Source organism: Lactuca sativa, chromosome 8 (assembly GCF_002870075.4).
Source record: "Lactuca sativa cultivar Salinas chromosome 8, Lsat_Salinas_v11, whole genome shotgun sequence".
Lineage (NCBI taxonomy): Eukaryota > Viridiplantae > Streptophyta > Magnoliopsida > Asterales > Asteraceae > Lactuca > Lactuca sativa.
The window spans coordinates 81997242-82069330 of NC_056630.2; positions in this window are offsets into that span (position 1 = coordinate 81997242).

Below are 72089 nucleotides of genomic sequence, written 5' to 3' on the forward strand. Positions count from 1 at the left end.
AAAATCATAAACATAAAATTAAACCAACAAGGAAATATCAAAAGTAAATTACTTATATTCCAAGTCCCTGTGCTCCTACCTTATCTTGTATAATAGCTACTACTTGCACCAATAACACATGAAAGAATCCACAACATCAAACCATAGGTCTAATGAGTTACACTATAATCTATTTTCATGTATTCTTACTCTACTACTCTGTTCCTTCTTTCATTACCCTTACTATATCTCAATTTATGGCTTCTCATATCTTCTCACACTCATCTTATACTCTGTTCATAATCTAGCTTAGTCTCTTTCCAGTTCTTCTCATTCTTCCTCCCTACCTCATCTCTTACTCTTGTTTCACTCTATCTATATCTCTTCTTATCTCTAGCTCTCTCACTTCTTACCCTCTTCTATATATAGGGCATACTTTCTCCTTTATCTCATCTCATCTCATACTTATTCCCATCTCATCTTTATTCTCATCTATTGTTGCCTCTCCATTCTTATTTCAATCTACTTGTTTAATCATCTATCAGAGCTTCACCTGTCATATAAGGGGACAACATAACTCTAACTAACCGGAGTACAACCATTCAGACTAATTACCCTCACTTTCATCCTACGTGGATCCTTTAACCACTTCTCTTTTCTTGAATCCCTTTCAAATTACCATGCACCCTCACGGATCCTCAACACTTATACCTCATTAAATATAACAAGTTCCTCTAAGGAAACTTTTTATCTTGTTCCACTCATGGAACCTTTCTCAACTTATCTATTAAAGTATAGTAGGAATCATATTTCTACTTTCTAATAATCTTATATGTAAACACTATGGTCTCACCATAGTCTTACACATCACATGTCTCATAACAATCTATCTCATCTCTTCACCAAGAGATCTTCTAATAACAATCTAGTACTTAACTCATTAAGTAGTTAGTCTAACCATAACAATCTATCTCATCTCTTCACCAAGAGATTTTCTAATAACAATCTAGTACTTAACTCATTAAGTAGTTAGTCTAACCATACATTCATATCTACTACATATAGGTATGCATACAATACCCTTGACATCTAACCATACATTCATGCTCTATCTTGATGGTTATCGAACACAATACCATCAATATCTAACCATACTTACATACTTTATTCTTAACCACACAAGTGTTGCAAAACTCGGTCTAGGTGGCCGCTTAATCGGAATCGGGTAGGGGTTGAGGTGCTTAATTCGGAATCGGCCAAAAAATTCAAAATCGGTCAAAATTGGCTCCAGTTTGGTCAAAATCGACTCCAGTTCGGTCAAAATCATCTCCAATTAAGTCAAAATTCGCCAAAATCGGAAAAATTGGAAAAACTTGTAAATTTCGACTATTTTTAGAAAAAATCTATAATTGTGATTGAGATTCATCTATTTTGTTATAATTTTTAATAAACTTGTTATATATATATATATATATATATATATATATATATATATATATATAATTTTTCTAAAATCATATAATTTATCCAATCCGAGTACTCCCCGCTTAGACCGAATACTCGCTAGGAGCTAATTCGGCCGCCCTGAGAACGCCTAACGAGTTCCGCGACATTGAACCACAAATACATACTCTATGTTCCATCCCACATACATACTATATTCTTAACCACACATACATACTCTATCTGCCATCCCACATTCGTACTCTATTCTCAACGATATATACATACTCTAAACATACATACATACTCATTTACATGATTACAGACATATAATCACAACTTCTTCTAGGTGTTTAACATAATACCATCTACATCTCATCATACCATTCATATTCTATCTACATCTTGTATAACTTGGGTATTTAACACAATACCACTATCATCTACTTACATAGTCATCTAGACGATTATAATTCTTATGACCATACATTATCGTCATCTAATAAGTTATGGGTATTTCAAAAATACCACTAGCATATAAACATGCATAAATAAAATCATAAACATACATAAACATGCATACACAATTTAGTGTGTGTGTATGTGTGGGAGAGAGTGCTATAACTCACCTTATTATGTTAGTGAAGACTAAACCCTTGGCTCCATTCTTCAAATCATGCATCTTGTTCCATCTTCTTTGCTCAAGGGCCATTCATACACGTATCAAGTCCTTATAACTTGTCTTAGCCTATTAAGACCTTAATCCCTCTCTATGTCAAAATGACTACTCAAGGGAACATAATTTTAACATCTCATCTTTTACCTATAAATCTATTCCAACCAATGAATTAATTAATAATATTTTACTACCTTATTCATTATACTCTAGTCTCTAATGCATCGACTCATAATCCTCACTAGTTAGGGTTTGAAACCCTAATTCTCTATGGATTTATTTCACCATATAAATCACTTCCAAATCTTGTTTAAAGCTTCTAGACACTCTCATCATCATCATAATCAAGCTATAAGTTGATCTATTCAACCATTCTAACTAATTTAGCAATTTCACATATTATGCTCAAAACTTAATCTAGAGGATAAATCTTTACCTTAAGAGTATAAGAATGTCAATCCTTGTTATGTTCCATCTCTAGCTTCTCTTGGCATCATCTTGGCACCAAAATCGCTCAATGTTAGCTCTCCATCGATTGGGGAAGGAATTGATCCGAGAATGAGCACTCTTTTAATTTGTGTTCTGATTGTGAAACCGAGTTACAATGGATGTTCACAGTGCCATGGTGAGAGCTATTCGGTTGTGGTTGGCCTTTAACCGAGCCTTAGTGTCTTTCCCATATAACATCCTACTACCGTCACCGCATCGCAGGCACCCACATGCCACGTCGTGGTGGAAAGTAGATTGCCTTCCACTTACAACGAGACCTCTCATCTAAACTACTGTCACCCTCACTGCACCGTGGCAGGATCCTCACCCTACCATGGTGGCTGCATATCATCAACCTTTATGGCTGATTCTATTCCAGCTTTGGGATGGTTTTCTTCCAATCTTCTAACATGCATAACTTCTTCATCTTAAACTCGTTTTCTATGATCTTTATCCACGTGCAGATGGGGATCAGGTCTACAATGCCACTAAGTCACTTCTCATTGAATTAATACGAGTTTTAATCTATTAAGTCACAAACTTTGTTCAAAAAGCATAAAATTATCATTTTATCATTTTGGCCTAAATTCTTCATCTCTTGCATTTCTTCTCTTGAACTCACTTAGTTCATCTTAATTTGGCCAATTTTATGAAGTTAAAACTTCACAAACTTATAAAATTCTTCTAAATGACCAAATTGTCTTTTTGGTCAATATTGGTCTCAAAGTTAAATCTCTCTAAATTTTGGGTTCTTATAATCTTAACGTATTCTTATATTTAATTTATGTCTTACACATGATATCCAATATCTAAATATAAGTGTTTAATTTTTTTCTATTTTCTGATTGGTATATTAATCTATATAGTAAAAATCTTTACAAATATGTGTTTTTTATAAATATAACAATAGCGTTGTTAAATATAATATAATAATCACTACTAAAAAAATAGCCTTTTACAACGCTCATTGCGAGTCGTAAAACGCTCAGACGACGTGCAAATGCGAGTCAAGGAAGGCCCTGTCATAACGAGAGACGACGCACATTTACGACACGCATTTACCACGCGCAATGCGTATCAAGGAAGGCCCTATCATAAAGGAAGACGACACGCATTTGCGTGTCGTAACCTTACGACGTGCGTTTAGGACGCACATTGCGTATCATTAAAGCCCCTGTCATAAATGAAGATGACACGTATTTGTGTGTCATAATTTTAAATGCTCTCTCTCTCTCTATATATATATATATATATATATATATATATATATATATATATATATATATATATATATATGATAGAATTACTAATTTTCAAATTGAACAACAGATTGAAATTATCATAATACAAAATAAAATACCATACATAAAAACGATAATTCATTTCAAAAAAATATCATATGTCAAACAAGTTACCTAAAATTACATGTCAACACTAATAACACTTTCTGTTAACACAAGAAGCTCCATTTTCATAAGATGCTAGTGCAACAACTGTATTCTTTCTGTTAACACAAGAAGCTCCATTGATCTTGACTATACTCCTAACAAGAACACATGAAATTCCATTCCAGTCCTTTCCACTTTCTCTTCACGATCTTTCAAATATTCCAGGTAACTGAAAGTATAAAGAATATTATTATTAATATTAATCATTTTCTTTCTTTCTTTTTCTCCCACTTATTTTATTTAAACCAATGTTTTTAATCCAACCTGACACCACCCATTTGTTCACTAATCCACCCTGCACTGTTTAACTTTGCATCCATTCTTGCAGCTGCAATGCCATGCCCACTACCCCTTAATCGATTCTATGTAAATATATATATATATATATATATATATATATATATATATATATATATATATATATATTAAAAACTTCAGACCATATTTTACTAATTGGTGTGAATTGTGATAATCAAATTGTATAATTTTTATATTATATGATTCCAGTTAATACCTCCATTCTAGCTTTACTTTGGGAGACAAACTGCTTGAAGCGCTTTTGATCTGCAAACTGAACATCTTGGAGAATATAGTTCACCTGAAATAACAGAGTTATAATAAGCTCACCGGAAAAAAATATGTATAATTTAATTTTAGTTAAATGAATATAATAAACGTATAAGGTTGAAAAGATCTTCAGTGCGTGCTGACATGGATTTGCCTCGAACAATAATATGACTAATAGGAGCTTCAAACCCTCTTTTTGATGAGGTGAAAGGGAATACAGTATGCCACCTGTCTTCCTTCCAATTAAGTGATTTAACTGCCCAAAGTCCAGATCTTTTGTACCCATCTCCAGATTGACTGTTTATCAATAAGTATAAACATAATGAATAATAATATTAATACATAATTACTTAATTACCCTCATGTGTCCAAAAGAATCTTACCAAAAGAGTGGAACTATAGGAAGAAGTTCTTGCTTCAGTGAACTCATGTCAAATACTATTTCAGTGTAAAGAACATCATTTGTGAAGAGATCATGCTGCAATACTTTCACCTGAAATATTCACAAGACATCTGAATAATATGAAATAGTGTAATTTTCATAAAATTAAATTACAAACCTGTACATGATGAAACCAGAAAAACACAAGGCGGAAAGAAGAAACAAAATTATCATACATCTCTTTTGACAGCTTAACCAACAACAAGTCCTGAAGGTTGGATGACTTGGACAAATACAAGCACCCAAGGCTTATAGTAGCTGGAAACACCACATAAAATGGAGCCTGCTTTAGAAAACAAGAGAATGCTTCAGACGAGTTTGTTGAATCCCCTTTGTTTTGCATCTCCATGATTCTCTGCAAAACACAACTCGTTTAGGTTTGACTTTGACCCAAACCTTTTCAAGGGTATTATTGTAATTTCAACTTATGTAAAACGGTATGTAACATTCTCTACAGTGGACCGGGCCCACAATGCACCCAGTATATCCATGCCATGGCTCCATGAACCGCACTATGAGCAAGAAGAGTGTTGTACATGTTATCTGATGCGTTACTTTGAACAGCTCGAATCATGTAGGTAGGATCTGTCATTTTAAAAAAAAAATGTTTACACACACAGAGGCAGTTTATGATTTAGTGTATGTTATGTTTTGGAAACAGTATTAGATCAGGTGAAGCACATAACATTGATGGTATAAATGCGTTGGTGATCCTAGAATCATGCTCACACTCTGTTAAAGTGGCATTTTCACCAAGAAGATCGAGAAAAAGAGTTATCATCAAGTTTCCTTTAATTGAGTTTCTGATGAATAAAAAAGATACTCAAAACCTGATATCATAATAAAAAGAAAAAGTAAATTCCAAATATATACAAAGAAACACACCTTCCACTCAAGAAAAATGTGACTTTATCATCAGTATTCCACTCAGCAAGACGAAGAGGCAGCACTCTTGTAGTAAACCTAAAACTAGCTTTCTCTTTCATCAAAACCATTCCAGCTAGAATAGAGGCACTCAAAGGGAAACAATCTTGCATGTACCTGAGAAATGTTGTTGTGATAAGATTTTTGGGAAATGGATTTACACACCTTTCATGTTAAGAAACATCTAATGACAAGTTATTAAGTTAATTACCATATTTTGAAGCTTCAGGGGCAACTGAATATCTGCTTCAATATAATAACTTGTAATGTGCATTATTTGCTTATATATATATATATATATATATGAATGAAATGGGGGTAAAAAAAAGTTATATTATTTAGTATACATATCATATTATCATATTTTGATGAAATGGGAGAACAAAAAAAGTTATGTAATTTAGTCTATGGTTTATGTTATAAAACAATTGTGATACAAGCCAAAGAACCTACTTTCCAATTGTGAATTTGTGATGGATTTTGTTCCAGCTCCCACATCGACTAGGTGAAAGAAACAAAAAAAACTTTTGTTCCAATAAATAGATACAAAAGACTTGGAAGTTGGCAAAGATATCCCATATTTTTGCTTCATTTTCTTCAACACTTTTTAGAATAGCACCACATGATTCTATTCCTATTCCTACCACAACCCCATCATCAACTTCTATACCTACTTCCATTGTCTCATTTACCTGTTGCAGTTGCACCACCTCAATTTTGGAAATGGCATACCTCAAATCAGATGGAAAACCTGCATTCATTGATGAAGGGACAAATTTATTTAGTTAAGAACAACATTTATATTCAAGGTGACATTTAACTAATAAGTAAAGAAGAAAGAAAGGTTATAAGGAATTATAGGTTCCATGATATAATCACAAGACCTGGTGCTAGTGTTTGGAACTTTCATTCTTTTGCCTAAAAGATGACGATTAGGATTAGTGATCAATAGCAGTCTCAAACCTTAAACCTCTTACTGGTACCAGAACCGGAAACACACTTTCCTTGGGTGATGGGAATTGGCTTTGGCTTTCCGCTTGTGCTTGTTGATTGATTATGCTATCGGATTTGGTTTCATATTCTTTCTGTAGATTTAAAATGCTAGCAGATCCTGATGTTGGTGGTGGTTATGTTTGATTGATGTAGCTGAATATGCAATGTTCAAATCAATCAAAATCATAGTTCAATAACTATATCATCTCTAAGATTTGGAATTGGTGAAGAAACATAGAACAAGACCTTAGATAGGAAATTGATGACAATAACAACTTTCCTATACATCAAAACAAAGAAATAAACTGGAAGCCCAACACAATGAGGAAATGGAAAAGAAAAGAGAAGTTGATGATGCATGCAAGACACACAAATCTTTGAACTCCAACTCATATATCAAATTAACACTACGAGGGGTGTTGAATGAGAAATCAGAATATGACTGTTGGAATCAAGAAATAGATTGCATACAGGTTAAATAAAAAAAATACCTACAAAAGGCCTTTGGTCTTCTCTTTTTAGAAAGCAAAAATACATGCATTTTATATCTTCAAAATTAGAATGACAGAATTAGATAGTATCTGTAAAAAAAATAGCACAAATCAGATTGTATGATTGTATATCATCCACAGAGAAATAATTGATGCCTAGAACATTAGAACAATAACTTAACCGGTACATAATCACAGTCCACAGGACTAGAAGTCAATAATTAGAGAAACCAAAACTTCACATTACTGAAATTATACTATTTTGAAATTAGAAGTAGACTAATAAACACTTTGGGATCTATGTATTTGACTAGTAACTAAGAAATTTTATCAGAAATCGACAAATCAGTTCTTAATTCTTAATACCGAGATTTAAATCCATCCCAACAACATAAAAATCAAGAAGTTGTTACTAATCAAGTTTCTTCCTTCCCGTGACTTATTTTTCTTATGATGTGGGCATTTCATAATTATATATATGCTTTACAAATGTTGATCTTCTAATTAGCACATGAGGTATGTATAATTAGTTTTCTTAAAACAACAAACAAGAAGGAAGAAGAAGTATATAATAAAAAGAAAGAGAATAGAGAGAAGGCAAAGACAAGAAGAAGAACATACCTTGGAGAGGTCATTTCTTTTCCTCCTGTAGAAAAAACTCTGAAGCGCGATTTCAAACTCAAAAAATTCCATGGAAAATTCTTGGAAGAGAGACTGATGTTGGGATGCGTTGTTAGTGGTGTGGAGATGGAGGTTATGACCGGTGGTGAAAGTTTTTATGGAGGGATCGATTTTGATGCAGAAAGTGTTGGGGAAGCTGGGATATCAATTTTTTCTAGGGTCGTGTCAGATGGAGATGGTGACTCCAAGGACGACCAATGCTAGTATATCAATGATGGTAGGGAAGCTGGCAAACGAAGGTGAATCGTCCACCCATGCTCTGGTTCGTTTTGCATTTGTGAGAACCTGAACAAAAAGCCCTAGAATTAGGGAGGATGTATTTGAAGAGGGAGATATGAGAGAACACAGATGATCCAAGGTCAGAGGTGAGTTGAGGTAGATTCGGTAGTGGTGGAGGCGGATTAGGGTTTACAGAGAAAAGCAGAAGGAAAGAGTGTTGGTTGTTGGATGGTGGCGTGCTTGCCTTGATCGACGTCGATAATTAGGGCAAGAGGAAAGGAAGAAAAAGGGAGGCGGGCTTTTTAATTTTTTAGGATATCATTCCCCCCCCCCCCCCCCCCCCCCCGCCCCGCTATTAAAGGATGGAACGCGCGTTTCCATTAAAATTTATAAAGCGACGTCTTCAGACGACACACATTTTATTATAGGCGCCCTCCGTGTTTTTTTTTTCCAGACACTAATTTTAGGGCAGCCAAAAATGCGCGTCCGAAATCCTTCAAATTTTTAGAGAGATGACGTTATTTTTAGGTCACACAATTTTGCGTATCGTAAATCGATGCGTATCATAAATTGTGCGTCGTAAAAGGCTGTTTTTCTAGTAGTGAGCTACTCATGAAAAAAATTAAATAATATATATGGTTTAATGTTGTTTTATAGTTGTTATTGTTAATTAGTTTTTAAAAATTTATTTGCTTAATGTTTTAATTTCTATCATTATAATTATTTAACACATCAAATATTACTTTTTTTTTATTTTAAATGTAACAATATAATCATTCATATAGGGTTATTTTTAACTATTGTTATTGTAAGTTATTATAAGTTACTTATTTGAAAACTTTTAACGATTATAGAAATATCTTTAGGAAATATTTTAGTTAGATTGAGATTACAATTTAGTTTTTTCATTTAGCAATATAATTTATCACTTATAACTATTCTCAAATTATTCTTTGGGGTAAGTCGTACTAAAATTTATATTTAAGTTGACACTGCAATGTTATATTTAAATTAATAGTTTAAGTATTTTGTTCAAACTATTCAAAAGTTGTAGCTTTAAACTGATAATGGTTTACATACAACATATTAAATCTAATAAATTAAATATAATATGTTAAAAGTTAAAGACATAACTTTATAAGTAGAAGTAAATATATTATTTTAATATTGAAAATTAGTTTATTTAAGATTACACTTTAGGTTTGATATTTATTTAACCTTATTAACCAATTTATAATTGTTATTAGAAAGATACTACAATTTATCACTTTTAACTATTTACAAAATATTCTTTGGGTTGTTTAAGTTAAACTAAAATTTATATTTAAGTTGACCCTGTAATTTTATATTTAAATTAATAATTTATGTATTTTATACAAATTGTTTAAAGGTTGTAACTTTAAAATGAATTGTTTACATTCAACAATATATTAAAACTAATAAACTAAGAATAACTAGGGAAGATTCCCGCTTTGTGGGATTGGATACGCGATTGAAATACACAAAAGGAGAAAATTTTGTCTTATCATGTATTCACTCGTTTTTTGACCGAAACTTGTATTTCACCATTTGTAAAAATGTTCATATTATTCATACCCATGCAACTATGTAAGTACAATTTACAAAACATATGAAAAAGAAAGACTATAAATCCAACCTGTAATGCATGCTAAACAAAATTTATCATTAATAGGCATCCATCACTATTACATTAGTTTGTTCTTTTGCAACTTATACATCACTTTGTTGGATCAAGTACGGACAAATTATGAAAAAATTTCATCCAATATGACAAAAGTCAGATCTCACAATTTCGATAACACACCTCAACAATCCAAAATTCCTATTTGAAGAATAATAAAGTTAAGTTCCATGGCAAAAAAAAGTAACCAGAACTTTGAAGTGTGTGTTTCTTGTGTAGAAAGGGAAATATGGGGTCTGAGAAATATGAAGATGGAAGCCTTTTTTTAAAAGAGTTTGTAGTTGTAGGCAGAAAAAAATGGAACATTGTAGTTGTTTAACCAACATATGCAGAGCCGGTGGATGCAAAACATAAAGTATCATTCTTCTTACCTGTTTAACCAAATACCTAGAATCATAGGTTAGTCATATACTCTATTCCTAGTCCCATCTATAAACCGATTGATTAAACAGTTAAGTAAATTCAATATTGAGCACGAGTATGTGAGACCTACACTTTATACTACAGTCAATATAAACATATTTACCCTTAACAATATGACCAAGTGTGCATCAAGCCTAGAGTTCTACTTAATTAAATATTGAGATATTTACCCTAACAGAAATGGCATCAAGCATCAGTTATAACTTCAAACTCTTGTGGCAATATTATGTTAAACAGAAGTTAGCAAACAAATCGTGTTGTAGTAAATTATATACTTATTCGTGCAACAATATGAAAAGGGAGATCGGGAAGTTGATCTTGACATAAGATACATGAAAGATATGCAATGAAAAATTAAAAATTTAGTAAATCTTGCAAAATTTCATTTAGTAACTACTTGTAATCTATTTGGCAAACTACTAAAGAACATTAACTTACACCTAGTACTTAAAACCCTTATCAGACATTTGTAAGCAAATACCATTTTATATGAAAATTTCCAAAGGAAAACTATTAAGCACAATCCTATGACAAATAGAAATTCAAACGACAGAATAGCTAAGACACACTAAGAGGACCATCATCCACAAGCATCCAAAACGAACAACAACAAACATCACATACATATTTCTAGAAAAAGACTAAAATACCCATCGATCACAAAAGCGTGGCTTAAAGCTGTTCTTCCATATGCAAATATGGATTTCAATCCGTTAAAAATGATGAAAGGGGATTTAAAAAAAATCATTTTAACCAACAATAACAAAACATATTTCTAGAAAATCACGACGTACCTTGGTGGGCTGGTCTTCGCCTCTCTCCTAATCGATCTGTCATCCACGAACAGTGATGTGGTGACCCTCAAATCGACATCACCTTCAAATCGTCTAGTATTGTAGGCATCAGAGAGAGAGGATAGACACAACCGCTGACTGAGTGGACACCCTCGAATTACCTGCTGCTTGAAGGAGGTATCTTCGTTGTTGCTGCTTCTCTTTTCCGTCTCCGGTCGGAATCAGTGATGTAGGGCGAGAGGGATAGAGAAAGGTGAAGATCGAAAGGTAAATCAAAGGCAAATCGAACCCACCCAAAAGGAACAATGGGGAAAAAAAGAGGTGATAGGGGGAAACCACAAAAATCGATGGAAAAAACATCGTTGGAAGACGGAAGATTCCTCCTATGTCCACAATTACATTAAAAATACATTATTATCAAAGGCTAATTTCAAGATAAAAGAACATATTGCTTTACCTGTGAAATAGTAGGCTCAGAGAGGAACTCATCGGAATGGATACCATAGTCTTTGAGAAAGTCCCTAATCTCTTATGTAGAATTGGGTGATTCTGAAATCAAAACACAAGAAAAAACAAATCAATCAGTTAAAGGTTAAGAATTTAAGAAACATATTTTGAGAAATTTACTGAGTAAGTGTCCAGGGGAATTTACAAGTAGAAAAATAACAAACGATAGAGCTTTATTGTAAAACCTCAAAAGCATATGCAGTAGAGAGCGGAGATGGAGACACGGGGAAGCATGGAGAAGCATCGAATCCAATAGGGGAGAGAGGAGGTTGCTTTTGATCGAAGTCGATACACGAAGCCCACCCCTTTTGAGATTTTGAGGGTTTTGGGAGTGGAAAGTGGTTTTTGGATAGGATAAGCAAGGTTTAGGGATTGAAACGGCATAAAAGGCCAGCCGACCAAGAAATTCTACACATGTGGATTAGAAGAGCATTTAAAATCAAGCAATGGAAATTAAGTAACCTTACCTTTCACCGCCATCGCCAACAATAGTGGCCTTCAACACCAACGAAGCACCTCCAGGATATCGTTTTCTCCCAAGAAGGTTCTATGGCTTGTAGTTGGCCACAGGCCTTGAATGTAATCAATCTAATTAGTTTCTTCAATCTATTTTATATGTACGGAAGAAATTTGAACCTACGGTTAGGAGAGAGGGAACACTTGAAAACTAAAGCATAAGAAAGTGAAACACTGAAGCATAAGAAATCTGAGAAACTAAATCGACACTTACCTGAGTTCGTACTCCCTGATTTCGTCGCTTTGGTAATAAACTGAGATAACGCTTGACAACTGAAAACTGAAGTTGGAACATGGAGACTGGGATACCTCAACACAGATGTTGAAATCAAACAACGCCATCAGAAGAAGCAAAAGAGGGCAAAAAATATGCAACCGAATATTGAAATTGGAACAACTTTGCTCATGGTGGTGGTGAGCAGCCACGTATAATCTAGGAAAGAGACGTGATGGCAAGCGGTGGTAGGTGATGATGTATATGAGAGAAGACGAAGAGCAGGTAAAATATGGGAAGGTGCCAGGCGATAAATTTGAGAGGGTGGATGGTTATTAAACAAATTAAAGTGACGGTGGTAAAAGAGAAGACGACGGGTGTACACAATGAACAGTATCCGCAATACCTTTTTTGAAGAAAAAAAATTAAAGAAGTGGTCAATGACAGCAAATAACTGTTCATCATGTAGTTCTAAATTAGTATATATATATATATATATATATATATATATATATATATATATATATATATATAAATAAAAAGTTAAAAAAAAACATAACTTTATAAGTAGAGGTAAAGATATTCTTTTAATATTGAAATTTAGTTTATTTATAATTACACTTTAGGTATGATATTCATTTAACCTTATTAACCAATTTATAATCATTATTTAAAAGAAATTGAAAAGTCATGGGAGTTTCAAATGAATGTGGTGAAAAAAAATATGTTTCCTTTATAATATAGTATGATATGATATGATATGACTAGGCAAATGCCCGCGCGTTGCGCAGATACAACTATATAGTTAAAAATTTTATAAATATATGTTTTTTTAATTTAACAATAATGTTGTTGTTAAATCTGATATAATAATTCGTATACTAAATTGATATAATATATTGATTATTTTGAATTATATGATAATATATACATCTATTATAACTGCATATTTTAACCATTTGAATGACTTCTATACGCGAATTACTCATGAATAAAATTAAATATAATATATGGTTTAATGTTATTTATAGTTATTGTTATTGTTAATTAATTTTTTAAAATTTATTTGTTTAACGTTTTAATTTCTATCATTATAATTATTTAAAACATCAAACATTGTTTTTTTATTTTAAAGGTAACAATATAATCATTTATATAGAGTTATATTTAACTATTTTTATTGTAAGTTATTTTAAGTTACTTATTTGAAAACATTTAATGATTATACAAATATTTTTAGGAAATATTTTAGTTAAATTGAGATTATAATCAGTTTTTGCATTTAGCACTACAGTTTATCACTTTTAACTATTCACAAAATATACATTGAGTTTTTAAGTGAAAATGAAATTTATATTTAAGTTGACACTGCAATATTATATTTAAATTAACAATTTAAGTATTTTGTCCAAACTGTTCAAAAGTTGTAGCTTTAAATTGATAACAGTTTACATAGAACAACATCTTAATCTAATAAATTAAGTATAATCTGTTAAAAATTAAAGACATAACTTTATAAGTAGACGTAAAGATGTTATTTTAATATTGAAATTTAGTTTATTTATGATTACACTATAGGTTTGATATTTATTTAACCTTATTAACCAACTTATAATATTATTAAAAAGACACTACAATTTATCACTTTTAACGATTTACAAAATATTATTTGGGTTATTTAAGTTAAACTAAAATTTATATTTAAGTTGATCCTGTAGTGTTATATTTAAATTTATAATTTAAGTATTTTATACAAATTGTTCAAAAGTTGTAGTTATAAAATGAAAATGGTTTACATCCAACAATACATTAAAACTAATAAATTATATATAATACGTTAAAATTTAAAAAAAAAAACATAACTTTATAAGTAGAAGTAAAGATATTTTTTTAATATTGAAATTTAGTTTTGTTTCATATTTATTTAATCTTATTAACCAACTTATAACCATTATTAGGAAGAAATTGAAAAGTCATGGGAGTTTCAAATGAATATAGTGAAAGAAAAAATAAATGGAAGTTTCAAATTAATGTGGTGAAAGAAAAAATATTTGCTTTATAAGATACTAGTTTATAACCCGTAAAACCACGGTTACAAAATTAATTAAACTTTAATAGTTAGAACACAAAATTATTAATCAGTTATAATAGTTAACTTAAATAAGTATGTGAAATTATATCACCTTATAATTTGTATTAATTTTATTTTAATTTTTATTCCATTGTTATTAATTTATTGTAATATAAGTGAAAATATTAAAATTTGAAATAGAGAATTAATAGGTTGACAAGTGGCATGCATTAATTAAGAGGTTTAATAGGATGACACATGACAAGAAAAGAATAAAATGTTTATTAATTAGGAGGTCTAATATGATGACACATGTCAAAAGGAGGTTAAAAGTTATTCTTTTATTAGAATAGGGATATAGATAGATAAATATAGATATAGATAGATATAGATATAGATATAGATTAGGCGAATATCTGCATGTTGCGCAGAATAAAATTATATAGTTAACCTTTTAGTAATCATATGTCATTGAAAATATTTTTGTCGTTTATATTAACTAAAAAAATAATTATTATTACATTTAGACATTTAGTTAATGTAACATTATAATTAATTTGAACAATATATAATATAACACTTACTAAAATCGAATCATTTAACGATATCTACTCACGCATTACATGTGTATAAAATTAGTTATTTTTCTTATCTATTGTAATTAACTAATGTAATGATTTATTAAATTTAAAGAAAAATTGACGACATTTTAATTTCATCATGATAGTTATTTAAATTATCAATAGTTGTTTGTGTTGTAACATAATTTAATTTATAACTTTATGTTATTTTACATAATAATAATATTATTATTATTATTATTATTATAAATTAATTTGAAAATAACTTAGCTGAATTTTAGTTATTATAAAAAATAGTTTCTGGAGATCTTTTAGTTAACTTTACTTTGAGATTTATGTTCTCTTACGTTTATTGTATTTAATATTTTCCTTTTAACTCTTGTAAAAAATATACATTGAGTTTTTTTTAAACTTTATTTGATATTTTGCTTTAGGTTTTAAATTTTACACTATATTTTTAAGTTTGTTTGTTGTGTTAATTTAGGTTATGCGTTTAATAGTTAACCTTTTAGTAATCATATGTCATTGAAAATATTTGTGTCACTTATATTAACTAAAAAATAATTATTATTATTATATTTTAACATTTAGTTAATGTAACATTATAATTAATTTGAACAATAGGTAATATAATACTTACTAAAATCGAATCGGTTAATGTTATCTACTCACGCTTTACGTGTGTATAAAATTAGTTATATTTCTTATCTATTTTAATGAACTAATGTAATGATTTACTAACTTTAAAGAAAAATTGACGACGTTTTAATTTCATCATATAATTATTTAAATTATCAATCACTGTTTGCGTTGTAACATAATTTAATTTATAACTTTATGTTATTTTAACTATTATTATTATAAATTAATTTTAAAATAACTTAGCTGAATTATAGTTATTATAAAAAAATAGTTTTTGGAGATCTTTTAGTTAATTTTACTTTTAGATTTATTTTCTTTTACGTTTATTGTATTTAATATTTTCCTTTTAACTCTTGTAAAAAATATACACCGAGTTTTTATAAAACTTTAGTTGATATTTTACTTTAGTTTTTAAATTTTACACTATATTGTTGTTGAATTGTTAGTTAGCTTTAAACTGTCATATTTGTTTCGTTATAATTCTATTCAGGATGTTCTTTTTTTTTAAATTATAGTTCACTGTTTTACAATAGTTATACACTTTAAAACACATTATTTGAATATGTATTGAGTTACTTACAACCCTCCAAAAATGATATATCAAATGTTTTTTTTTATAACATTTTTTTTATAGATTGCTGATTTGCAGGAGATGTGGTAACCCCTGTGAGTGAAGATTTTGTAACTTGTCAAGCAATGGTCTCCTTTCTTATTATTAACAATTATCCGTGGTTACAATATTTCTTTTTCTTTTGTTCTAAAATTCCATATTTCCAGTTATTTCCGGGTCTAATAAACGAATTTGGTTCCACTTATCAATTTCAGGTTCCGTATCCATTCTAGCCGGTTTGATACCCGTAACCGAATCGGAACAGGTTACCATATACCGGTCCGGTTCTCGGTTCCTATAATCCTTCAATTTCCGATTCCGGGTTTTCTAGGCAGGGCCGGCCCATGGGCCTGGGCAAGCTAGGCGACCGCCCCAGGCCCCCAAATACCATAGGTCCCCCATTTTATATGTCTTATATAAATTGTATAGTATTAGCCCATTAGGTTTAAGCTTCTTCGACTCTGATTATTGAAGCCCAGTACAACAATTGTCTCTTATCAGCGCCAACCAAAAGTCCAAAAAGAAAGCGGGAGGAATGGGGAACGATCGGCGCGTGCTGAGAGCGAGAGATGCCGACTTCCAAGGCGCAATTAATCTTCAACGATCAGCTATGGAATCGAAACGTTTTCTCCAGATTCTAAGTTAAGCAACGGTCTCAATAATCAACTTCTTCTATTTCTTCTTCGATTTCAATTGAATCGATCTCTTATTTCTTCCCCAATTCTCCCTTTTCTAATTTCCGATTTGGCGATAGTACATCTTCTCCTTTGCTTCTTTCTCAGTATTGACGATTTCTACCGATCATTGGCCTTCTATTTTCGATTTTCAAGTTTAATTTGTGACAGACCTATGTCCACTGAGTCGTCACAGACGAAGAGTAGAAGACACGATCACAAAATTTTTATCACTGCAATATCCGTATGAAAGACACAATCAATTGAGTAATTTCATAATTTTATTTGTAAGTTCTAATTTCTAGCATTCAATTTCTTATTTATCTGTGATTTTCTAATTTTTTATGAATCTAATATTCATAATTTTATGCTATGTAGAATCTGAGGACTGAGAATCCAGGAATATAACCTTCAGATTGTGTGATTGTGAATCCTTTTAACGGTTTAACTCAAAAACTTTGACTATGTAAGTATCCTTCTCGGTTTGTTTTAGTCTTTGAGAGATAATTTATTATTCAATTGCCTAATTTCAGTTGTTTAATGTTAATATTTTTAATCTGATTTTTTTTAACTTTAGAATTTTTTGTAACAACATCAGCAGCTTACTAGTTGCTTAGAGGTTATTTAAAAGCTCACAGCATCAGCAGACAGCAGTTTACCAATTACCATCAAAGCATCACTGGCAGTCAACAGTAGGTACAAAGAACAAGAACTCTAATCTTTTGTTATTTGTTATCTGTGTGCTTGTTGTTTGTTTGCCTGATTGCCTCTTACCACTATATTGAATATGCATCCTAGAAAGTATATGTCTGGAAGTGAAAAACGAAAGAAAAAACAAAAAATTGAACAAGATAATGAAACTCAAAAAGGGTCTATGCACAAGTTTTAAAAAAAAAATAGTTCTGCTGATGTACAAGTAAATAAACAAGATAATCTCACACATGAAACTGTTTTTAATGAGCAAGATAATGTCTTGAATGAAAATGTTTCTCAAGAAAAAGTTTCAAATGAAAATGTTGATTTTGATGATGAAAAGATTAATAATGAAGATGTTAATGACAATAATGAAAATGTTAACATTTCAAATGAGAATGAGAATGAAAATGTTATGAATGATAACAATGAACAATTTATTCCACCTTTAGATATATATATGATCCTAGTAATTGGGATAATCTTGATAATAACTTAAGAGATATTTTGATTGAAAAAGGGCCAATAAGAGAATCAAATTTTGTGTATCCTAAAGATAATCTATCTAGACATTTTTCTTAATACTAGAAAGTTAAGTAATGGTGAGACGAGTGATCGAAAATGGTTAATTTACTCAAAAGAAGTTGATAAAGTGTTTTGTTTTTGTTGTAAATTGTTTAAACCTAATAATTATGTTAATAAAATTTCTTTAGCAAATGATGGATTTAATGATTGAAAACATCTATTTGATAGACTTAAAGAACAACCTTTTTTGTATGGATTCTTGGGATGAACTAATAACAAGATTTGATAAGAATAAAACAATTGATAAAGATTTACAAAATAAAGTTTTAACTGAAAAAGAACGTTGGAGGCAAGTTTTAAAAATAAATAATTGTTGTCATTAAATATTTGGCAAAATATAATTTGGATTTTTGAGGTTGTAACGAAAAACTTTTTCAAGAATCTAATGGTAATTTTTTGGGAGCAATTCAAATGATGGCAGAATTTGATGTTATAATGCAAGAACATGTTAGACACATAGAAAATCATCAAACTCATCTTCATTATTTAGGACACAAAATTCAAAATGAAATAATTTCTATTTTAGCTAATAATGTTAGAAATTCTATAATTAATATTATAAAAGAATCAAAACATTTTTCTATTATTCTTGATTGCACCCCCGATGTTAGCCATCAAGAACAAATGACTCTTGTTATTCGATGTGTGAACATGTCTAATAATAAAATAAAAGTTGAAGAATTTTTTTTAGAATTTTTAAAGGTAGAAAATACATCAGGTTTAGGACTTTTTAATGAGTTATTAAATGCAATTAAATCTTATGGTCTTAATATTGATAATGTAAGAGGACAAGGTTATGATAATGGTTCTAACATGAAAGGAAAACACCAAGGTGTTCAAAAACGATTACTTGAAATTAATCCAAAAGCATTGTTTATGCCATGTGTTTGTCATAGTCTTAACCTCACGGTTAGTGATATGGCTCATTCTTGTGCCAAAGCGATTTCTTTTTTTGGAGTTTTGCAATGCATTTTTGTATTATTTTCAAGTTCAACCAAAAGATGGTCAATATTACTTGATAAAGTCCCTAACTTAACGGTCAAATCTTTATCTAATACACGTTGGGAGAGTAGAATAAAAAGTGTCAAAGCCATTAGGTTTCAAGCTCCTTATATAAGGGATGCCTTGATAAAATTAAGTTCATCATGTGATGATGCAAAGTCTAAAAGTGAAGCTGAAAGTTTAGTTAATGCTATTGAAAGTTATGGTTTTTTACTTGGTATGGTAATTTGGTATGATATTTTATTTGCTATAAATAAAGTTAGTAAAAAAATGCAAACCAAAACTATGTGTATTGATGCTACAATTGATCTATTAAAAAAATATGATAACATTTTTTTAAAAATTATAGAAATGAAGGTTATGCCATTAGTATTAATAATGCTAAGGCCATTGCATCGGGTATGGAAGTTGAACCTATATTCCCAAAAAAAACGCCAAATTACTAGAAAAAAACAATTTGATGAAATTAATTGTGAAAGTGAATCACTATCACCCGAAGAATCATTTAGAATCGAGTATTTTATATATATATATATATATATATATATATATATATATATATATATATATATATATATATTGTTGATGTGGCAATTGCATCATTAGAGAGAGTAGATTTGAGCAATTAACAAACTTTGAAAACATTTTTGGATTTTTATATGATTCAAAAAGGTTAAAGTCATTGGATGATATTGAACTTAAAAAAAGTTGTGTTGTTTTTGTAAATAAGTTTACTCGTAATAACTTATGTGATGTGGATTTAAATGAATTTTTGACGGAACTTAAAGTATTACAAAAAACTTTGCCAAATGTTGTTATGTCATCGGTTGAAATTTTAGAGTTTGTCAAAGGTAAAGATTGTTATCCAAATGTTTGTATTGTATATAGAATCTTATTAACCATACCAGTTACTGTAGTATCAGCAGAAATAAATTTTTCAAAACTAAAATTATTAAAAAATTATTTGAGATCATCAATGTCACAAGAAATATTAAATGGTTTGGCTATGTTATGTATTGAAAAAGATTTGTTGGATAATATTGAACTTGATTCTATAAATGATGACTTTGCATCTAAAAAAGCTCGTAAAGGTAAATTTCTTTAGTTTTTCTTTGATATGTTTATGTATTATGGTTTAGAGCATGTTTTGGCTTTTTTATTTTATTGTTTTATATTAATAGTTGCTAGGTTGTTTGGCTTACGGGGCTTGTCCCGAAGTCTTTTTTTCCATAGGTGGGGAGTCCCCAGCCTTCAATTGTATTATTTTTTTTAATTAATAAAATTTTTGGAGGTTCTGCCCTCTTTTTTTTATAAAAAAAAACATTATGAGGGCCCCAATTTTTTTTTAGCTCCGGGCCCCACATTGTCTAGGACCGGCCCTGTTTCTAGGTCTCGGTAACCGGTCCAAATTTAGAACCACTTTCATCCCTACTCCTCAGTGACGAACATTAATCCCATTTGGTCATGCCTTGCAATATCAACGTGTACAATTGTAAATTATTTTTATTTTACTTGTACTATTGTCTAAATATGTATCTTCTATAAATAATAAGAAATTAATTTTAGCAAAAGTAGAATCTCAACTTAATAGCTGTGAAGCGTTATATAGAAAAAAAAATGATCAATATGAAAGTTATGTTTAAAATGATAGTCAAAAGTTATTTAAAATTTGGGAAAACCTCATAAAAACCCAACCTATTTTTATCAAATGCTTAAAAAAACTATTACATTTTTTTTAGTGCACAAAAACCCTTATATTTTCTGAAATTCTTATTTAAGGTATCTATACTTACAAAAACCTAATCTATTTTCATGAAAGGATTAAAAAAACCATTATATAGTTTTTTGTAGTGCATTTAAATCCTTAAATTTTTTTGAAATTTTTTAATCTAATGAGTTGTAAGAATCAAAACATTGTGAATCGATTACATAACATTTTTAACTATCTAGGATTTACCGAGGTCAATGTCTTAAATGATACATTTTAAAAAATATAAGGGTTTTAACATACATTTAAAAAAATATAAGGGTTTTATATACAAAAAAAATTGTATAGTGGTTTTTTTAAGACTTTGTTAAAAATATGTTGGGTTTTAATAAGGTTTACCCTTAAAAATTATATATTTTCAATGTTATTTGAACAATATATTTGTATTCGTGATTGTATTATTTTTAAATTTTAAAAATTATTAAAATTTATAATTTATTAAAAAACTCTTTATTGTTTAATTTATATTTAATTTTTAAATAGCTCAAGTTCAACCTATTTATTTACCATGTTGGGTTGCAAAATAAATAAATAAACAAATCAATTTGATGATAATCTATCATTTAAAATATTATATTAAATTAAAAATCTTAATTCATTTAATTAAAAGTAAGTTGCATTGAACCTAAGTAGAACCAAAAGCCACCGATTCCCATTTCTAATTAGAATGATCAACACAATAGTCAAAGTATTAGGTGAGTAGGGAAGTCATGGTCAAAGTAAATGGGTATTTCAAACCGATGGGTTCGGTTTCTCAAACTCGATTTTGGGTTTAAACCAAAACCCATTCGGAAGTTTAACTTGTTGAAAATTGAGAAGCTTGTTTTGTTTATATAACATATGTGTAGGAGCTATATTTGGTGTTATGGCGGATGTAGGACAATTTTATAATTATAAGAAACAAGTTGAAGGGGTATATGATAGAAACTTATAAACAAAATAAAATACAGTCGTGTCAAGGCTGAGATTTGAAATAGATACATCCAAACTAAAAGTTCAACGCTTTACTACTTTGACAATGCGGTATTTGTGTTTATTTTTCACAACATCATAATATAATAGATATAAAATCTATATAATGCTATGTAAAATCCTTTTATATAGTTGAGATTTGAACTTACAACCTTGAGAAAAACATCCTACCGCTATAACCACCTAAACCAAATACAAATTTTGTTATTATTTCGCTATATATATATATATATATATATATATATATATATATATATATATATATATATATATATATATATATATATATATATATATATATAAACCGAATTTTTCTAAGCAAACTACACCACTTGAAAAAAAAAAAAATTAAGGGGCATTCTAGACTCCCCAGCCTCTACATTGGATCCGCTGGATCCGCACTGTTGTAGGGTTCATGTAGGAAGTTTTTCATATGCTTCAAATGGAATCTAACTCCTGTTCCTGGGGTTACAATTTTGAATGTTAGTCTTGATTTGGTTAAAATAAAATATAGAAATATAGTTATATAATTTAGTTAACTAAAGGGCTTCTAGCCCAGCGGTATCAGGTGGTGTCCTTCCTCTTTGAAGTCGAGGGTTCAAGTCTCGTCGTGTATATAGGTGGAATTAGGTGTTAGTTTAGGAATAGATTACTATATTTGTATTTGCCGGTTCAAAAAAAATATATATGAATTAGAAAGCATTAATACACATTATAGCTTCGATACACAGTTAGCCATAGCGACCACTGTTGTTTTAACAAAAAGTCAAAAGAGAAAAATTATGGGTGTACAGGAGCGCCACTCTTCCTAAATGAACCTACAAACTTTCTTTACATTTTAAAGTAAAGAAGATTGGACCCCTACTCTTCATGTACAAGTTCATTCAAAAGAGATCATAAATGAACCTACAAACTTTCTTTACAGTTTAAAGTGGGATGTACGCCAATATAAAAAGCTAGAAGCCTTGAACCAAAGGAATTTTTACCTTTTCTATAAAGCATAACCATTTATTTTCTTATTATCCTTTTTAATGAAAATGGACTTTTTTATACAATCTTTTCCAATCATCTATTTCTTAAAAGAGTCGTCCATAATCATTGTTAGATAAAAGAAAATTTGTCCAATTCATATCATAGAATCTTTTACAGGAACATGGTGACATAAAAAAGCTAAAAGAAGTTGATAACCGACTTTCTAAGGTAACTAACGAAGAAAAATAATATATTTCTAGACTTATATATTCCATATAGAACTCTCATTTAGAGTATATTAATTGCTGATGTATAGTCAGACCCATATGGATAGTTTCCTTTATATTTGTATTTATACTAAACTATGTATAATGTGAAGATTATATTTATAGGAAGATAATATGGTATCAATGCATCTCTCCTAAAGTCTAGTCGTAAATCCTTTAGATACCTTAGCCGTTGTCGACTCCTTTTCTCCTCCCAGTTGATCTCATCCTGCATTTCATTTTTGAGGGACGAAAATGAATGTTCTTCCTCTTCTTCTTCTATTCAAAAATCTTATGACATTACCAATATTAAAACATACATCACATTGATCCCTGATCTAGATCACTTTGGTTACGATAGTACGAAGCATGACAAGAGCTTTTTGAAGCACATTGCATCAATATTTCTATGTACTTGATCATATATATTAATGACAATATCGCACATCTGTAGTTTGACTATAGATTCAATCTTCAGCCGCTCAAGAATCCCTCACCAGAAAAGCCATTGTCGTCGTAGCCAAAGTGCTCTAGATCAAGGATCATTGTGTTTCAATAATCCCTAACTAGAAAGCCATACTCTTCGAATTCAATAGATAATTTTTAAATGAGTAGTTTGACATGCATAAATTAGGTTCTTAATCATGTCGGAAATGATAAACATATTATAGAGGTGAACTTGTCGGTAACTATTAGTTATGTTGTTGTGTCCCATTTGTATTACAAGAGATGAGGACCCTTTACTAACTAATTAACACCAAATGAAACAAACACTTATCACCATGAAACATAAGAATACATGGATTTATATGTAAATGGAAGGTAGAACATGTGTCCATGTACCATCCATTGTCCCTTAAGCATTCAAAGTAATTGTGTTGAATAACTAAGTAAGTGTCATTGCTTGATATAAGTAGTTTTTCCAGAACTAAGTCTTATAAAAGAAGGGATGATACTATTGGCGAAATAGGCATGTGGAGCCGACTGGAAATGAGCGGTAACGTCCCAAAATCCATGGTTAAAATTTTCAAATTAAAAAAGAAATTAAAGTCATTTTCATAAAAGTCAAACAACATCAAAGCAACTGTTTCACAACATGAAATCAAAATCAGAGTATCTTAAAATAACATCTCTCAAAATCATGAAGACTATTGGATAGTGTGTACAGTCACGACTTCGTTTTTTCCCCGATCCTCAAAAGTACCTGAAACATTTAAATCCACAACTATAAGTCAAAGCTTAGTAAGTTCCCCAAAATACCTCACATAACAATACACACACACAATGCATGCACACTTTGGCCTTCAGCATAGGGATGGACCGCCTTTTAAGCCTTCAACATTACTTTATGGACATTCATGTCCAATGCATGTCATACCCCAAATTAGGTCAAAATAGGAGAAATGGGGTCCAAACCCCATGCATGGCATGTAGTCCACATAGAGGTCTAGATATGAACCATATAATACTCTTGGGACCTCAATCATTAATAATGTTGCAAAATTTATCAAGATAAATCACTCAAATCTTCCAAACGTGAAGAACAAGCTTCCAAAACCTAAATCTACAAGGATATAACCACAAAATTGAAAGTCTGGAGTCTTATAAAAGTCCAGAATATACACAAAGAGATGGAGACGTGGTTGCTTGATGATCCCTTGCTCTACAGGACATTCCTTCTACCTTCAAGGGACAAAAATAATATAATGGAACTCAAAATATGAAAAGGGATGGCTAGGGTTTATGAGAGAGTGTTTTATAGGTGACGGAGGTTGAGGGTGGTTGAAACCTTATCCCTCATATCCTTTATATAGGGCCCAAAGCCCAACACATAAGGTTTTGCATAATATAGAGCCACGTCGCAGTCTCATTTAATCAGCACGTCGTGACAACCAAAGCACCACGTCGCTGTGAGACAAAATCCCAAAAATCTAAATCTTAACAAAAGATAAATTCAAAGAGCAATACATGGAAATCTAGATGTTACAACTCTCCCCCACTTGAATCAGATTTCTTCCTCAAAATCCGATGTTGCAAACAACTCATGGTAATGCTTTCTCATCTCTTCCTCGGGTTCCCAAGTCTACTTAGAACCATTTCAGTGCTACCAATGCACTTTAACCAATTCCACCAATTTATAACATAAGTTCTTCATCTTTAGGTCTAAAATAGCAATCATTTGCTCCACATAATTCAGGTGCTCGTCAATCTGGATGTCTTCTAAAGGATCCACCGCTAAATCATCCACTAAACACTTCTGAAGCTTAGAGACATGGAAAGTGTTATGAATCTGACTGATCTCCTCTGGTAAATCCAACCGGTAGGCCACCTTGCTCACCCTAGAAGCCACTTGGAATTGTTCGATGAATTTGGGGCCTAGCTTGTTATGATTCCTGAAAAGAATAACACTCTTACAGGGTAACACCTTCAACAACACCATATCACCGACTTGGAATTCCAACTCAGAACGATGCTTATCGACATAACTCTTCTGATAGCTCTGAGTTGTCTGCAACCCCTGTCTGACCTGCCTAATGAGCTTCATCGTCTTGAGCACTACCTCAGTGCTGCCCATGACACTCTTTCCAACCTCACCCAATTAAATAAAGATTTGATACTTCCACCTATAAAGAAGCTTGCAGAGATGTGCAAAATGTTGGAATGATAGGTTTTGTTATATGAAAACTCTGCCAAAGGAAGATAGAAATCCCAAGTCTTGCCAAAATCAATGATACATTCCCTCAACGAATCCTCTAGTGTATGAATGGTCCCCTCACTCTGGCCATCTATCAACGAATGATATGTCGTGTTGAAATGCAGTCGAGTACCCAACTCCTTATGAAACCTCTTCAAAAGCCTAGAGGTAAACTGAACGTCTCGATCTAATACTATAGATATAGGCACGTCGTAATGAAAAACCACATCACGAACGTAGATGTCAGCCAATTTCTTGGTCGAAGAACTCTCCTGGAGAGCAAGGAAGTGAACACTCTTGGTCAGGTGGCCAATGATAACCCAAATAGCATCAAATACCTTAGTTATCCTTGGTAACTTTGTGGTAAATTCCATGGTGATCTACTACTATTTCCATATAGGAACCCTTAAGGCTGCAACTAGTCGTGAGGCGTATTGTGTCCGACCTTGACTTTTCGACAAGTCAAGCACATCTCAACATACCAAGTTATCTCCTTCTTCATGCAGGGCCACCAGTAACTAAGTCTCAAATCCAGATACATCTTCGCCACGCCAGGTTGAATCGAGGCCCATGACTTGTGCGCTTCCTCCAATAAAATCTATCGAACCCCACCAGAAATTGGATCCCAAACCCTGCCACATTGGGTCAACAAACCATGCATATTAGTGAAAAAAGTATCAATCTGACCCCTAATCTTCTTCTTCTTTCAATTCTCTTCCTTTATCCCCTTGATCTACACTTATCTGATCAAATCCAATAGTGGTGAAGTGATGGTCATCCTTAAACATAGGTCTCTGATAGGAATGTTAGTCGTCTTGTGACTCAAAGCATCGGCCACCACACTAGCCTCCCTCGGGTGTCACAAGATCTCACAATAACAATCTTTCACCACTTCAAGCCATCTTCGATACCTCATATTCAGATTCAGCTGACCCATAAGATATTTCAAACTCTTATGATCTGTGTAGATGGTACAACGGACCCTATAAAGGTAATGTCACCAAATATTAAGGGCAAATACCACTGCCCCCATATCCAGATCATGAGTAGGATAATTAGCCTCGTTGGGTTTATTTGTCTAAGAGAATACACAATCACTCTACCCCGCTACATGAGTACGACTCCTAATCTCACAATTAAAGCTTCACAATAAACCAAAAACTCCTCAACACCCTCTCGAAGGTTAAACAATGGAGCCTCACATAAATTTTGCCTCAAGTTCTCGAATGTAACACCCGGAATCTTGAGGAACAATTGTTGGGATTAAATCCCATTTTGAGGAGTGGACACGGAATGTTGGAGGAACCATCACGGCGTCTCTAGATAAGAAAAATGTGGCTTTCATTAAGGTCAAAACAGTGTGTTGCCTCTTGGAACATGGTGTGTTAACGACTGGAATGAAAACCCCAATCTTCCGAGTTTTGCTTCCTATTTAAGGAATAAAGAGGCTAGGGTTTGTCCATCCTCAGCCTCTCAAGCCCCGAAAGAAACCCTATACTCCTTCCTCCCTTTTTAGGGCTAGTTTGGTGCTTTTTGAAGCTAAGAAGGAAGAAGGAGGGGGAAGGAATCAAAGATAAAGCAAGGAAACCCCCATTCTCCATTTTGGAACTTTTATGGACTTTTGTACATGTTCAAGAGTCGATTTTTATCATTCCTAGTAGTTAGGTCTTGAGTTTTGTTCTTTAGCTTCTTATTCTTGAATGATAGAATGGTTAGACCTCATAAAGTTGGCAACTTTATGATTCTCGAGGTCAAGAGGAGTTAGTAACGTTTTGGATCTAGAGTATAATCAAGTTTTGATGTCATACATAGAGATTAGGTAATGAATCCCCATTTTGACCTAATTCGGGTTCAAGACATGCATTAGATATGTATGTTTATAAGCTTTGGGGATGGTTTTGGTGTTTGAATCTCTTTTGGTAAGGATAGGCTTCGGAATTTGAGGATTAAGCGCTTGTTGGTTAAGATCTTACATTATTAAGCTTTATGGATTTAGTTTTGAACCTTTTTGGGTAGTCCCAATGGATAAAGTTGGAAACTTTATCCTCATGGACCATGTTATGGACTAGATCTGAGCTTTGGAGCTCTTGGAATATGAGAAAACAACTAGTTGTATTAAGCTGTTGAATCTCGGGCAAACACGACGTGTTCAAAGGGCAACACGGCTTATGGACGGGATTTTTTCCAACAAACTGGATGCTGATGGAACACGACGTGTCCGTGGGGCGACATGGTGTGTTTGGTCAACATGGACTGTTGACTTTAACTCTGACCAGAGGTTTGATCAGGGTTGACCATGGGGTATTTTTATCCATGTTTGGGCCTTAGTCTTGGGCCAAGCTAGACAAGGGGTAAAATTGTCTTTTACCCTAAGTATGGATTGAAGGATATAGATTCGATTTCAATTATTAATTGGGTGTTATTTGTTATTGATAGTTCGGGGGATTGTCGGACCAACTGTCATGGATTATCAGTGTGAGGTGATTCTCCTCGTTGTACTCTTGGGTCGAAGGCACCAATGGTGTCCTATTGGTTTATGTATTATAGGAAGATCAGGGGTGTCCCTTGTCACTTGTACGAAAGACCAGGAGGTGGCTCCTGATAATTTTGTATGCAAGACCAGAGTGTGGACTCTAGTAGTTAAGTAGATAACTAGTTGTAGATTATATGTCACTTGTCTTTGTGATGCTTGCATGGAAGACTAGGAGGTGGCTCCTGGCACTTGTCTGTAAGACTCAGGGTTTTGGTCCCTGGCTTGGCAGGGAAAGACCATGATACGACTCATGGCATAATGACAAGACTATGGCTAACACATAGCAACTCCTATTTCCTGTTTGATATGCATGGCTCGTAGGTTATGTATGGTATGTGGTATTTTGGGGAACTCACTAAGCTTTGTGCTTACAGTTTGTGGTTTATGGTTTCAGGTACCTTCGGTTCGAAAGGGAAGGGTCCAGCTCAGTGTTCTAAAAGGCGCACCATGGCGTGAGGCGTGGCTTCGTCGTTACAAAAAGCTTCATAACGTTGCTGTTAGGCGTGGCGTGTGGCAAGGTATAATATGGCGCGCCATGGCGCGTTATGGCGTGTTATGGCGTGTGTTTTTTTGTTTGAGACACGGTTTTTTGCTCTTTGTTATGTATTTTCTAATCGGAGATACAGGTATTGTGGTTTTTGTTAACTTTTTGTTATTAGTTATTGATCTAAAACTTCTAAAAAGTAGTTATATTTAATATAAATTTATATTTATGTGGTAATATAAATTTTAAATTAATACAAAATCACCGCCTTACATCACGCATTGAAAAACGCCATGGCTCGTTAAGCTTGAGGCTTGGCCTTGCCGCCACGCCACACCTCACACCATTTAGAACCATGGTCCAGCTTGATCGCAACACCTATATTTCCTCAACTTTGAGATTTTGGGATTTTACTCTCATAACTGTTTATTTATAAAATATCTTTAAGGGTTTTTTTAAATGGTAAATGAGTGTTTTGATTGTTTTAAAAATTAAATTTTTACCCTCATATTTTGGAGTGTTACAAGTTGGTATCTGAGCCTTAGTTTGAGGGATTCAGGCATACTCTCGGGTATGCCTAGACTCAAACCGAGGGTTTGGTGAAATTTTCATAAAATAAATGTTTTATTAAAAAGGGTTTCTAATCAAAGAAAGAGGTGTGATGCGTGCAGTCGACTGTGCTCAAGTAAGTGGTTCCCAGAATAGCAATACATGTTTATTATGATATATGATATGATTATAATAATTGCATGCTAGATTAGGGCTAAGGATCTACTCGGGGTGTTATGATAACAGAGATTCCATTATATGCCTGATTGTATGAGCTTTTAGAATTGCATGCTAGTTTAGTTTTCAGATAAGTGGATAGAATGGATTGATTAGTGTATGTTAGTTAGATTTTCCGTGGCCTGAATGATGCTTGCTTTGTGCTTTGTGGGACTCTTAGCGATGTGAAATGACTCTTGAGTGGATATGCTAAGTCACATGTGGGACATGTTAAATAATCTCAGAGTGATGGATCATACCTTATCGTGCAACTCTTGTCTAAGTCCAACCGTTCTAGGGTTTAGTCTTTTACTTGAAGGATTATTTGATCTATGTTGCATGTGACTGTATTCATGAGGTAGTTAGTTGACATTGGTTGGAGCCTTTCAGCAGCTGAGGGTTGGTGAGGTCGAGAACCTAGGAGAGCTTAGGAAGTGTTTCTGAGGATTTAGTTGTGTTGTTTAGTGGGTATTTGGTGCATCATTTTGAGAAGGTGACTTAGAGGATTCAAGATGATATTTGAGGAAAGTATGGATAGGTGTGGAAGGTAGTATTGAGCCTGTACTACTGAAAGCACAGGATCCATACTCGAACCGGGAGAGTGTTGGATAATCTAGGAAGCTTGTGGGAAGAGGATTCTTGGGTATCTTCTGATCATTTGCATATTACATTTCAGTTTGGTGATGAGCACTCAGGAAGGGGGTTCTGGTTCTGGTTCCATCTTAGGTGTAGGTATTGATCCGATTAGCGAGCAGATGTGGGAGTTCATCTCATCGGAGATTACCCATAGTATTTTGTAGCAGACTCTTGTGATCTTTGGTTCGGTCAAGGAGGGGGTTCTGGTGGTTTTGGATGAGCGCTTGGGCACGTACCGTGCTGAGGTTTTGGCTATCATTGGAGCTCGCACTCTTTCTTTCCGTGAGCTTTGTGCTAATGGAGCTCTCACGTTCTCTGGGTAAAAGGACCCCAATTGTTAGTAAGAGATAGTTAGCAGATACGGCTAAGGCGTTCAGTTCGAGTTTCTTCCCTGAGGTGGCGAAGGTCAGATTTGCTTCATGCCTTTTGAATGATAGGGCACATGATTGGTGTGAAGAGGTAGGAAGTGAGGTGGGTGATGATGTTGTTGATGCTATGATGTGGAATGATTTTGAGTTTGGTGATGAATATAAGAAGGCATTTGATCATTTGAAAGACTTGTTGACATCCACCCCCATTATTCAACCGTCAAATTGGGATCTCCCATTCGAGATCATGTGCGATGTTAGCAATACCGCGGTTGGGGCGGTTTTGGGACAAAAGTTTGACCGAGCCCATCATGTCATCTACTATACATCAAAGACCCTTGATAGTGCACAAGGCAACTACACCACAACGGAGAAAGAGTTGCTTGCTATTGTCTTTTCTCTAGAGAAGTTCCGACGGTACCTCCTTGGAACTAAAGTGATCATATATTCGGACCATGCAACCATAAAGAACTTACTTACAAAGAAAGATTCAAAGCCGAGGTTAATACGGTGGATGTTGCTTTTGCAAGAGTTCGATATTGAGATCAAAGACAAGAGTGGAAAGGAGAATTTAGTTGCAGATCATCTAAGCCGCATTGTATCACCCAAAGATGGTATACCAATCTGTGACACATTTCCAGACGAGCATCTATTTGTAGCCAAAGAAGCACCATGGTATGCAGATATCGTCAATTATTTGGACACAAGTCAATTTCCCCAGATTCATCCCGTTGGAAAAAAGATAAAATCAAGAAGGAAGCCAAACGATACATATGGGACGAGCCGTACCTTTGGAAGTACTGTGCAGATCAAATGATCCAAAGGTATGTTGAGCAAAAGGAGGTACAATCTATCCTTAATTTTTGCCATTCCTATGCTTGTGGTCGTCACTTTGGACCCCCAAAGGACCACTAGGAAAGTTTTAGATAGCGAATTCTTTTGGCCTTCTATATTTCATGATTCTTATGTGTTTTGTGCACATTGTGAAAAGTGCCAAAAATCCGGGTCCTTAAGCTCTAGGAATCAAATGCCCCTTACTCCCATTCTAGTATGTAAGATATTTGATGTATGGGGTATTGACTTTATGGGACCATTTCCGCCCTCTTTTGGTTGTTCTTATATCTTGTTGGCAGTGGACTATGTGTCCAAATGGGTGGAGGCTAAGGCCACCTGTACTAATGATTCCAAAGTTGTGGTGGATTTTCTTAAGGTACAGATTTTCTCACGGTTTGGCACACCAAAGGCGCTCATAGGTGATCGCGGGACCCATTTTTGCAATCGGATGCTCGAAGCTGTTTTGAAGAAGTATGGGGTGACACACAAAGTCTCAACAACTTATCATCCCCAAACCAATGGACAAGTCGAGATCTCAAACAGACAAATCAAAAGCATCTTGGAAAAGACGGTCAACCCAAACCGCAAAGATTGGAGCATAAGGCTAGATGATGCCTTGTGGGCATACCGTACTGCCTTTAAAACCCCCCATTGGTATGTCCCCATATAGGCTGGTGTTTGGAAAAGCATGCCATCTTCCGGTTAAGCTTGAACATAAAGCTTTTTGGGCTGTAAAGCAGTTTAACATGAAAGAAGATGAGGTGGGAAACAAAAGGAAGCTAGACATTTAAGAGTTAGAGGAGATTCGGAATGATGTGTACTAGAGCAACATGATTTACAAAGAAAAGACAAAAGTGTACCATGACAAAATGATCTCCCGAAAGACTTTTGTGCAAGGACAGAAGGTGCTTCTTTACCACTCAAGGTTCAAGTTAATTCCAGGGAAATTAAGATAAAGATGGGTTGGTCCTTTCGTGGTCACAAAGGTGTTTGACCATGGTGCGGTGGAAATCACGAGCAAGCAAACCGGTAAAACATTCAAGGTTAATGGCCATAGATTGAAGCTGTTTTATGAAGGATTCGAGGTGAAGAATATGGAGCTTGACGTGTTTGAGAACCCCACGTACCAAGATTGAAGCATATTCGAGGTCAAAGTCGAGCCAACGACTTAAAACAAGGGCGGCTAACCAGGAGGCAACCCGGGGGTATTTTTGTCTTTTATTTAAAAACAATTTCCATTTCTTTGAGTTTTTGGTTTTCAATGTTCCAAATGCATTTAAACATGATTTAAAATCCCCAAACAGACCTTAGGATGCAAAACCATTAAAAAAAAAGTGGAAGTGGCAATCAGAGGCTAACACGGCCCGTGTAAAATTTGCCTTACAATGAACACGGGTCGTGTTCAATCAATAGTAAATAATCTCGCAATCAGAGAGGTACACGGCCCATGTTCCTCTTTCCTTACAATGAACACGGGTCGTGTTCATCAATGGCAAGAAAGTTCACAGTCAGAGAGGTACACGACCCGTGTCATTTTTCCTTTACGACCAACACAGGCCGTGTTCAGCCAAATCTCGTACATTTTATGCCCAACACGGGCCGTGTGAATTTACTCATATGCCCAACACAGGGCGTGTTCGCGCAGCAAAACTTGTGGGTTTTACTGCTAAAAATCGGGATTTTGCCTCATTCTTCCAAACATTCATTCCCAAACACACTCTCTCTCCCAAGAAAACCCCAAGGTACGATTTTCACCAAAAATCCTTTGATTCTTCACGATTTGGGCTTAAATCTTCAAAGAGGTTTGATTTTCATCTTCCCCACTTCATCTCCTACATCGAATACACCATCTTCTTACACTTTCATGGTGGAGTTGGGGGTTTTTTGACAAATCCTAGGTCCGAAATTTTCTAAGAATTTTGATGTTTTTGTGCTTGAATATTCATGTAGGAAAGCTTGGGGAGGTTGAAGAAGGTGTTTGTCATCAACAACAATGCATTTCCACTAACGATTGGGTAAAATCTTTCCAACTCTCCACTTGTGGATTTTGTGTTTGTATGGTCAAATTGCATTCATTTTGGTCGTATTGGACTTGACAATCACTTAGAAACCACCAAGAACCGAATTTCCCGTGAAATTTTGGTGGTCAAATTCATGTTGACTTTTTGACCAATTGACCAGTTGACTTTTTGACTTTAACCCAAATTTTGCATATGGAAGGTGACAGTTCTAAACGACCTCGGCACACCAAATTGTCGGCCCGCCGTCGTAGGTCCCCATCACCGCCGCCCAGGTCCCCGTCACCCCCACCTTCATCTCCACCTAATCCGGCACATTGTGGCGTAGTTTGTCGTGGCCCAATTCAAGCTGCCAAACTTGAGGCCTTTCTCCAACGCGCGCGCACCACCCAACAATTCGTGCATGTTCCCTCCCTCCGTGATTTGCACATCTACAATCAAGTCCACACACTATTCCGGAACATTGGATGGCATGGGCTGTTAAAGGTCCACGAACTCAGCTATAAAGTTCCAACTGTCGAGTTCCTATCTTCATTCGATTTGGACCACGGTGTCCTAAGCTTCCAGCTTATGAACCAAGACCATGCCATGTCCTTAGACCAAATCAATGTCATAGTTGGGGGCCCCACAGAAAACACCTTTGGCCCCAATGACCAAATCCCAGGATACAGTGATCTTACGTGGTGGACCGACCTGACACGTCAGCTTCCCTATGTCTCAAGTTCTGCTAAGGCCTCGTCTCTCATCCACCCTGTGATGAAAGTGGCCCATAGGATCGTTGTTTCACTTGTCGTCCCTAGAGAAGAAAGAAGCAACATTAGCGCCCTTGAGCTCAAAATACTCTATGCGATGGCCCACCCGGACGATAATCTCATTCCTCACTATGGCTCATTCCTTTGCAACAAACTCACCCGCCTCAGCACATCACGGTCCGACAAAATATCATGTGGTGGCATTGTCAGTTTATTGGCAAAAAGAGCTCCAGTTCGGGCCCCATACCCCGGACCTCACCAACCCCTGCCCGGTGAGACCTACCTGACCACGAGAATTCTAGAATCTATGAGAATGTTCCGGGAGGAGGACGGTAACCATAATTGGACCGTGGGTCAAAACCACGATCCAAGGCTCCTCATCACCCCGGAGAACAAAGACATCCTTGCCCTCAAGCGTCTTAATAATTTCACCGACTGGAAAAACCAGCCATATCTCTTCCCCGGAACCTTCACGGAAGAGGAAGAGGAGGAAAACGAGGAGAATGATTGGGCAACCCCACAAAACTCCCTTCCTATAGGTGGTGCTACCTCATCTCATCATGCTGGATACCCATCATATCACCAGCAATATTTGGATAAACTCCAATCGATCCATACCCGCCTCGACACTTACCATCAAGATGTCACAAACCTAACCAACAGTTTTTCCGCCTTCACCACTCAATACGCTCGAGACCAAAAGCGCCAGCGTAAGCATGAGGAGGACTTTTGGGCTTGGACCCGCAACTCCGATTACTATCCTTATCCTCCTCCTCCTCCGCAATAGGTTGTTCCGCCCTCTCCAAGCATCAAGGACGATGCTTATATTTAAGCTTGGGGAGGGTTAGAGTTGTGCATTAGGTGCATTTTCATCATGTTGCATTTTCATGTTCACATCCATATTCATGCATGCATTGTTAAAATAAAAAAAATAATAAAAAAAAAAACTCCTTTCTTATTTTCATTTCCTTGCATTCTGCATTTATAAAACCCAAAAATATTTTTCTTTCCATCATTTTCATGCATTGCTTCAAAAAAAAACTTTATACGAGATGATGACACTCTTTACATACAATAGCTCCATGAAGTGGGAAATCGAGAGCTCAAATCAAAATGAAAAAAAAAATACCGAAGCAACCGGATTGTTACAGGAAGTGTAGAATCAGCTGTCATAACTAGGGGACTCAAACACCGTAATTCGAGACCCTAGCCTTAGATAATAAAAAGAAATTATATTAAAACGTTTTTTGGGCAGTAATAACAACTTTAGGATGATTTGCTTTTGAATGTTTAAAAAGAATCTTTATCGGCAACTCTGGACCAACAGAACGCGGACATATTTGTTGACATGTGTCACCCTCGCGGTGACAGAGAACTTAAGTATCAGATCCACACAGTCAAGAAAAAAGGAAGGGTGCAACTGTCATATCTAGTACCCAAATCAGAATTTCAAATGCCAAAACGAAGAAATCTCAAGAAATTCCAAAAATGAAGATTGAAGAATCCAAATTCAAAACGAACTACAAATCAAAGTTCAATCAAATCAAAAGCCAATTCAAGTCAAATCTGGCGAATGAAGAACTGTGTGACATGATACTTGTGGCTCTCGAAAAAGTGAAAGCATAGGAGTTGGGCCCCTTCGGGTGGGCTCACTATTTCAGCGAAAGCTGATTCGCCATGATGGGTTCTTAAGGATACGTCGATTCTGATTCTTGACCATCTAGTCTTAAGGACATGAGATCCGGACTATGTTATTTTCGCCCATAAAGCTTAGTAAGGTATAAAGTTTGAATAAAACTAGGGTTGGATTATTGGGTTACACCGTTTCGGGTCTTCCTCACTTTGGGAGTCTATGATATATGGAAGGAAGCAGGATGCTTGCCTAGGTATTACTGATTGGAGCAATATTGATGTAAATTCTGATCGTACTTGTACAGATTATTTACTTGTGCCTTAAATTTCTTTTTGATACATTTTGTTTCTTTTGTGATTCTATACATTTTTTTTTCTCTTTACCTTTTTCATTGTTTGCATTGCATGCATTCATTCCTAGCCTTTAGGATCCTTCTGTCCCTTTTTGCTCTATGTTTCTTTTTGCCATCTAGAAATTGTCCTTTTTTGTTTGATTCTTGTTCTTTCTTGGGGACAAGAAAGGTCTAAGCTTGGGGAGATTTGTTAGGTGCATTTTGTGCACCTTTTTGCACACCTTTTAGTTCCATTTCATGCATCTATTTAGCATAATTGTTCTTTCCTTTTTCTTGCATTTAATCATATTCATGTTAGTCTCTAGAACAACCTTATTTGCACACTTTCATGTCTTTTTCAGGTAAACCGGAGCTTGGAATGCACTTTGGGAGATGTCGGGAAGCATTGGTAAAGATTTCGGGACGATCGGGCGAAGAACGAAAAAGTTGGAAAAATCAAGTTTGGAATTGGAGTCAAAGAGGTACACGGGCAGCACTGCAAATCAACACAGGCCGTGTTGACCAAAAATGAAAGTTGTTGACTAAGCTGAACACGGGCCGTGCCCTTTTTTCCCTATGCTGAACACGGGCCGTGTTCGACCCAAGAAAACTAACTTTTGGCAGTTTTTCTATTTTTCATATTACGGGAAATTGGGTCATTTTCGGGGACACACAACATATCAGAGCACATTTGGAGGAGGATTTTCAACGGTTTTTGCAAGGGTTTGATTAGCAATCATTTGGAAACATTATTTCTAGTATTTGTATGTTGTAATTTCACTTTAATTCCATCTTTTATTCTTGTGATCTTGTTCTAGCCATGTGTGGCTAGAACCCTAGTTTCTCCAATTTCATGTTTTGACTTCTTGGTAGTGACTTCAATCATATGACATGATGTTTGTTCTTAAATTCTATCTAATGAATTTGATTTTGCTTCAATCGAATGTTTGATTCTAATTGTGATTCTTATTGGCCATTTGAATTAGGGTTAGGTCATTCAAGTTATCTCTTTTACAAAATTCGTAATTGTTTTGTGAAATTGAACAAGTAACAAGCATTAAATTGACCTCTGTTGAATGAATTTAGTGTAAATCTTATTCATACACTTTTACACTCCCGAGCTTATGAGGAGTATTGGGTGTTGTTGGGAACATTCACATAAAGCTTCATGTAATCTTATAATCTAATTCTAAGAGCTTGTTTAGATTAGGTTAATAAGGTTAGGGTTAATCAAAGAGCTTATTTTGGTTAATTAATATGGTGAATGGGAAGTGTTAGAGCTTATTAGCACTTTCAAGAACCAACTTAGATATAATTGAATGAATATTGTGTCATCTTTGAGTCACATTGCTAAGTTGTCATACATGAAGTTGGAGTCCTTACAAAATCTGAATCTAATTCACTCATTTAGCTGATTGCGTGTGTTTTTAATTTGTTTGTTTAGTCATTGCAGTCTAAACACCCCCCCCCCCCCCCCCTTTTACTGTTGGTGACCATGGTACCTTGTGCAAAGAGGTATAGACTAGTTATCCCGTGTCTCTGTGGATTGACCCTGCTTGCCTTGTACTACCTTTTAGTGTAGTATAGTGGGATTATTTTGGAGTATATCGTACCCCTAGCTTTATTTGTTGGGTTTGACACGCCTAACAGGGTGGACGAATTCTATGGGAAACCCATAAGAGAATTCAACCAAGGGGCCTTCTAGAAGGGATCCATAGATTGCTTAAGGCCTAAGCAGAGAATTAGGGTTTCAGTCTAAAACCCTAGCAGCACAACTATATAAGGACCCCTTGGCTAGTTAAAATCGGCCCTATGCATTCATAGAAAACCCTATACGATTTTAGTAGCCTCCCTCCTCTCTCTCTTGTTCATCCATTGCTAGTTGGTGTTTGTGACTCCATTAGAGGTGTAAAAATTGAGGCACTAAGCTCGTGAAGTTCAAGATCAAGCAATCAACAAGAAAGGTATTCTTCTAACTCTTATTTTATTCATTGAATCCGAAAATTGTATACTGGATTAGGGTTTTGCTTTGGATAACTTAATTTGCATGTATAACTTGAGAAAAAACTAGATCCAAAGCATTATGGTTGCATGTGCACCATAGGAATGTTGTAGTGCTCAAAACCCATCATAGTGACCATGGAAAAATTGAGTGTTGTAAGACTATGGGGTGACCCGTAGCATTCACTAGGTTGGAAGTTAGTTTTGAGTGTTGTAAGATTGTGGGGTGACCCGTAGCATTCACTAGGTTGGTAGTTAGTATTGAGTGTTGTAAGACTGCGGGGTAGCTAGTAGCATTCAATAGGTTTTCAGTAAGTGTAGAGTGTTGTATGATTGTGGGTTGGTCTGTATTATTCACTAGGTTAGCAGTTAGTACGGGAGTGTTGTAACACTGCGGGGTGACTCGTAGCATTCATCGGTCCCTGTGTAGCGTTGAGGGCGTGGAAAATCCATGATTTGTTATGGATTTCTTCAAATGGATTAGACTAGGGTAGGTCAATTCATAAGCCTGTGGGAGGGCCATAGCATACTTGGAATCAGGAATTGGTAGTTCATTGGAGGCCGGGTATGATATAAGACTACAGTTGGTCATGTAGCATTCATTTTAGCATTGGATTTGGTGGCGATATAGTTTGGGCAATTATTTCCAAATGAGGCTTTCTTTCAAAAGTAGTGTGGGCTACAGTGTGGGTCTTTTGACTTAGCAATTGGGTGGGAATCCGGTGAATCGGTGAGTTGGCAGAAAAGTTGGGAAGAGGGAGGTCTCGGCTGCTTTTGGAAAGCAACTAGAGGGCGCAAGACGAGTTATGCGGTATTAGTGTTTTGGGATCTGTGTGTGGAGTCACTTGATATTCGGGGATCATGCTAGCTACTTGCAGATTGGATTAAATAATCTCAGAGTAATTGGTTTAACCCTGTTGTGCAACTCTTGTCTGATTCTAACCATTGCAGGGGCAAATCTTCTACTCGAAGGATTATCTAAGCCTTCTATCAAGTATAAGTCTTCTACAACAGTAAATGGCTAATGATTTTGTTCCCAATAGAATAATCATGATAGTCAAGGGTTGGAAGCATTTTGTTGGTTTGGAATTCAATGAGGTTTCGGCATGGTATTGATTCAGTATGGGCGGTTTGTTAGAGAATCAGACAAATTTGAGACTTCAGATGTTGGGCTTCAGGTAAGGTAGAAATGGTTTTCTGCAAGGGATTGAGGATTCATTCAACATCGGTCTTGGAGAGATATGCTAAGGTTGGGTTAAGTAGCCTTGGGAAGGCTGTTGTATGCTCGCGGTTGCGTTTGTCTTCGTCATGATGTCTGGTGTGCCTAGGATGGTAAGGAATGATTTTGAGGACGAAATATAATTTATGTGGGGGAGTGTTGTAACACCCAGAATCTTGAGGAAAAATTGTTGGGAATAAATCCCATTTTGAGGAGTGGACACGACGTGTTGGAGGAACCAACATGGTATGTCTAGATAAGAAAAACTCAGCTTTTATTAAGGTCAACAAGGCGTGTTGCCTCTTGGAACACAGTGTGTTGACAGCTAGATTGAAAACCCTAATCCTCTGAGTTTTTGCTTCGTATTTAAGGAATAAAGAGGCTAGGATTTGTCCATCCTCAGCCTCTCAAACCCTGAAAGAAACCTTAAATGCCTTCCTCCATTTGTAGGGCTAGTTTAGTGCTTTTTGAAGTTAAGAAGGAAGAAGGAGGAGGAAGGAATCAAAGATCAAGCAAGCAAGCCCCCATTCTCCGTTTTGGCACTATTTTGGACATGTGTAAGTGTTCAAGAATCGATTTTTATCATTCCAAGTTGTTAGATCTTGATTTTTGTTCTGTAGCTTCTTATTCTTGAATGATAGAATGGTTAGACCTCATAAAGTTGGAAACTTTATGAATCTCTAGGTCAAGAGGAGTTGGTAGTGTTTTGGATCCGGAGTATAATCAAGTTTTGATGTTATGCATAAAGATTAGGCAATGAATCCCCATTTTGACCTAATTCGAGTTCAAGACATGCATTGGACATGTATGTCTATAAAGCACCAGCTTTGGGGATGGTTTTTGTGTTTGAATCTCTTCTGGAAAGGATGGGCTTCGGACTTAAAGGATTAAGTGATTGTTGGTTAAGCTCTTACACTATTAAGCTTTATGGATTTAGTTTTGAACCTTTTTGGGTAGTCCCAATGGATAAAGTTGGAAACTTTATCCTCCTGGACCATGTTATTGTAACGCCCGCAGATTCGGGTTAGTCAACTTAGAGACGATAAGCATCAAAAACGACTTTTTGATAGAAGGTTATTTAGAATAAATAATATTAATTAAGTTTTAGTATATTTCACAAGGTTTCCATACATATAAAGAATGCCAAAATCCAAGTTATAACGAAGAAGTTATTACATGTCATAGTTTCGCGACAAAATCGGCACGACATCGGGAATCGTAAAAAGTGAGTTTACGATAAAGTACTTTTTGCATAGGGGTCTAAATAAAAGTTGTAGAGTATGTCTCCACCTACGCGTGGATATAAATAACGTCAAAAATGGATCTTGTATGCAAAATGTATGACCTTACGAAGATGTAGCTGTTTGAGAGCATGACACGTGTTAAAAACTCTAATCTGACTGGACTCACGATGAGGGCATTATTTCTCACGGCGTGAGGAGTTAAACAGACACTAATCTAGCCTAGAAAACACATGTGAAGGCTACGGTATGACTCTTGGAAGCTCACGACATGAGCATATCATTTTCACAACGTAAGAAGTCGTCCGAACACATTTTGGAGCTATAAACACATATGGCAGGTACGAGATGATACAGCCATGGCTCACGGCGTGAGAATTGATTCTCACGACGTGAGAGGCCAAAAATCATCCTATAAATAGCCATTTCGACTCTAACCTTCCTTACACCTAAATCTCTTATCTCTCTCTCTCTCTCTTGTTTGTTGAGGCCGTTATCGCGTCCCGAGCACGACGATCACGAACCGCTGACTGTTTCTATTTAGATTCTATCAAGCATGCTTCTAAAGTGAGTGCATATTTACTTTCATCTTACACATACATATGAAGTATTTTATATAAATTACATGCTATGTGTGCATATTAGCTGTATACTTGCTATCTATGCTGGATGAACGATTTTATACATGTTTTAAATGATTTAAATTGTATATGTATTTTATATCTACAAGTATATGTTGGGTAAAACATGGGTAGATGAAATAGTTTGTGTGTGATGAAAGATGAGTTGGATGAGATGAAATGTGATATAGATCATGAGATGAGGGTGAGAGGTGAAAAATGAGAGAAACCTTTACCCAAGTGATGGCCCCGTCATCTAGCAGGGTATAGATGACAACCACAGACTATTCTAGACATTCCGGTGGAACACTAGCAGGCCCACAACCTGTAGGTGTTGTGAACAATATGTTCACCCAATATACTCTAAAAACCCATTGACATATATTTTGGGCGGACTCCCTAAAATAATATTGTTGATAAATCAGATAAATTCTAGCAGCTATGGACTTAGTGCCTTACAAATGAACGGTGGTAGCTATGGACTTAGTACCTAACAAATAAACATTGACAGCTATGAACTTAGTGCCTTATAGATAACATCGGCAACTATGGACTTAGTGTCAGTTAAACAAACCCTGGCAGCAATGGACTTCGTGCCTATTCCTTATGAAGAATCTTAGGAATGAATGAATTAAGAATAGTTGATTCTTAGGGTAGATCCGTAAGAATAAAGAAGATAATGGGGTTGGGTATTTGGTTTGATTGTTTGATGATTAAACATAATAATTATATTATTGTGGGTTGAAAAGCCTATGTACTCACAAGGTTTCCAAACCTGACCTACTAAGTTTATTTGTATCATAGGTATCGATACGAAGATACTTTACACTGAGAGATTAAAGGAGATGTAGATCACTAGTGTAAATAAATATAAGGTCTGTTTACGCTTATGTTTCAGTATTGACGATGACATCCCAAAGTTTTAATATGAACAAAATACATTTCTTCTGAAGGGCTTTGATAATATATTTATCATGTTTTTCTGGGAACAAATTCCGCAATATATTTCTTTAAAAAAATACTCTGATTTTCAAATAAATCATAAACAAATCGGTCTTTTCGAGCCGTGAAATTGGGGGATGTCACAGTTATGGACTATATCTGAGCTTTGGAGCTCTTGGAATAAGAGAAAACAACTTACTGTATTAAGCTGTTGAATCTCTGGTAAACACGATGTGTTCAAAGGGAAACACGGCATGTGGACGGGATATTTCCCGACACTGGATGCTGGCAGAACACGGTGTATCCAAAGGGCAACACAACGTGTTTGGTCAACATATACGGAATGTTGAATTTGACTCTGACCAGAGGTTTGATCAGGGTTGGCCATGGGGTATTTTGGGCCATGTTTGGGCCTTTTGGATTGTAGGTTTGGGCATTAGTCTTGGGCCAAGTTACATATGGGGTAAAATGGTCTTTTACCCTAAGTATGGATTGAAGGATATAGATTTGATTCCAATTGTTAATTGGGTGTTATTTGTTATTGATACTCACCACCCCTATCGGATCTGAGCATCTTGATCTTCCTGCCTAATTGATTTTTGACTTCATGTTTGAATTCTTTGAACTTTTCAAAAGGTTTATGACTTATGCTTGATTAAGTAGATATATCCATATCTACTATAATCATCGGTAAATATCACATAAAATCGATCTGCATCCCTTGTAGTGGATCTCAAGGGCCCACACACATCTGTGTGTATGAGATCCAACAATCTCTCACCTCTTTCACACGAACCCATGAAAGGTGATTTAGTCATCTTTCCAAGCAAACAAGACTCGCACATATCATCTAACCTTAAGTCAAATGATTCCAACACTCCATCCTTTTGGAGTTGGGCAATGCTTTTCTTGTTGACATGTCCAAGACGACAATGCCACATGCATGCCTTGTCTAAACCATTAGACGAATCAATTTGCAACACACTATTTCCTAAATTGTCTACAACCATCACAGTTTCATACACGCCATCACAAGGTAATACTTAAAAATAAAATACACCATTATAATAAGCATAAATAGAACCATTCTCATTATCAAAAGAATATCTAAACCTTGTCTATATAAACCATGAAATGAAATAATATTTCTTATCATTTCTGACGAGTAGAAACAATTGTTTAAATTTAAACATAATCCACTACTAAGCACTAAAGAATAAACACCAATCTTGGTAACAAGCGACGATCCCCTATTGCCCATAATTAGGTTCATCTTTCCATGCTCCATATCTTCACTTCATTTTAGTCCATGCAAGTCAGAACAAATGTGAAAACCACACGATGTATCAAGGACCCAAGATTTTGAATGTGATGCGTTTTTAGATAGAATAGTGTAAATACCTAACAAGGTTGGCTTGACCTTGTCATCCTTTATGTCTTGCAAGTACTTGGGGCAACTTCTCTTCTAATGCCCCTTGTCATGGAAGTAAAAGCAAGTAGCCTCCTTAGGATCAGAGGCAGGGGGAGCTTCAGAACTAGATTTGCCTTTAGGGCCATTACTTGATGACCTGACTTGAGACATTCCCTTCCAGTTATGTTTCTAGTGAGCTTTCCTTTTCTTCCCATTCCTTTGCCCTATGGACTAGACGGGAGCGGCAATAGCAGGAGCGAAGGCAACACCTTTTCCCTTCATCCCACTTTCGGCGGTTCTCAACAAGCTTTGGAGTTGGCTCAATGTAGTTTCCTCCTTATTCAGATGATAAGTCATAACAAACTGATCATAACAACTAGGAAACGAGTGCAAGACTATGTCAATATCCAATTCCTCATCAAAATTAACATTGAGCTTCAACAGGCGATCCATATATCATTGAATGCGTTACAAGTGGGTCGTGAAGGACTCTTCATCCTTCATCTTGCCATATGGCCAATAGTCCTCATAGAACCTTTGTAGCTCAGGAGTCATAGTGGCAACCATGATGCATGATACTTAGGTCGCATCGTTGCAGTTTAGCCTATACTCAGCTATTTCTTCAGGAGTAGCTTTAGTTTCATCGATCTCGTTCAGCTCCTTTTGGGGAGCATATTCCTTGTCCTCAAATATCAAATCCATCATGATGTTGTGAATCCAATCATTATAATTGGATCCATCAAAGGTGACTTTTGAGCAAATGCTTAAGAGCGAGAAGTGGTTTGAGTTGTTGTTGGAGGAACCGGAAGCATTGTTTGAAGTTGACATCTGAAAATGAAAAAGGAGAAGATTTTATAAGATAAGAAAATCCTTAATATAACACCCAAATGAAATATTAAGGCTAGGATCCAAATAAATAACTCACAATTCAGAAAAGGGATGTCGTAATCCAATTGCAAATTATTTGAAGGTAGGTAAATGACGATTTACCAATTTCACCATCAAGAAAACAAAAATTTTAAGCGAATGAAATTCCTAGGACTTTTTGAGATTCATCGAACTATTCAATGACATGTTTAATCTCGATTATGCCCTTTCCATTTGTAACTGCGATACCAAGGATCACAAACAAGGTGTGAATAACCATGCAAATTAGCTTGGTACTCTCGATGTCGTTTATTATCTAATTAATGTGTCGGTTAACCACACACGCTCCGTTAATCAACGATAATTTACGAGCTACCCATTGCCACCCTATATTAGTCCATATTAGTGTGTCGGTTAACCACACATGCTCAACTAACTACTTTTATAAAGTGCAATGTGCAATTTCATGGATTAGCATCAAATTCACATTTTCCTAAAGTAACTAAAGTTTAAGAATTTTATAAAAACATTAAGTTACTTTGTATATCAATATACTTTTAATGAGATTTTAGTGTCCTATCAAACACGTTCGGCTAACGACCCTCCACCAATCAAGGAAGCGATGGGTGAGAGTGGACACACATGCAACCGCCATTTTATAGGCAGTTTCATTATACCCCCCTTATAGATCGGCTTCGTGAATGTGGCCTACTAACGGTAAGACCGACTTTTCTTATACATATATATAAATATTAACTTTTAATTTTACAATATATAAGGGTGTATTTTAACATTTAAAATACTAGGGTTCTAAATTTTTAAAAATTTCAAAACTAAACTATTTAATTTAAATTTTAAATTTTAGAATCAAGGGTGTATTTTTAAAACTTTTCAAAAATACTAGGTTAAATTTTTAATAATTAAATTAACAAATTAATTTTATCTTTATCTAAAAATTTAACCCAATCATGAATTCATGATAAGGACATAAGATTACTGATTAAATTATCCAATTTTAAACCATTAAAACAAATTTAAGGTAATTTTCTTAATCAATCCATGAAACAATTATCAAAACCGAAAATTCAGGATCTGACAGTGCAACTCGTCAAGTCTGGGCAATACACTCGTCAAGTTCAATGAACGGAATAAAAATTATGTTCCCTTCTCCTTTGGACAATTCAAAATTGCATCATATTCAACAGAAAACTAATCCTAGGCTCTGATACCACTGATGGGTTTTAGCATAACAACAATTCCTAAGTATGCATGCAACCCTAATGCTTTGGATCTAGGTTTTCTCTAATTGAACATGAAAACTTGAACACAAAAGGAGAAACCCTAGGATAGGTATACTATTTTCGAAATCCATATAAAACTAGGGTTAGGTTACATCCCTTGATTGTTATATTGTAATAACAACGAATCCCTTGTAGATCTTGAAGTTTGGGAACTTAGTGTCACAAGTGTAACACCTCTAATGGCTCACAAACACACAATGCAAGAAAATGATATGAGAGAGAGGAGGAGGTGAATTTTCAACTTTGGCTTCCTCCAAAAGGTTGGCCGAAAATCCTAGCTTTAGGGTTCTTTATATAGTGCACAAAGGATACTATGGATTAACCATAATTTCAATTATGGTAATTATCCACCTCCTTTAATTATCCATATATGATAAGATATTCTAGAAACTCTTGAATATACTTACATATACACACCAAAAATTGTCCACCCTTCCCCTAGGAAGGTTCTAGACAATTTTGCTCAACTATTGAGTAATTGCACTTTTAGTCCCTACACTATTAATTAATTTCTTTAATCCCAAAATTAATTCCAAATTAATTTATGATTAAATATTAACTAATAACATGATTAATAGTTAATATATCATTTTCATAACATATTAATAAATCATTAATTCCAACTTATTAATCAAATTAATAAATTCTTCTTCTTTCTCAATTAATTATCATGTCTAGTTACATGTGTGAAGGCAACCCAAAAGGACCATGCCACTATCAATTCAAGTACATACCAATTATAGTTATGGGCTTAGACACCTAATCCAACATGGTCTATGAATGAAGCAACCTTGTTGGATCTATACTTGAACCATTCTTGTATACACTTTTCCACCACCTTGTTCTTCAAGATTCAACCTTCCAATGGAGAAATAAGCTCATACATGATTCTAAGGCTCAAAACAAGTAAAAAGAGGATAGGTTTTTTGAAGGAATGATCTTTGGTGATGGAGGTTGTTCATGAGAGGGTTCCCAAGAAGTTAAAGCCCTTAAATAGGGCTCAAAACCTTAGAATTAGGGTTTTGATCTGTCGCGGCTAGACCTTACATAACATAACCTATGCCATGCATAGGTCATTAAACCTGCGTCCAAAAATTTAGCATCTACACCCTACATAGATCTCCTACACCCTGCGAAGACTAGAATACCTAACTTCCTATTCAACTTCAAACATCCATAATTAGTTCATTTTAACTCCGTTTTCGGCATTCATTATATGCACGTAAAGGTATTGAAGAGCCCAATAATTCTAAATAGTTACTTTTGGCCTAACACATGTCAAACGAAAAACTAACTTTTCCTTTTTTACCCTTTGGTTCCAGCACACAAATCAAGAGCTTAGATCTCATAACCACCATTATCAACCTTCAATAAGGTCTAAAATTTACTTACTCAAAGCTCACAGCTTTTACATAATCGTATTTTCGTCCACAAACCCTAAATTAAGAAACGTCCCGAAATATGGTGTTACACAACCCGAACCAACCAAATTACAATTCGGTTGGATCGTTTTTACAATCCGGTTTTCAAGAGACGGAACATTTAAAAATCATATAACTTGAATGTTAGACAAATCTAAATAAAAATAAATTGTGTAGTAGTTTTTCAATAATCGTTGAGAAAATATGTTATCCCTTATTAATATTCTATATATAAAAACATTTGAGAAATACATATTAAGGTTTTTGATTTGGTAATACATTCGAATCTATTGAGAAAAAAACAATTCACACTTGATAAATATTTAAAAGAAGTATATTAGAAACAAAAAATATATAAATAAACAAATGATAAATAGTTATTCGGTTATTTTGGACTATTCGGTTTTTATTTTATAAATCAAATCCAATCCGAAATCCAAAATAATAACTCGGTTTTGCTGAATACCAATCCAACAGTTCGATTATCCAAACCAAATAGTACAATTGAAATTATCCAATTATACAATTTGGTTTAATCCAAATAGCAAACAACCCTACTTGCATATTATCGCATACAAGAATACAACAAATAATAGAGATCTGCCACTGCCAAGTTCGTTTTACGAAAATCGCATACAACAAAGAACAAAAATATACATCAAGCGTTCTTTTTTTTGTGGGATCGGATATCGTCTCCGATCTTATGATCTTACCAATTATTTTAAGATCCTACCCTTGATTCTACCTAAAAACGATTTATATAAGATTGGAATCGATATGTACATGTGAGATCATAGAATCGTATGATTTTACGATCAAAACTAATATGCAATAAAGCATCATAAAGATCCTTATCATACACACTATCTTTCATATCAAACAACTCACATGGAAAACACAGAAAGCCATCTTTCCTAGAAGGCACTCTTGCATGCAACCCTGAGTAGATCGTTAGCCTAACTAATAATATGCACATCATATTATAACACATATAATAGCAACTCAAATACATCATATAAAGCAAGTATGGATATTTTGGGAGATCACTTTCTCGAGCTCCATCTGACTGTACACAGAGAATCTTCTCTTGAAATGAATATTTTCCAAAAAGGTTTATAAAACTCTTAGGTCCATAGTTTGAGTTTGGAATCGCATGAGTGTTCATCTAAATCCTTCAAACTAGGGCACTGATACCAACTTGTAACATCTGAAATTCCAGGCTGCATTTTTCACTTTTAAAATAATACAAAAATCCATTTTAATAAAATTACATTCAGGTCAAACCACTTGTTCGTAAACCATTATTTAGATATCAGAGTTATAAAGAAGACAATGTGACATCTCAAATCATAAAACTATTGATGTATGTATACACTCCCGCCTTCACAATCCAATAAGTACCTGAAAAAATTTTCATTAACAACTGTAAGTATGAAGCTTAGTGAGTTCCAAAATATAACATACAACACAACATAACAATCAAATATGGGTTATCAACAACCCTGGAACTATCAACAGTCCTAAGTATCATATACAACACAACAATATAAACAACTATGGGTTATCTGCAACCTTGGGGACTATCAACAGTCCCAGTGGGCTAACAACATTCCCTATGGATTAACATCTCAACTCACAGGTTATCAACAACCTTTGAGACTATCAGTTATCCCATGGAATCACAGCAGTCTAAGAGTTAATAGAAATCAGTTCATATATAACATCAATCAACAAATAAGACCACTTGGTCAGCATGTATACACTACCACACATACACATATAGTGAGAAGACTCGCCTCGCAGATAACAACTAAGCACAACAACTCCCATATATAGAAGACCGATACTGCGAGACACCTAACATAAATAAGGAAGTACCCTCTCAGTCTACACCTTAAAACCATTAAATTAAGCAAAAGTCAACCCATGCCAAAAGTAAATGGTCAAGTTCAAAGTCAAGTCAACATCACCATTAGTTGATACTTACGTCGTGACCAGTCCATGGTCATGTCGTGGCTAACGAACTCAATCCCGATCCAAAAGTCCAATTATGAACAACTCATCTGCGATCAAAACATTGTCACGTCATGATGATCATGCCACCACACCATGATAGAATCCGTCCAAAACAGTTGACGAGCCTCATCATCGCATCGAGACCTCCATATGGTCACGTCGTGACTACTACATTTGGGCAACATAATGCATTCAGCCGTTAATCATATAAGACATCCATTCCAACTTTGAGGGGGCCTTCTTACTCCAAAAACATATTAAAAATCAATGCTTTATAGACATGCATGTCCAATGCAAGTCCTAAACTCATGTTAGGTCAAAATAATGAAAATGGAACCACAATCACTGATGGGTTTTTGATACGTGTGAAATATACTACTTTTAATCCTAACTAATTTAAACAAAAACAAACACACAGTAGGTAGTGTACCTATCGATTAGCAGTTTAGTGAAGGGAAGTAAGGTATCGAACACAAGGAACAGTAAAAACAATTAAAGTATTACTAATGTTAACTAATTAAAAAAACTATTAAAGAGGGGTTTTTTCTCTAGTTTTGAAAGACTAGAAACTTAAGCAATTACTTAAACACTTAGCAAAGAACAATTAATGACTAAAAGAAAAACAAAACACAACTAGATTCAATAATATTAAAGAGACTTCCGTTTAGATTCGATTCACATATTCCTATGGTTGATTTTGTGGCAAGTGCAATGGATTATTATATCATTAATTACGGATTTCTAATTTGATTAGGTTGATGTTCAATATTACTAACCCTTTAGCAAAAAAATCAATTAAAGCAGTGATCAAGTGATTAAACTAAGAGTTTACCATGTGTTCAGTTAGAATCAAGCAAGACTTGTAATAGTAGTTATTTAAATTGGTTGGTTTAATTAACTTATATATGGTTGGTCATCATAGATAGCTTACACATTAATTTACTTATTCTCTAGTTAGCCCTAGGTTATGTTTGTTGGGTAGCATAGCGTAGCGTTTTTAATGTATTGCGTCTATTGGGCTCGGTTAATAGTCTATGTTTTGTACTCCGGTTTGGGGCTGTCCAACCGTGAGCTGATAGGGTTTAGTATATAATAATGTGCTTGCATGCATATTAGTAAAACAATTGATAGAAATTACGAAAGCTTTACAGATTTTCTTCATCGTTCTTGTAAACCCTAAATCCTCTATAGTAGAAGTTCTTTATCGAGCTCTTCTGAGGATTGTTTTTTAATCATTCGACATCTTTTGATCCATTCTTGTGTTCTTGCTGTTTATTCGTTTATTTCTTTACCTGTTTTATAGATCTAATCGATCTTCAAGTTAGTTTTAACTTATCAATTGGTATCAGAGCAGGAGGCTGTGTAAATCATACACTTCTTTTCTGTGAAAAAGGTTTTGATTAGGGTTATTCCGCATTTACTGATATTTATTGAGCCGTCATCCCATAATTGACGTAACTCGATATTTATTGTTTTGCCCTAATTTATTACATTACAAGTCTGATATTTTGACAGGTTATTCGATCAAGCATGGACGAGTCGCAATCCAATCCCATTAATATTTCGAACAACATTGGATCAACAACGAAGATTCCCATCCTATACACCCACGATTATGAAGTCTGGGCACATCACTTTGAAGATTATGTTATAGGATCTGAGGATAATGGATACCTCATCTGGGAAGCAATCATCTCTGGACCCTTTTCTTATTCAGCAAGTTCAAGGATTATTAAAACTCAAAAGGAGTATAATGATCTTCTGAAAGACGTTAAAGATATTGCTCAAGACGAAAAAGATAAATTTCAGTGCAATATCAAAGCATTGAGATTAATCAGATTCGCTCTTCAATCCGATACTTTCATACTGGTGAGTTCGTGCACAACTGCAAAAGAAATATGGGACAGGCTACGAGAATTATACTCTACAGACGAAGATCTTGAACACTCCATTCAAACCTTACTCTTGTCTGAGTTTGGTGAATTCAAGCAGGGAGCCGAAGAGACTGTGACGCAAACGTTCGATTGCTTCAATCATCTTCTTAGCAAGATGATTAAACATGACATTGAAAGGAAGCTAATTGAGCAGAAGGTTACGTTTTTGAACGGTCTCAGATCTCAGTGGAGAGCTGTAGTGTCCACAGTTAAAGCCCATGAGCAATTTAAATCCTATTCTTTGGCGAAACTAGTGGGCATCCTAAAATCTCAAGAAAAGATCGTGTTACAGGAGAAAAATGTGGTTTCAAGCCTAGGTTCGTTGGCCCTCCTGTCCAAAAGCAAAGCGGTGATGGAGGACGAAGATCTCAACTTGGATGACTATGACCTCACTTCTGAGGACTATGCTATGATGGTGTCAAACCCCAAGTGGTTCATCAAGAAGAGATTCCCCACTAACAAGAACCAAAATTGGCAGGGGAGTTACAGTTCTGAAAAGGTCAAAGATGAATCGAAGGCTGGAGAGTCAAAGAAGGAACCGAAGGCTGAAGGAGATTCGGGAGTGAGCTGCTATTATTGTGGAGGAAAGAACCACTATGCAAAAGATTGAGTCCTCAAAAAGATGGCAGAAAAGGATGAGGAAAAGGATGAAGAAGCTTTGTTGCAGAAAAAGCTAGATGAAATCAGGAAGAAGAAATCTACTGCTAACCCTCCTATGAATGCGTTAATTGTGCAGGGTTCGGTAGCTGATGATGAGTTCGGTGGCCTGGAGGTCTGGTCAACCGACTTTGAAGATGATGAAGTGAGGAAGCCTTCTCATGGAAAGGCTTATGTGGCGAAAGAAGAGAGCAGTGGAGGAAGATGCTTGATGGTGTCCGACGTATCTCAGATGAGGGGAAACAACATTGATGGTGGGAATGATGACACGAAGGAGCAACAGAACTTGTGCTTTACAGCCAAACCGCTCATCGTGCAGTTCAACGAGCTTGATGAACTGATCAAGAAGGTACAATCAGTTTTTGTCTCATTTAAAGTCCCACAATGCTCATATGAAAAAGAATTAAAAAGTGTTAATTCAAGAATCTCTCATCTAGATAGTAGTTTAACTCAAACTCGAGTCACCAATTCTAACCTAACTGACCAATTAAGTAGGGTGTCTTCGAAGAGTGAGGAACGGCGGATGTGGATCGAACTGAAGGAGTTGGAATTAATCAAAATAAAAGATGAAAACATTTATTTGCAAAGAGACAATTTAAAGCTTTTGAAACAGCGAAATGTTTTTTGTTTAATTGCCAAACGTCTTTACACTAATATTACTCAGCTTCATTTGGATTGTGAAATAGGACAAAAGATTCATCGCATGATTTTACCCTTCCTTGAGTTTAAGGAGGATGAAATTGATGCTGAAGCGTATAATTGTGAGAGTGTTATTTCATCTGAGGATGTTAATCCAACGTATATGTATGGACTGGACAAAATCGAATCTTTTATTAAGTCCAAGGACCATAAGGACATGCTTAAAAACCTTTTGGATGAAAATGATAAACTGAAACTAAGAACCGAAACCATACAAAAATTTGACTCTTTAAACGCCAACTTGAGCTCAAAAAATAAAATTGATGTTGAAAATGCATCTGAGCTTAATGAGGACGACAATATGAGTGAAATTTCTGTAGAGGATACAGTTGACTGTTCAGAATTTTTCAAGAGCGAACCCGAAAACCACAAGAATCTTATTTCAGAAAATTCAGTGGAGTTCGCTTGTATGTCCCAACAAAAGTCCCCGATTCTTGCAGAGAAGGCAGTAGTATATCAAAAAGTAAGAACCACTCCAAATCAAGTGTACAAGGTCACAGACGTAACCGAACATCAGACTGCTGAACTCACAGCTATTGTAAACGAAGACAATGCTGATGGATGTGACGAGTTCTTCTGGTCAGCTCCCATTGACAATGCTGATGAAACGGTAGGTTTGTCTAAAAGGACTTCATGGATAAGCAAAGGCAGATATGTGCCAGAACCTTTGAATAAACCTGATAGCTTCAATGTGCCAAGTACTAGTGGTACGAAAGATGTTCCTCAGGAAAAAGAAATTCTTGCAAAAGAAGTCACATCCCCAAGTGAATCTTCATCAGTTCAGAGTGAACCAGCTAAAGAAAAATAAAAAACGAAAGCTAACATCCATCATCAACCGAAGCAGATGAGAAATCAAAAACGAAAAAGGAATCAGAGATACAGGAAGAATCTCTCTGAAAGAAAACAGTTTTGGCAATCTCAGAATGCCTATTTCTCACATCAAGACAGGAACTTAAAGTCAGAGAAAAGTCATGTTGGATCGAAAGAGAGCAACAACAACCGAAAGCAGAGGTTCGGTTCGGAGAAAAATATCAACCGAAAGCAAAGGTTCGGTTCAGAAAATGATTCCAACCGAAAGCATGGCTCTGAGAATGATTACAACCGAAAGCAGAAGTTCGGTTCAGAGAACTACATCAACCGAAAGCAAAGGTTTGGTTTGGAAATCAAAAGAGATCAAAACTCTAGGGTCGGTCCCACTGATGATCAAAAGCAAAAGGGTCACCTAGAATCTTCAACCAATAAGTCATCTCAATCTAAGCTCTCTCATTCTAATTCTTCTAATTCTTCAAACTCTTCTATCTCTTCTCCGCCTCTTCCTAAATTCCATTCTGTTCCTTCTCAAAAATCTCAATCATCAGCTGAACAAAAAGGAAAACAGAAGGTTTCAGTGGTTAAACCAGAGTCAAAACCAAAAGCATCGAATCCCAATAAAATTAAAGTTTTTACCATCAATAAGAAAGATGAAACAACACTAATAAAAAGAACATATTTAGTTGACATCTCTCTTACTATTCCTATTCCTGTGAAAGGCTCACGTGGACCCAAGAAACTTTGGGTTCCTAAATCTGCTTAATTTTTGCAGGTTATCAGTGACGAGCAGTTTGACGAAGAATGGTATATTGATAGTGGCTGCTTGCGCCACATGACAGGAAAGAAGGAAGAGCTAAGGGAATACAGGTCTCTTTCAAATGGTGGAAACGTCAAGTTCGGGAACAACTCCTTCGGCACCATAAAAGGCTATGGAATGATTACAAACGGTGATTTCACGATAAGGGAGGTTGCCTACGTGGAAGGACTACAACACAACCTCATCAGTGTATCTCAGTTTGTTGGAGGTACCGGTCTCAAAGTCTCATTCGACGATGAGGGTTCTGAAATAATTGAGAAGAAGACGAAAAGAGTTATTCTCAAATAGGAGCGTAAAGGCGAAATGTTTCCTCTAAACCTCAAACCCATCAAAGGAAACCCAGCTATCCGCCTGTTATCCAAAGCACAATCTGACGAAAGCTGGCTGTGGCACCGAAGACTCTCTCATGTCAACTTTAAAGATATCAACAAACTTGTTACTGGAGGTCATGTTCGAGGTCTTCCATTGCTCAAGTACGATAGAGATCATTTGTGTGCTGCATGTGAAATGGGGAAGCAGAGTCGTCAAAGTCATCCATCTATAATAAACACTAAAGTTGTTGAACCACTAGAATTACTTCATATTGATTTGTGTGGTCCATCATCTATCGAAAGCATCGGTGGTAGCAAGTATATTCTTGTTATTGTTGATGACTTTTCGCGTTTTACATGGGTGTTCTTTCTGAAGCTTAAATCTGAAGCGACTCACAAGCTAAAAGTGTTCATCAAGCAGATTGAAGTACAGCTGAAGAAGATCGTTCGCAACATCAGGAGCGACATTGGATTGGAGTTCAAAAATAGAGAATTCGAAGAATTCCTGGCAGAAAAGGGAATCAGTCACAACTTCTCAGCTCCCTACACACCTCAACAGAACGGAATTGTCGAAAGACGAAACCGATCTTTATGTGAAGCAGCCCGAACCATGCTAAGTTTCGCTTCCTTACCTTTATATTTTTGGGCTGATGCTATTTCTGCTGCTTGTTATACACAGAATAGGTCATATCTCAACAAGCGCTTCACTCTCACTCCATATGAGATCATCAACCACAGAAAGCCAAATGTGAAGTTTTTCCATGTGTTCGGTTCACGGTGTTTTATCTTCAATTCTAAAGAACACCGCAACAAGTTCGATGTCAAAGCCGACAAAGGGATATTTCTGGGCTATTCTCTCACTTCTAAAGCGTATAGGGTATTAAACAAGAGTTCGAGGAAAATAGAAGAAACTTACTACGTGACTTTTCATGATAGCTATGTCAAAAAGCTAAAGGCCAACGAAGACACAGCTGGAGAAATCTTTCCTCAAACTGGCCAAGTCACAGCCTCGATCGCTAATCTATTCGAGAAGTTCATGGAGCTTTTTGATGAACCAGAGAAGGCCACTCTCTCTGAAGCCAGTGCAACAGACAACAAGGTAGATCATATGAAGCAAAGTGTTGAAGTCACTGCAAGGAGAAAGAATGAAGGAGGATCAAGTTCTGACGAGCCTCCATCACCCAATGCTTCAGTCGAGGGGGAGGATCCACCATCATCATCCCAGCCGAGCTCACAAGTTGAGGGGGGAGCTAAGGTCTCAAACTACTCCCGAAAGCACTTTGCCAACTGAAAGCACTTCGCCAACCGAAAGTGCCTCACCATCCGAAGGTGCATCAACGCCCGAAAACTCAGCACCACAAGAAACCACTGTAGCTCAAGATTCTCAAGACATTCCTGTAAGATCATCTATCGAGGGGGAGCATGCTGATATGTCTTACGACTATGAAAGCCAGTCCGAACCAGAAGAAATGATAAACGCTAAATTTAGATCCAACCTTTGATCCAAACTACCATCCTCTCACCAAATGGACCAGATATCATCCTATCTCTCAAGTTGTTGGTGATGTATCTGAAAAAGTTCTGACTCGATCACAACTCAAGGCAAAACAGACTTCCTTGTTTTCAAAAGTCGAATTCTGCATGTTTAACTCATTCGTATCAAAAGTTGAACCAAAGACAGTTAACACTGCTCTTGATCACTCCGATTGGGTTCAAGCTATGCAAGACGAACTGAATGAATTTGAAAGGAACAAAGTTTGGCGACTTATTCCAACTCCTCCAGATGCCTCGGTTGTTGGTCTCAAATGGGTCTTCAGGAACAAAATGGACAAGGAAGGGAACGTTATAAGGAACAAAGCATGTCTGGTAGTGAAAGGATACTGTCAGGAGGAAGGCATTGACTATGAAGAGACTTTCGCTCCTGTAGCTAGGCTGGAATCAGTAAGAATATTTCTAGCCTATGCTGCCCACAAAAACTTTGAGGTCTACCAAATGGACGTCAAGTGTGCATTTCTCAATGGAGAACTCGAAGAAACTGTGTATGTGGAGCAACCTCCTGGATTCGTGAATGAAAAGTATCCTAATCATTGTTACATTTTGGATAAAGCCGTGTATGGACTGAAACAAGCTCTGAGAGCCTGGTATGAAACGCTGACTAAATTTTTAAAGATGTCCAAATTCAAACAAGGTTTGGTTGACCCAACCTTCTTTCGTAAATAGGAAGGTAACCACCTTATGATCGTTCAAATTTATGTCGATGATATCATCTTTGGCTCAACGAATCCTAGCCTAACAGCTGAATTCAGAAAGCTGATGGAGACTAAATTTGAAATGAGCTCAATGGGTCCAATTAACTTTTTCCTTGGTTTAAATATTAGACAGGGACCCGAAGGCATCTTTATTAATCAGGAAGCTTACACAAAGACTCTCTTAGCAAAATTTGGCATGATGGGAGATTCAAAAGTCAAAGTTCCAATGGCGTTCGGCACCAAGCTCACTCCATCCCTGGATACACCGGCTGTTGATATTACGCTTTATCGTCAAATGATAGGCTCTCTAATGTATCTCACTGCTAGCAGGTCTGACATAATGTTTTCTGTTTGTCACTGTGCTAGATTTCAGGCAAACCCACGCGAACCTCACATGCTTGCAGTGAAGAACATTTTACGATATCTCAAGCGAACTACCTCTTTAGGTCTATGGTACCCTTCCAACTCAGGCTTCTTTGTTCAAGCCTACTCAGGTGCAGACCTTGGAGGTTGTGGACTCGACAGGAAAAGCACCACTGGCGGCTGCCAATTCCTTGACGGGAAGTTGGTTAGCTGGCAGTCAAAGAAACAAACATGCGTGTCTTTGTCTACAGCTAAAGCAGAATACATTGCAGCTACATCCTGTACCTCTCAAGTGATTTGGATCCAGAGTCAACTTCGAGACTATGGACTCAATATGAAAAAGATCCCACTATATTGTGACTTTGAAAGTGCAATTAGGATCTGTCATAACCCAGTGCAACACTCCAAGACCAAGCACATAGCACTGAGGTATCACTTCATCAAAGATCATGTGGAAGATGGAAACGTTGAAGTACACTTTGTTAGAACCACTGATCAATTGGCTGATGTCTTTACCAAAGCTCTTCCTAAAGCGTCATTCAACAAAATTCTACAAGGGCTAGGTATGATGGAATCAGAGTCAGTACCACAAACTACCTCTCAAACTCAAACGTCAGAAGCGAAATAGACCGAACGTTCGGGTTCGGTTGAATCATCTGCACTCGCTCATCATTTCAAAGATAGTTTTCTTGGTTGTAAATTTCATGTACAAAGTTGTTTATCTTATTGTCAAAAGTATTTCCTTTTTGAAAGTCTAAATTCCTTGGTTTTTCAAAATTTTTCAAAACCGAAACCAACCGAACGCTCGGGTTCGGTTTTTCAAAAATTTTCAAAACCGAAACCAACCGAACGCTCGGGTTCGGTTTTTCAAAATTTTTCAAAACCGAAACCAACCGAACGCTCGGGTTCGGTTTTTCAAAATTTTTGTCAACCGAAACCAACCGAACGCTCGGGTTCGGTTTTCAAAATTTTTCAAAACCGAAACCAACCGAACGCTCGGGTTTGGTTTTTCAAAATTTTTCAAAATCGAAACCAACCGAACGCTCGGGTTCAGTTTTTCAAAAATTTTCTCAACCGAAACCAACCGAACGCTCGGGTTCGGTTCCAAAGTTTTTTTTTTTTCAATGTTTTTCTTTTCTTTTCCAAAATTTTTTTTAATCTTTTATTTTCTTTCTTAGTCTTATTTTTCTTATTATTTATCATTTTTTTTATATATATCAAAACTCCAAAAATATTTTGTTCTTCATTTGCTTTTTGTCTTTAATTTTTATATGTGTGTTCATTCGTTTATGGGGAAATATTTGTTGGATTAGTTAAGTGTCCCTAGAAGCATGCTGCTGTATGTGCCCAAAGCCTCATCAGATTCTGAATAATAGCCTTAATGACTTGGTATACACAAACCTTGTCTTCCCAATTAGGCTACTACTCTCTTATTCTAATCATGAGCTACCTAACTCTCTTCTCACATGAGATAAGAGTTTTCTGCTTGGTCCTACTTTTCACAGCAGAGGTACTTTTCTTTCTTACACCATCTCCATTACATTTCTCCATTAAATTCGTTTCATCAACGTAACCCTTGAGACTCTCAGAAATTACCACTGAGGTTTATGGTTACTCAAAAACTGTGTTTATGATCTTAGTTTCGTGCCACTACGAGCTGAGTGAAACCCAAAATTCAATACCAAATCTGAATTGACAGTGAACAATTAATTTGCTCAAGTTTTCACTAATGAATTGACGGACGTATCCTCATGAAATCTCAAGTTTTTCTTTTGTGTGATTCCTATGAAATTGTTAAACACCATAACATTTCTTCCCTTGGGATCCAGTTTTATTTTTTTTTGAGATTTTATATTTTCCAAGCCACTTTAAAATCATTTCCTACCTACTTGTTCAACAGACTACACCGGTCTCACAAGTACTTTGTTCACTTTCTATCTTATTTCAAGATTAGGACTGTTGAATCAAAGCTAAAGCCACCCTAAGGAGACTAATTAAAAGAAGCCTTTCAACACTTCTTAATAAGTGTTTGATCGTTATTCAACGGGAAACCACACTAACACTTTAAGGTCTCTCTTGACTTTGAAGGAAGAGATTCGTGCCCGGGATCATTTGTTTCGTGTCTTTATTGACATCACAATCATTCCTAAAAAGATTTGTTTTATTTCTTCTCTTTTTACACCCTTCGCACGAAAATCTTTGATTTCCCAAAATTCTGGTACTAATAATTACAGGCTTTTTCTTTGGATTGGTAATTAATTATAAGATGTGGTCAATATTAATCCACATGGGCGTGTTATTCAAAAGATGCCATTACATGTTAAAGGGATAAGATGAAAAGTTGTTGACTCAGGCGGGAGATTAATTGATTTGATTTCAAACGGCGGAACAGGGAAAGCGTGCGAATTTGAAGCGTCTAATCTCTAACTGGCGTCGCAGACGCGTGTGAATTTGAAACGGTTTATCAGAAACGGCGCTTGACGGGAGGCGTGTTCTTCGGAATCTGACACTCTCTCTCATGCATGATCATCGGTTCCACAACTGTCACGCATCAGTCACTCCGAAAAACTCTTGGTATTTCGATAGATGATTTGGGAAGATCCTTCTCTCTCCTTAACCCCAGTATAAAAAGGCGTTAGCATCTACCATTTACCTCTTTACTGCAATCAAAATTCCCAGAGCAGAAGAATTTCCTGAGCCCTTACTGTTCATCATCTTCTTCCCTCTCTTCAACAATGGCAGATTCATCCTCCGTTCACGCTACCTCTCACATCCTGCCCATTCGCCCTCAACAGTATCTCATCATTGACTTAACCCCTCACGTATATGACTCCTACATGGTTCCTGTCATCGAATGTTTGAAGTATTCGCAAATTTCACCTGCACTTTCAAGGGCAGAATCAGTGCAATTGGAGTTCCTCTCACAGATCTACGCGACGGCACACTACGATAAAGTCGTTGACAGGATCTTCTTCGAAGTTGCTCATCACAAAGCCTCCATTTCCAAGCAACGATTTGGCTCACTGCTAGGGTTTGAAGCTGACCCTTCAAGGGTTAATCCGGAAACAATTCCGATGGGGCACCTCTTCAATATGTTCTACAATATGGGGTACACGGAGGCGCTCACCTCCGTCGCAAAGTTCAAAAAGTCATGTTTATCTCCACAGTGGAACGGGATGTTCACTGTGCTTTTCAAGGGTCTTTCATAAAGGAGCTCAGGTTCAGATGGCTCCAGTCGACTATTCCTATCCATTCTGTACGGAGTTTACAACGGCGTCAACGTCGACTATGGGTTGGTTCTCTGGCAACAACTCATCCAGAGTTTATCTTCTTCTTCACGACATTCTGAGGTGTCGTATGCAAGGTTTTGGACCCTTATTACTAAGTGGGTGATGGATAAGAACAATGTCCCCACTGTTGCCGGCGCACCGATGTCTTCGATTGGTACATTCCATACCACGAAGATCATCGTTTCAGATGCTTCGAAATTCCCTTTCAATGGTTCCATTCCAGAGAACATGTACACTGATGTTCCAGCTGACAGCAGGATCATCCGGACCTACAAGGAGTTCAAGAAGTCTGGTCCGAGGGATCTCATGCCGGAGATGCTAAAGTCCATTCACGATGACGATAAGCCTGCTCCGAAAGGCAAAAAGACAGATAAAGGCAAACAGGTGGCGAAAGGGGCTAAACGCACTTCTCCTAAAAAGAGGAAAGCTACTAAAGCTGCTCAGTCCCCGCAGCAGAAGAGGCGAAAGACTCAACCGAAGCGAAAGCTGATTATCGCTTCCTATTCAAGTGAGTCGGAGGGTGAGAGTTCGGATTCGGACGACTCTCCAAGAGGCAACACACCTCCAAGGGGAAACACACCACCCAGATCACCTACCCCTGATATGCAAATCCATACCTCTCCACTTCCCTCTCCTACTCAAACAATTCCTACTTCCATTCCCACCATAAACCCCTTTACCAACATTCCAAAAACCTCATTCCCTATGCCACCACCCATTTTCACCGATGCAACAACAACATCTACTGCAAAGGTTACAACCAACGTATCTGATACGGGGGTTCATACCGATGCAACCGAACCTCCGCCAGCAACCGAACCCAGTCACACAACCGAAACCCAAACAGCACCCGAACCTACCCCCACTCAAACACAACCCGAACCTACTCCTGCTCAAACTCAATCTGAACCTACTCATACCACAACACCCCCAGCTTCACCACCACCACCATCTCTCGGTCATGCCTTTGACGGAGATAACCCTTTCCTAGGCGGGGAACACATGACATTTGATTCGGTCTATTACAGTCCGTTTCAAGTGCAAAGAGACGATAAAGAGGATGCTCCGGTAACAAAGAAGCACCTTAAGGAGCTCCATGAGAAGATCGACTTGCTCATTGCTTCTTCCTCCAACTCTCAATCATCTCTCTCTGAAGCCGCTCTTCAGAAGATTGTTGCTGCCTTCTGTAGGGCTCAGCAAGATTCGGTCGCTTCTGCCACCGCCGTCATAGATGCCTCGACGAAAGCTTGTGAGGTTGTGACCGAAAAAGTCGATAAACTATTCTCTGACGCCTCTACCCTGTTACAATCTTTGCAGGAGAGTGCCTCTGCTACCAAGACAACGTTGGAACCAATTTTTCAATAGTTGGCCACGTTTGTCTCTACAGAGTTGAAGTCCTTTGCCACACTTCGTCAATCTATGACAGACGACAACTCTGCCCTTCGTGGCTCTATTGACGAGCGCCTCTCTAAACTCCAAGAGGACCTAGCTGCTGAGAACTCGTTGATGGATGTTCTAGCAAAGAAGACCACTTCCCTAAAGGTCAAGAGTGCTCAACTCTCCAATTCTCAACAACAACTTGACGCTCTTCGATCCGAACGGGAGGTAATCATGACGTGTGTTTCGGATGTACACTCAGCTATATCCAACATCCTTGAAGCGCACGATCCGATCCTGAACCATTCTGTGAGGCGTACCCTTGCAGAGAAACTCGCTCCTGCCCTGGATCTGCTAAGTAAAATTGAAGGGCTACCCAGTTTCGTGTCCACTCCGAAACAAGGGGGAGAAAAGGAGTCCGGATCGCAACCACCTCATTCCTCAAAGGCAACTCACACAACCGAACCTCCTCCTACAGGCCAAGCCTCTGGTTCGGGTGTGAAGCACAAAGGCAAGAAACTTGCTGAGGATGAAGAGGAAGATGATCAAGAAACCATTGCCGACTTGCTGAAACGCAAAAGTCATCGCAATGTTGAAGATGATAATGTTCGTGTGGTGAGAGAAGCTGAAGAAGCTGAGCGCAAACAGAAAGAAGCCCACGACCTTCTCGAGAGTAGGAAGACTCTTTTCCCTGCTTGGACTCGAGAGAGGATGATAAAGGAGGCAATCGATACTCCAAGTATCTTATGGCTTGAACCGGTAATCTCCTTTGACTGTTACAACTCCGTCGACTCTCAGTTCGACATGCCCTTAACCCGAAAGGCGTTCATCTTTCATACCTTCGCCAACGTTGCTGAGTTCCCTCATCCTCATCCGGAGGTTGACCGGGAATTGATTGAGTTCTATCTGAAGGCCGCTCAACCCCAGTACAAAACTTGGAGCGCTCAGAAGATCATCAACGTTCGGGTTCTGAAGCCATATACTGAAGGGAGATTTATCAACGTTCGGTTCAAAGTGCTCAGAGGGTCTGCAAAAACAGAACATGCCATCTCTTTAGCAGATCTACCGAACCTCAACCCCCATGATTGGATCGTTCTACACAACATTCTTCTGACTAATGAAGCTGAATATGGTCCGATCATTGACCATCTCAAGAGGATGTTGGTGTGCTATATCATGGAGGTCGCCCTGATGGATCAGGAGATTGCAACTATCTTCAAGAAGAAACCGAAGATCACTCCTGTTGGCTCGGCCAGTGATCTAAACCAGATGAAGATGGGAAAAATTGACCCCAGACGAAACTCGGTCATGTTCACTAGGAGTGAAGGACATAAATGTCTCTTTGCCTTAGCTGATAAACATCTTTATACCACTGCTTGTCTTGAGCATGTGCTGGGGATCATCCACAGGTGTAAAGAAAATACAGCGGATGATATCAAGTATTTTGATGATATGATTCAGTGGTACATCCGATTCAGACAAACAATCCTCGCGCTTATCTCTCGTCTGTTTGAGACTGTAAAGAAGAAGGTTCCTGCTGCTGCTGGCCCAAGTAAGAAGACAAAGTGATCTCGCTCCAATTTGACGCAAAGGGGGAGATTGTTGGGTAGCATAGCGTAGCGTTTTTAATGTATTGCGTCTATTGGGCTCGGTTAATAGTCCATGTTTTGTACTCCGGTTTGGGCCTGTCCAACCGTGAGCTGATAGGGTTTAGTATATAATAATGTGCTTGCATGCATATTAGTAAAACGATTGATAGCAATTACGACAGCTTTACAGATTTTCTTCATCGTTCTTGTAAACCCTAAATCCTCTACAGTAGAAGTTCTTTATCGAGCTCTTCTGAGGATTGTTTATTAATCATTCGACATCTTTTGATCCATTCTTGTGTTCTTGCTGTTTATTCGTTTATTTCTTTACCTGTTTTATAGATCTAATCGATCTTCAAGTTAGTTTTAACTTATCAATGTTCACAACACTAGGCTCATAATCTTGTTTTCATAAAATCATAAGAGGCAAGCAATCAAGAAGATGTTCATAAAATCTCAATTTACTTAGTAATCAACTGAAAATAATTATCATTAACACATAAGGTTTTTTTAACAAGCTTAACATGATAGATAATTAAATCAATATAATCTAAAACCACTAAATCAAACCATAATCATAAGATCCTCTACTCTAAACGAAAGTAAGGTGTTTAGCCCATGACTTTAGCAGAAACAATAATAAAAACCAAATTCATCAATGCAAACATGGTGTAAACAAAGGAATTAAGTAAGTTACTAATGATTTTTTCCTTAGATCTCTTCAACTCAAAGCTTCTGGTCGAATACTGAAATCCACAGCTCCTAGGGATGTCTCTGGCCTCCAAAAGTCGTAAAAACCTCCAGCATGTGTTAGGGTTTTGAACAGAAACGATCTTTAAATAGATTCTGAAAAATGGTGCAACACGTCGTGTTTAAGGACCCAACACGTCGTGCTCTTCATTAAAAATGCGTGTATGGCAAGACACTATTACATCGGGATTTTCCATCTCCACACGTTGTGTTTAAGGATAACACATCGTGTTCTTCTGTATTTTCATCTTCTTCTTCAAAAGCCAACATCCAAGCTTCCAATTGCTAATTCCGCTTCCTTTTCTTTCCGAGCATGTCTTTGTTGCTGAAAATGAAATTTTAAGCTAATTAAGTATCTTTTGTTCAATAAATGGAACAAATACAACATAAAATATTAAGATAATGCATGAATTATATGATTTAATATGCCCATATCAGTTTTACATGCAATAATGCAGATAAATCCTTATACACTTAAGGGTACATGCAACCTATTAGATCTAGTCATAACACTACTGAAGTAACATTCTATTGAACAACAAGAAACCTATAACCCAAGCTAATTTCAAAACTCATAGAGGATTACATACATTTTGATTGTTATAGTAAATAATCAAACAATCTTTCTTGAAAAACCTTGGAAGCTAGCACTAGAAATATCGTGCCTCTGATGGTTCACACCCAAACCCTAGCAACTAGGAAATATTCTTAGGAGAAAGGATGAGAGGTGAATTTTGGCTATCTCTTGATCAGAAGGAGTAGCCAAAATTTCTAACCCTAAGGTCCCTTTTATAGTTACATTAGGAATCCCTGGTAACCCTTACTTGATTAAAATATCTTAAATCAAGTATTTATCTAGTTTCCTAATTATCTCTCAGGCATATTCTAGAACCCTAAGGAAGCCTATAATTTTCGGCCATCCTAGGACTATTCTAGAATCTCTTTCTTGTTCAATGATTGAACAACTACAACTTAGGTCCTTGCACTTTCAGTTAATCTAATTAATCCCAAAATCAATTCCAATTAATTTCTGATTAATTCTTAATTAAATAATACTAATTTTAATTAATGTATTATTCTCATAAAATATTAATAAATTCATTTATTTATATTTATTAATCATATAATAAATCAATAAATCTATCTCTTCCTCTCTAAAAGTCATCATATTCAATTACCAGGTTTGAGGACAACCCAAAAGGACTTTGTTAGTAATTCATGTATATACCAATTTAGTTATTGGCTTAGACACCTAATCCATCAATCACATGTATATATTCAAAACTTAGCCAAACTTCAGATCCAACATACATAACCTTCAAGGGACCTCAAGGATCCATAAAGTTGCTAATTTTATGGAATCCTTCCACCCAAACCTCCCCAAAAGAGGCTAAAAAGGGACACAAATCATAGATCTATCAACCTAAAGCATAAATATTGGAACTTTCTCACTCACAATGGTCCAGAAGATGCTAAAAAGAAGTCTCCAAGATTGCCAAGGTGCTCTCTACACTACAAGGGCTTTCCTCTTCCTTACAAATGCTCCAAATCACAAATGGTAAGCTCATATATGGAGAAGATTGTATTAGGGTTTGCTTCAAGGTTCTTGATGGTGATAGAGGCTGGAAATGATGCTCACAAATGGTAAGCTCATATATCGCCACGTCGTAACCATACACTTGTCACGTCGTGACATCCATCCGAAAACGCATTTCTATACTTTGTATGTTACGTCGTCACATCCTCCTTATCACTTTGTGACACATGGTTTTCCTATAAAACCATGCCTTTGACTCCTTTATGCCATGCACTGATCCATTCTGGCAGACGGGTGTTACATATGGCGACTTTGAGTTGCCTATATTTGATGATAACTTTAATGATAGTGAGAATGAAGGTAGTAACATAGGAGATTAAGAGGATGATGAGTAAGAAATAGTGTTTTTTGTTAGGGTCCATGATTCTATTGATAATGATATTGTTGAGAGTACCCCTAATGTTGCTACTGGCTTGATCTTGGTGAATGATGATGGTGATGATGATGATAATGATGACGATGACGATGACGATGATGATGATGATGATGATGATGATGACATGAACGATGGGAGTGAAGGGGAGCATGTATTTCGTAGGAAAAGAGATAGGGGTTTGATTGCATTCGCCGCTCTTGCATCCGATTTTTCTGGTGGAGAAGGCAGTAGTGGGGGTAGAGTTGTGAAAATGTCTCGCTCCTTGGGCCCATCTGTGTTTTGATCATTTTTGATAGTTTAGGTGTTAATCGTTCTTCATATTACATTGAGCAGTTAAAATTGACAAACCCTCCCCGAGATACAAATGCTCCACAACCCTATGGCCCCATCTATATTCCCGCTTGGGAGTATAGGCGAGATCAAACCTTACTTGATCTGAAAATAGCTATCTCCTTCTTCGATTATTTTTCCTCCCATGGAACTAGGTTAAGAGTGGAGAGAAGGATCATGGAGCATACTCAAGACATGTTCAAAATCAAACTTATGGAAAACATGGTGTTGGTTCATGAGGTTGTGCCTTGGTTGGATGAGAATGAAGCACTTCATCGGGAAAATCGTAGCTTTCAAGATGAATTTAAAAGGGTGTTAAACCTTGTGAATCCTTTCATCGCTTTCTCATGATTTGTATCTCATAATGTCCAAGTTTTTCGTGACCAATATGTAGGTCTTCTTGATAGGTCACTGAGTTGGAAAAAATATCATTGGGTGGTAGAATGGTTCTGAAAGCGGAATTGAATGAGGTACGGGGTGAGTTAGTGTCATAACATGGAGAAAAAGCTATTTTGGAGAGCATGTTGGCAAGTTATGCTCAATTGGGAGACAAAATTGCTTTGTTGAAGGGTAAACTCGCATCTCTTTATTTTGAGAATGATGGTTTGCTGGACAAGATTGATATATTAGAACAAGGTGTGCATAAGTTAAAGGGTGATCTTAATGCTTCTTCCTTAAAGAACATGAATTCGCAGGGAAAGTATAATGGGGTTGGATGGTCAGGTGCAAAAGTTGAATGAAACTGTGAAGTGGGCTCTATCAAGGGGTATTGCAAAAGTGGGAGACAGGTTGTTGAAAGGATGTTTTGATTTATGTTTTAATCAATCAGTAGTAAATGAAAGTAATTAAAGAACACAAAGATCTAAATAAGATATGGTTTCAGCTAACATATATTCCATAATGAGTACAGAGAAAGTTTATGAGTACAAGTGTGACAAATATCATTTTACTCTCAACAGTACTTACCCTATTTATAAGGAACTCACGAAACCAAAAAAATATTAGGAATCAACATCAAAGTACGAACCACTTAAGTGCCTAGTAAGTACATTAGATAATGAAGTCATGAAGACCTTCGTTATTTACAGACGATTCCCAATTAATACTCTCACTAAGGTTTATCATCTCATAAAAAAATATAGACTCTACATTCATTCTCCCCCTTTGTGATCAATGACAAACCTTCAAAATCAGGGAAGTGCCTTCATCGTCTACACCAAAACTTTCCTTATCTCCATTTACCATAAGATGATATTTCAGATCTCCACTCTGTCTTCATTCTCATTTTTCTTATAGTTGTTTATGCAAAGCAAGATACTTGACAGATGTGAGTTTGTGTATCTTCAGTACGGACGAGAAATGTCTTATTTCCTTCTTAACTATTCTTCCCTTGGAATACGTCTCCTAGTGGTTGATGTTTGATCTCTCCATCTTCATAATCTTTAATATTAATTTCTCCTTTCAACAAGGCCTTTGGAACTTTCGACCTTTTGTTGATTTCCATGGAAAGATCAATATATGTTATTGTTAAGTAAGCATAGTAACAATCTATGATACTCTTTATTTGTCCATATCCAATGATAAATGAAGTTTGATCCTTTTCTTTAACTTAAGATCTATCCATCTCACCCAAGATGTTCGTTACAGTGATGAGATCATCGAGATTCATCAGATGGAAATCAACTATCCTAAACTTGAACACAACAATCTTAGCTCTCACAATAGTGTAACAGTGATTCTAAAAGATGCCTTTAAAAAGAACATCATGTACGAATGACAAGACTTTCTCAATCTTCACAAGAGACCAGACTTCATCTTCATTCTTCCCCAACACAGCATGAAAATGAATTTTCAACCTCTTGAATTCTTCTTGATCTTTATAAATTTGAGATACTTTGAAATGACCAAATGCGAACATCAAATGATTTATGGGAAAATCAAGTTGATTGAAGTTTGTATTTTCAATAGCATAGCTCTTCTTTCAGTTTTTTATAAACTCATACACACCATCAAGAACAACAGTCTCTATTGTTTCGTAACACCAGACTTTATTGGGATCACCCTTGTTAAGTGTTGGTTGATCATTCACCCTTTAACTCATGATGCTATTCAACTGTCTCGGTTTCTCCATCTCTAACTCCTAAAATTTCTTCTTTTCTTCCTTTGAAAGTTCCACATTTATACCCTTGCCATTTTCTCTAGGAGTAGATGTTGTTACAGGTTTTTCAGTTGCTAATCTTGATTCTCCTTCTCCAATACTCAATCCTTTATTGGTTTGAAGTTGGATAAATCGACATTAATACTTGGAGCAGTCGATGTTGTTGTTGATGTTGTCACAATTGGTTTAATTAGTAACGAAGTTGGTAATTAAGTAGAAATAACCCTTCCCACACTTTCCCTTTCTCTTATCAAATAGCCTTTGACAAACCAACCCCCTTTCTCCACTTTGCGACACATTCACAAAACGTGGAGCATTAGTTGGAAGGCGATGGGACAGATCAAGAATTGGCACCATTTTAGCCTTAAAGCACGATTCCACATAAGAAACCATGGAAGTAATCTAATCTTGGATAATCAAATTTGATGTAGAAATATCAAAATTCAATAAGCACTCTTAAAATCTAGTAAGAGAATTCTTTATTTTCGTGAACACTTGACTATCCACTTCCTTTTTCTCTGTTAGACCTTTTGAGTAATCTTTGTTAAAGGTTCGAATATCTTCGATCACAGTGCGAGTAAATCCAATCAAAATCTCAACATTGTCTTTAACCTTTTCACAAAACTTATCCAGTTTTGTTATCTCTTGAGATAACATATTATGAAGCTCATTAAGCTTGAACACGTTGGACTGCTTTGAAGAGTTCACAATCTTCTTAAAAATTTCATGGCACTCATGAGCAACATCTTGTAACTTCTCAATTTCATAGTTGAAATTTTGAGAATGAAGATCTAACCGTTCATCAACTCACTTATCAACACCATCAATTAAAGTTTTAGTCCTTGACTATTGAGAATTTAACAAGTATTCGACCTCTTACCCACTAACAGTCAACTTCCCAGCACCAACATTCAGAAATTGAAGAATGGAATTCAGTTTAGAGTTTAAGATCTTGAACTGTTTACCAGATATAATGGCATGATCTTCAACATTATCTTCTTCAGGATTTCATTCCAATTCGGCAAACCCTACAATGACATCATATTCATCATCTTCATTATTCGTCATATCTGATTATGTAGATTGAGATGAAAACAAGGTTGCAATAGGCTTATTTAATACACCTTAAATGTAGGAGAAACAATTGTGATTGATGTAGATGGAATTGTGGAAGTTTGTGGTGGTGGTGGTGGAACAATTGTAGTGTCAATTGCCGATATCGAACTCCCATCACCCATGTTAACATTTGAGTCCATATTACATATGTTCATAGGGATTTTGAAGTTCTACCCTCCTCCATATTGGACTCGAAAATAGGAACCTCAGGTGGTGTGACTCTTGTTTTCTCAAGGAGCAAAGTGATAATTAGTTTACCATAATTGATGTTTGTGTCCGTATTAGATACGTTCGCATTGACATCAGGAATACTTGTCTCCTCAAAATTTGATTTGATAGTGGTATCCTTCCTGGGTGAAACATGAAAAGTACCATCCAGTGCATCTTCTGTGGCTTTGCTACCATAATCAGTCTCAACCACAACATTGGTTAATTATTTTTTAACAGTAGAGGGCTTAAACTTCTTAAGTCTATGTAAGACTTATAAATATTTTCTCTTCTTTGTTTCCTGGGCATCAACAATAGAAAATTCTTTATTTGCAACCCCCTGCTTTTTCTATTTCATTTTGATCTTTTTAGGTTTCTTAGGGATAACCTCTTGGGTAGGAATTCCTTTTTACACCTTCTGTAACAACCTTTTCAACTTCCTTCTCAAAACCACTTGCAACAGACTTCTTAGGAACAAGTTTTGTAACCTTCTTGGATACCCCCTTGACAGACTTCTCAGACACAATTTTCTGAAACTTCCTTCACAACTGCTTTAGGTTTCACAGTTGACTTCTTCTTTGTACCCTTGGAATCTTTGGAAGTTCCTTATGTATCTTCAAAAGTAACCCTCTTAGGAAGAACACCTGTAGGAGTTGGATCCATAGAAGCTTTGTATTGAATCAAGAGCTTAGTGGTAAAAGGTACCAAATTAAGCATAGCATCCGGAATACGAACAACAACAGGAAACATGGCCAGATCATCAAGTGTTTACTCGGGGATGTGTAGTTGTGAGAATGTGGAAACCTCACCCTATTTAGGTATTAGAACACCTGATTGGCTATAAACTTAATGTAAAATCAAACTCCATAATCGAGCACTGGACACCTGTGTCAACTTCTTAGAATGCTTGATTGAAGAGGAAAATTCAGCCCATAATGACAAAGCATAATCCACATTCAACCTATAGTAGAGACCAACCATAATAGAGTAAAACTTGAGTTTAGCCTTATCAAGACCAAAACTCCTTCGAGTTAGGCATCGAGGAGTTATTCCAAAAAAAAATTCCATAATCTAGGAAGACTTGATTTCTTGAAATTGCTTACAAGTGAAAGAGAAGGTTGATACCCTATTTCATTGAACATATGAAACACTTGTTCGATCATAACCTCCTTGAATGGACCTTCAGGTGGTAGTTTGAGAATTTGAGCAAACTGCTTCTTATTAAACCTCTTCGTCTTCTACGATTCCAATTGAAATGTGATAATTTATGTTGTTTTGTTGTATGTAGCGGTTAAAGCAGGAAGAGACAACCATTTCATTGGAACAACAAAAGAAGTAGTTAAGGAATGTGTAAGTATAGAGTCATTCATCACTTAAACAGACATCTGCAACTCGTCTGGGTATTCTTTGATCAAAGGATTAAAGATTGTTACATTGAACTTTCATGTTTGGATGATATATTTCATCAGCGTTTGTGTACAACAGTGTTTCCAGTAGACATGATGAACAAAAAAGATTGAATTTGATCACAAATTAGGGTTAGGGCACTTTGCGTAAATGTTGGGAATTAGAAAAGGAAAACTAAATGACCACGTTGTCTTTTATAACTGGTGTCAAATTAAAATTCAAATAATGTCCCAAATAGCCAATTCCACATGTAAATAAGGTTATTGAACCATCATTGCCATGTATCACCACTTTTAAAAGTAATCAATACTTTTTCTTGAGCCACAAGAAAATACTGGAATGTCACATCCAACGGATACTTCGTCATTCCCAATAATAGTGAACAGTCACAAGCTTCGTTAGGAACCAAGACATCATCAACTAAGGTTGGTCCTCATTCACTAATAAGAATATAAATGAAATCATAAGCCAGACTTTGTGAAATCTTGGTCTGAGTTGGTATTACCCATAACCTCGAGGATTTCAGTGCTTTTGTGTACCAAAAGAAAAGATAGAATCAAATTAAGAAAATTTTGGACATAGTTATATCAACGAAACTTGATACAAAAGCAGTAAGGTCC